Below are 72,089 nucleotides of genomic sequence, written 5' to 3'. Positions count from 1 at the left end.
TTCTTTAGGACATTAGTTTCCTGTTCAGTACTTTCTTCTTTGGAGGAGATAATTGGCGTATTAGCAACTGCCAGGTCTGAAACACCTTCTGACAAGCAGGATTTGTCTGTTTCTGCAGCAGTATTTACATTGATTGTGGTTTGAAGCTTGCAAAGCATAGAGACTTGGGAGGCATGGGTAACTGGTGTTCTCAAAGTAAACATGAAAAAGGCAGAATTATCTTTCGTCTTGGATGACTTTGGAGTATCAAATTCAGGAGCAACAAGAGTTTTCAAGTCTTTAGAAACTGGATTAACATCTGAAAATGTTGGAGTTCCACAAGCTAATTCTTTAGGGTGATCTTCAGACAAGACTGAGATTTCATCATTACAAGTGCTCTGTGGTGTATTCATGGCATCAGAAATGGTTTCTTTGCAAAGTGTTTCTACTACAGGTAGTTGATCTTCAACTCTGTTAATACTGAAAGGTTGTTCTTTGGAAAGAAATGGAACCGGAGTCTCTTCAGAAATCGTCTTTACATTGGTATCTAAATTTTCAGCTCTTGCCTTTGAATTGATGATGGTTTCTTGCAATAAAACACTAAGAACAGTACTTATCATCTGATCTTCGAATACAAGATTCAAATTCAAGTCTTTAGTTTTAGTGGGAAATATTACATCTTTCAGAACTTGAGCTTTGGTTTCAGATGGCTGGTTTTCTGGAGTCTTTAATTTCAGGGACACAGCAGGTGACATTGGTGTGGCTGGTTTTACATCAAGATCAGATACCGGTAGATCAAAGATCTGTTCTTCAGTAACCGCTGAGCTGGAAACGGGGTACACAAAGGCAAGGAACAGTAAGTAAGGATCAGTGGTTGAGGCTGCAACTGTGTCCAGGTCTAGGAGAAGGCTCTCATTTCTTATGACAGGCTGTTTAGTTTGAGATTGCTGACTGTCTTCCGTGTCTGAAATCTCCACGGTATGCTTTGACACAGAAGAGATTTTTAAACTTTCTGAGAAGTCCATTACATTCTTAGTAATTGCGGGTATTTCTTCACGGTCAGAAAAATCCATTAGTTCACTTGAAACAGGAACTGTCTCTTCATTATCTGAAAATTCTATGATATTGTTTGAAAGGTCAGGAGTATCCCCACAATCTGAAAATTCTGGTGTGTGCGCCATTTGAACAGCACTATCTGCAGGTTTGTTCACGGCAAGGCAGGAACCACTGTCATCACTAGATTCAGATTCTTCAACACTGTTGCACAATTTGCCATTAATCTCCAGTAAAGTGATATCTTGGTTTCTTAAGGTGCAGCTTTTGGAGTCTGCATCAGAACTCTCTTCTTCCTTTGGCTTTATTTGTTCTGATAGAGGGGCTGAGACACTTCCTTGTGAAGACTCTGATCCATCCTTTGAATCAAGAGGTGTCAAATCTCTCAGAGATGTCAGAGATTCAGTCAACTGTACAGGAATTTTCACTGGAGAACTACAGGTTGAGAGAGAGTCTGAAGAAGAGGCTGATATATTTATAACTGGAGCTGTCTTTTGACTGTCATTAATAGAAAGGACAAACTGCTCTATAGAAGTCTTTGGAGAGGCACACAAAGTAGCATACTGTTCTTTAAACCAAAGCTGGTGATCATTTTCTTTTTTCAGGTTTTCAAATTGCCTTGCAGTAGTTTCCATCAGCTGCTCTGTTACTTCTTCTACCTTACAGATAAACAGAATGTCAGGTTCTGGCAACAGTGAAATATGCATTGATGAAAAGAGCCCACGTGCACGATTTCTTGTGTATGTTACAACATATTCATCATAGAAGTCCAATATCTGCCTTTTAATCTGCCAAAACTGCTCTTTTAGTGTGTGTATGTCCATATTGTTATCAAACCCACTCAGAATAGAAAAGGGTTTAGCAAAGCTTTTAGGGATTGAGACTGGTGTATTATCATGCAGTTTGGGAAGAGCACAAGCCTTTTGAGTTGAACTAAGGAATCCCAGTCTTTACTGATCCCTTTGATACAGAGTTTATCCTGCTGACTTGAAAGCTCTGAGGGACTGGTAGGTCTTTATAAGAGACAGCACTGCACTTTGAATTCTGAGAAACTGGCCTATATGGGCTGAAGCACTCAACAGAAAACAAGGGAATCCCTAGGGTGGCTTCTTGAACAGTGTCAGGGTTCTTTGTTTTGGCAGAGTCCTGCAGGTGAACTTGGGATGCACTAGCATGAGGCAAGGAATTAACTAGTCTTTCTTGAGAGTAAATGTCTTGTGCAGAAATAGCAAAAGCACTTTCACGGTTAGGAACATTCTCCTTTGTTTGAGGTAATAGAACCTCCAAAAACTCATTATTACTTTGTAATTCTTCTACAGACAGGGATCGGGGGTCATAATCACAGATATTATAATAGTTGAACATTGATGGATCAGCAAGCCAAGCAATGTAGTACTGAATTTGCAATCTTTGATTTTCTTTAACAACTCTATCCTTTAAACTAAGACCTTTTTTCAGAGGTCTTCAGAGAATGTATAGGCCTAGAAAATGGTGTCTTAACATGATAGGAAATCATTTTAGGTCTACGTGTGCCTTTACTGCCAGGGGAGCTTGACATTTTTGGGTTGTGTATTCTGTCACGGTTTCGGGAGGGTCTGATCAAGACTTTGGTTGGGACACCCCTTGAGGTTACCGAATATCCTAAAGAGGTAGTGTACTGGGGCAGAAGAGCAGCTAAAGGCATACACGGAAAGGACAGCTATGAACAGGCACAGGAAAGTAAAAGCAGAGCAACCCTTGTGTGAACAAACAGGAAACAGATTACTAATGGACAAACACGCTAGGGTTGTACACAGAGTAAGGCGCAGAACCTCCCACAGTGACAGGGAATGTCAATGCCTCTGTGCAGTTTGCTCTCACAGATAGTCACCCTGCCAGCCCCATAGAAAGGAGGCAGCAGAAGTGATTCTGTTTCTGGACCCTAGAGCACAGACAAGGAAAGTACTTACATACACAAGACACGCTCTTGTGGGTCCAGCTGGAAACACAGTGGCGATTCCTGAGAAAACAGCAATAGCACACTGTCACTGTTAGGCACGAAAGACAACGTATAACACTGGACAAGGATGTGGGCTGGAATTGCCTCCTGGAAACCAGGAGCCGACCCCAGAACAAAGGACACTTATACACTGGTGAAGACGGATAGAACACTTACCAGACACAAATAACCAAGAAGAAACAGAAACAGAAGGGAACAAACTAAGAGGCAGAAGCAAGAACTAGGAACAGGCTCAGGCTGAAGCAAAGGCAGGACTAGGACTTGAAAACAGGGCGCAAACTTCTGGCTGGGACAAACAGAGACAGGACTGGGAAACTGAGAGCAGGCTCTGGCTGGAACAGGCAAGGACAGGGCTGGAATACAGGGAGTAGGAAAAAGCAGTAAACAGGACTGAGAAACAGAGAGCAGGTTCAGGCTGAAACAAGGCAGGAGCAGGGCAGAGAAACAGGGAGCAGGCTCTGGAAGAAACAAACAGGTACAAGGCTAAGAGATAGGGGGCAGACTCTGGCTGGAACAATCAGGAACAGGGCAGAGAAACAGGATCAAGCTGGAACAAAACTAGAACACCATCCGACAAGGGGTCTGTAACACAAAGGAATCGAACTCCAATGCACGACGGGGATCTTGAGGAAATGGCTGCTTATAAGCAGTTCCAAGCTGGGCTGCACAGGAGAGGTCTCAGGTGTGTGTAGTTTCAGACACTTGCAAGTCCTGGAGGAGAGGATCCAGTGAAAAGGAACAACTGGACTTCTCCCATAGAAAACAATGGGAAACAGAATCCGGGCTTTCCTGACTACCAGGCTGTGCATTATGGGATTTGCAGTCCCAGGAAGCAAATGTAGTGCTACACAAGTGTACCATAGAGAAAAGAGAAACAAACAGGAGTCAGCAAGGGACTCTAGATAAGTGTTTAAGGTGATTCCCAGGCTTCCGACAGTCCCCTTACAGCGCCCCCTAGTAATGGGACGACAGAGTCGTAACATGAACTTGAATGCTGTATCCTATAGGTGGTGTTTATATAAAAATATATGCGGATTCAGGATCACCATTTACAAAAATAAACAAAAAGGTGTGGAGGAACAAATTTGTAGAGAAAATCGGCACACTTCTTTTGCCACCTGATATAAATTCTGAAAGTTTTACTCATGAAAGGATTTACATATTAGGGCTCAGATGGCTGATGTTTTCTTTCAAAGGCAGACATGCAAGGAGGAAAATATATGTGGGTAAGAGAAGACCATCTGTTCTTGTACGGCAAGATCAAAGTAACCTCCATATTGTTTTGGATCCAAACAGTGTGGAGAAAGTCTTGGTGGTTGATGACAGAAGCTCTGTGGGGATTGAGATGGCAAAAACATTTCCAAAAGTCTTTGATAAGCAATTAGGATTGCTGGGAGGATTTGAACACAATATAGTACTCAAGAGCGATGCCACTCCTAAGGTTCACAAATTAAGAATGGCACCTATGATGGTACGGAAGAAGTAGTGGAAGAATTGGAAAAATTGAGGGAAATGGATATTATTGAACCACTGGAGTTTTCAGACTGGTTCTCTCCGGTAGTAGTAGCTCAGCTCAGCAATGGAAAAATCCATCTCTGTGTGGACCTACGACATCAGAATAATAACATTCTCATTTCCCCTTCCTAATATCACAGAGATGGTATCAAATTTTGAGGGGACCACGTAATTTTCAATTATTGACCTTTCTAGTGCATATCTTCAGGTTCCCCTTAACTTGAGCTTCTGGAAATGTACTGCTTCCATCACCTTGTTTGGGTGCTTTCAATTTAAACGCATGCCAGAGAGTGTTGAGCATACTGGAGAGCAAAGGTTTGAATGTGGAATTAAGTAAATGCAATTTTGCAGAGAAAGGTGTGACCTACTTAGGACATGTGATCAGAGAAGGGGGTAGTTAAACCTAAACCCTTTGATAAATGTCATAACAGGTGCCCGAGCTCCTACTAATAGAGATGAAGTAAGGTCATTCTTAGGGATGGCTGAGTATTGTGCTAAGTGTACAGGGAGTGCAGAATTATTAGACAAGTTGTATTTTTGAGGATTAATTTTATTATTGAACAACAACCATGTTCTCTATGAACCCAAAAAACTCATTAATATCAAAGCTGAATATTTTTGGAAGTAGTTTCTAGTTTGTTTTTAGTTTTAGCTATGTTAGGGGGATATCTGTGTGTGCAGGTGACTATTGCTGTGCATAATTATTAGGCAACTTAACAACAAAAAATATATACCCATTTCAATTATTTATTATTACCAGTGAAACCAATATAACATCTCAACATTCACAAATATACATTTCTGACATTCAAACACAAAACAAAAACAAATCAGTGACCAATATAGCCACCTTTCTTTGCAAGGACACTCAAAAGCCTGCCATCCATGGATTCTGTCAGTGTTTTGATCTGTTCACCATCAACATTGCGTGCAGCAGCAACCACAGCCTCCCAGACACTGTTCAGAGAGGTGTACTGATTTCCCTCCTTGTAAATCTCACATTTGATGATGGACCACAGGTTCTCAATGGGGTTCAGATCAGGTGAACAACGAGGCCATGTCATTAGATTTCCTTCTTTTATACCCTTTCTTGCCAGCCACGCTGTGGAGTACTTGGACGCGTGTGATGGAGCATTGTCCTGCATGAAAATCATGTTTTTCTTGAAGGATGCAGACTTCTTCCTGTACCACTGCTTGAAGAAGGTGTCTTCCAGGAACTGGCAGTAGGACTGGGAGTTGAGCTTGACTCCATCCTCAACCCGAAAAGGCCCCACAAGCTCATCTTTGATGATACCAGCCCAAACCAGTACTCCACCTCCACCTTGCTGGCGTCTGAGTCGGACTGGAGCTCTCTGCCCTTTACCAATCCAGCCACGGGCCCATCCATCTGGCCCATCAAGACTCACTCTCATTTCATCAGTCCATAAAACCTTAGAAAAATCAGTCTTGAGATATTTCTTGGCCCAGTCTTGACGTTTCAGCTTGTGTGTCTTGTTCAGTGGTGGTCGTCTTTCAGCCTTTCTTACCTTGGCCATGTCTCTGAGTATTGCACACCTTGTGCTTTTGGGCACTCCAGTGATGTTGCAGCTCTGAAATATGGCCAAACTGGTGGCAAGTGGCATCGTGGCAGCTGCACGCTTGACTTTTCTCAGTTCATGGGCAGTTATTTTGCGCCTTGGTTTTTCCACACGCTTCTTGCAACCCTGTTGAATATTTTGAATGAAACGCTTGATTGTTCGATGATCACGCTTCAGAAGCTTTGCAATTTTAAGAGTGCTGCATCCCTCTGCAAGATATCTCACTATTTTTGACTTTTCTGAGCCTGTCAAGTCCTTCTTTTGACCCATTTTGCCAAAGGAAAGGAAGTTGCCTAATAATTATGCACACCTGATATAGGGTGTTGATGTCATTAGACCACACCCCTTCTCATTACAGAGATGCACATCACCTAATATGCTTAATTGGTAGTAGGCTTTCGAGCCTATACAGCTTGGAGTAAGACAACATGCATAAAGAGGATGATGTGGTCAAAATACTAATTTGCCTAATAATTCTGCACTCCCTGTATTCCCAATTTTGCTAAAAAGGTATTCAACATTAGGCAATTGCTTAAGAAGCACACAAAGTTTACGTGGGATCTCCTCTGCAAAGAGGAATTTTGCTATATTAAGAGTTATCTAAAAAAAGGTTCCTACTTTGAGTAGTTTTAATTCTAGTTTGGAATGTTTCATGATGCCACTAATAAAGGTATAGGAGCTGTACTTAAGCAAAGGAATGCACTGGGCCAAGAACGTATCATTTTATTTGCATCAAGATCTTTGTCTCCAGCAGAAGAGAGATACCCCACAATAAAAAAAGAAGCACTAGCGTGTGTGTTTATGCTTTTATATGAGGTTGACCGATTGTCATTTGGTGTGATCACAAACCCTTAATTAAGTTGCTTACTACAGAGGGAAGTGTTACAGCATCAACTAGAATTGCAATGCTATCAATGCATATGAAGGATTATATATAAATCATTATATACGTTCCAGGGAAGGACAACGTGGTAGCAGTTTGTTTGTCAAGAATGCAATATCCATTGGAAGCGTGTACGGATTAACCTTGGGATGATTTTAAAATTGTGTTGGTTGATGATTCAGGGTCACCTGCTGTCAAAAAGGCGATTTGGGAAGAAACCCAGAAAGAAGATAGATATTTGTAAAGGATCCTAAAGTACATGTCTGAAGGTTGGCCTAAAAAAACATCCTTACATGATGGGTGTAAACCTTTTTGGGAGATCAGGTCAGAATTGTCTGTGAACAGAGATATCGCTTTCAGAGGGTGCAAAATTATTCCTCCTTGTGGATTGAAAGACACCATTGTGGATCTTTGTCAAGAGGGCCATTTTGGTATAGTAAGAACCAAAGCTGTGGTAAAAGACGTCTTGGTGGCCTGGAGTTGTCAAAACAGAGGAAAAATTAATCAAGAAATGTGGTATATATTCTGCATCTGATAAAATGTTTAGTACTTTGAGACCGCCAATGAGTGAAGGTTTGATTTCCAAACAACCTTGCGAAGGTGTTGCAGTGGATCTGCTGGGACCAATCGATGAGGCACAGGAGTATGAACTTGTACCGACAGATCTTTTCACCAAATGGCCTGTTGTAGATATAGTGGAAAGAGCAGATACCGCCACTATATTAGAATGTTTGTACAAGACATTTTGGTGAGAAGGCATTCCAGCTTTACTTCTAAGTGATAATGGAGTGCAATTTATGTCCAATGCGGCAAAAACATATTTTGGAATGGTAGGTGTGAGGCATAAAACCACTGCTCTTTATAATCCCAGTGCAATGGCACAGTGGAAAGGTTCAACCGCGTTATCAAGGGAGTTATTCAGAGTGCTGTTACTGAAGGAGGTGATTGGAGGATGGCTGTAAAAAAAGAAAAGAGGTGTGGGCTTACAGGATAACTAAGAATAATTAAACCTGTAAATTCCCATTTGTGATAATGAGAGGGAGAACTCCCAGATGTTATGTGAAAGCACGGTTGAGCAATGGTCTCCACAGGCAGTAAAAGAAAAGTTGGATGAAACTCATGATAAATGTAGAAATAAAATCTATGATACATGCCATAAAGTTAAACCAGTCCACATTAAGGTGGGAGATTTGGATACAAATCAACAAACCGAGCAAGGTATTTAAAGGTAAGAGTCAATTTTTCAACCTGAAAAAGCTGTAGAGATCCTTAGAAATGCTGTGAAATTGGAAAGTGGAAAAGTATGGAATTTGAAGTGTGTGGCTTTATGTTCTAATATTATACAAATTAGTCTAAAGAAGGTAGGGTGAAAATTAAAATGGAACCTCTATGGTCTGAAGATGTAGTTAAATTGGCAGTTGACTAATTAACAATACATCATGGTAATGGGGGTGGGGGGGGAGGGAACCTGAGTTGTGGATGAAGAATGTACCACCAATACGAAGGAAGATTTTGGAAAAGATATACAGGATAAATGTCTGGATGGTGAGAAAAGAAAAACAGAATTACCTAAATGGTTAAAAGATTTTGTTATGGGATGAACTTGGCTTTATATTTTTTTTTGTGTGTTTAGATGTCTCAACTTTCTTCCTATTATAAGGGAGGGTGTGGTGTTGCCATTTCCATATTTGATATGTTGTTGAGTTACTGAAAAACAATTTTGTAAATTCTTATTCTCTCCTCTTACCTTTTTATTGTTAAGGGAACGTGTTATGATTCGTATCTAGGTAATGATGTTTCTAGTTAGGAACGTTAGGCATTAGAGATGCTGGATTGTACTGGAAACGTTCTAATCATTGCAGTTGGAGGAGTGTAACCAACTGGGCCTGTTTCCTGTATGATGGAGTTTGAAATAAAGAAATGTTCCTCTAATCAGGATATACTTGTGGTCATTACCGAGGAACCATCACAACATCTATGGAGCCTATTACTATCAGATAGCTACAGATCCAAAACAAAAAAGAAGGATTGCTCTTGAAAATACAATCAGGCTGAAACAGTGAAATGACCACGACACTCATTTAAAGGGGTAGAAGGCCGCTTTAATAGAACAGGTCTGGCAAAATTACAACCTTGGCATAAAAGCCTCACAAAACTACCCAAACCTCACTAATACAAATTCATCACCTAACCCCTCCCCCTCCCTCTAAACTGACCCCACCGCACTACCCCTTGTCCCATCCCCACCTTGACCCGACCAACCCATGAACCCATCCGTCCTGCAGTCACCTTCTCCAGTTACCCTTGTCTGTGAAAACTCCCTGCCCTCTCATCTTTTCTGATCTACCCCTTCCCCCCGGAAAGGCCTCAGTGAACAGTAAACCCACCCTACCCATACCCCCCATAATTCAAAATGCCCATTACATCGTAGGCAACACAAACAAAACAGACAAAAATTAGACCTGCCCTGTTAAAACTTGAAACAGCTAACCACTGACCCAGGGAAAAAGAACCAGGAAGAACTGGGAATAACCAACAACCCCCCCCCCCCCCAAGGAAACACCAGAAAAGAAGGAAAAAGTCTCACGGGAGGGCACGAAGACAAAACGCCCACTGGGTGTGACAACGGCCAAAGAGGCCGCCCACACCCAGCCCCTACCTTTTATCCCCCTGCCCAAAGCACTGCCCTATCCGGATCCCTGACCAATCCCATTTCGGGCTCATGGATCATTCCACAACAGCCCAATAAGCCCGGGGGAGACAGGGCTAGCCCTTTGCTCCCCACAAGCCCCCATCGGGCTGAAACAGTGAAATGACCATGACACTCATTTAAAAGGGTAAAAGGCCACTTTAATAGAACAGGTCTGGCAAAATTACAACCTTGGCATAGAAGCCTCACAAAACTACCCAAACCTCCCTAATACAAATTCATCACCTAACCCCTCCCCCTCCCTCTAAACTGACCCCACGCACTACCCCTTGTCCCATCCCCACCTTGACCCGACCAACCCATTAACCCATCTGTCCTGCAGTCACCTTCTCCAGTTACCCTTGTCTGTGAAAACTCCCTGCCCTCTCATCTTTTCTGATCTACCCCTTTCCCCCCGAAAGGCCACACAGGAAAACCCGAGCAGGCGTTTTCCTGCCCCACCCAAACCTATCTACCTGTCCCATAAACGTTCCCCCATTAATTCAGCAATCAACAGCCGAAGCTCTAACAAATAGTGTTCATTACCCAAAAACGATAAGTGCACACCATCTTGCCAAAATAACTTCACATCAGAAACCACAATATTCTCATGTGTAAGAACCGAAAAACCCTGAGACGTACAAAAACTCCTCATTTCCCTATTAATTTATCTACGCTCCTTCTCTATCCCTTTAAATGAATTGGCACCCCTCCACACCCTTCTCGGCACCAAACTCGTCCAAACAATATGCGTACCTGACCAACGTTCTTTAATCCTGCATAAATCTAACTTCATGACCTTCAACAAACCAATGTCTCACAATGCGACCAAGTCATTCTCCCCCAAGTGTAATACCAATAAATCTGGACAACCCCCCTGTTCCATCCTTTTAGCCAACACATAAAGTAACTCACCCCATCTCATACCACTCTTTCCTACCCAACTAATTTTTATCCTTTTTAAGCTTGCTTCTCCGCCCAGCGAACAAAGGAGTGTCCTACAATCCACACGGCGCACATCTTGTCAGGACCCCCAACGCAACCTACAAGAAAAAATATGTTAAGTAACATACCTTGCATTCATGTATACCAAGACCCCTTAGAAAGAAAACTGAATAGTACATAGCAGAGGGTTAAAGGTATAGTAAAGACAGATAAGAGCATGAACAAAAGAGATACAACAAGCTGAAATCCCCATAAAAGAAATCCTACTGCTTAAGAGAGCACACGTACCTCTGAAAACATCTCGATCTCCACCTGCCCAATTGCTTAAACGACTGATCTGATTTACCTTGTCTTCTCGCTTCAGTAGCAGCCCCAATCCTAAATGAATGTGTACTGTAGCTACTGGGATCCAAGCCCAACCTCCTGACAGACATCCTGAATACAGATAATAACTGTGATGCTGACAAATGCGTCCCATCCTGATGAACAAATACAAACCTTGAAGCGTGTGGCAACAGCGCTGTAAAGGAAAACCAACATCGCACTGGACAGTCAATTGATTGTTTAGATTTTAATATCACCTCCTGACCCCTCCCCACCATATGCAAATACCCTCAGCTCCTACTTGAACATTCTCATGTGTAAGCCTGTCTCTTCCCTTCACACCCAAATGCTCAGAAATACGAAAGGCCCCATGAAAAAGCCAAGACATACAGAGAGAAAACAAACATACTTCCCAATCCAAAAAACAAATGTCGCCCAAACTCCCCAACAAAGCCCTCAAAAGATGAGACGTGATGGGGTGCCTCTGATCACACCTCACACCACCTGACCGAGCCCAACCAGCCAAAATCCTCTTACATAACTCACCCTTCACAGGATCGTAACCCCAAAAATACTTACCATAAAAAGAAACCCCAGATAACTTACCCGATATAGTGACCGCCGCTAAACCAGCCTCAATCTGTTGCATAACGAAACAAACAGCATCATCTTGTCTCCTAGAGATCACATCAAACCCACCTGATCTTCGTACCGTACCTGAGTTCAGAAACTCCAACCACACCTGAAAATAAGTCCTCCTTGTCGACGGAGCTATAGACTGCTGAACTAGTTCCAACATCCTCAGTGTCCTATTTCCCACAATTCCCCAGGTATGACCGTCTTCTGAACGTCTGCTCCCAGCGCTAAACCACAGAATCTCTGCCACTGAAATCGAGATAGGGCATCAGCTATGTCATTATTAATGCCAGCCACATGTCGAGCCTTGAACAAAATATTGAACTTCAAACAATTCAGCAAGAAAATCCTCAACAACTTAAGTACCTTCTCATCCTTTGCCTTCTGGGAATTAACCAGGTGCACCACAGTCTAATTGTCCACATTGAAAACGACATTCCTATTGACCAAAAACCGACCCCAAATTGCCAAAGCAACTACTAAAGGAAAAAATTCCAAAAATGCAATGCTAAAATTAGCTCGCTACCAACTCGCAGGCCAGGCCTCTGCTGCCCAATGACCATCCCAAAACAAGCCAAATCCATGAGCACCAGACGCATCCGAAAATATCTGAATGTGCCAAAACCAATCCTCATCCTCCACCAGCATCGTCACACCATTAAAATCCCTCAAGAACCCAATCCACATCCTTAAATCTTCTTTAACACATGCCCGAAGGTGAATATGGTGATGTGGCAAAAAGGAACCCCGCATCACGAACCCGAGCCTGCGGCAGAACGCCCTGCCAACCCTTACCACCTTACAAGCAAAATTCAGATGCCCAAGCAACCATTGTGCCTGGCGCAACTCCAGCTTGGGTTTCCTCACAGCCTCGTCCAACATAGAAATCAACAGCTGTACTTTATTCCTAGGCAACTTCACTTCCATTCTGTCAGAGTCCAATTCAATACCCCCCAAGAAATTGAGGCATGTGGCAGGCCCTTCAGTCTTGTTTCTTGCCAACGGAACACCAAAAAGAGACATCAAACACTCAAATTCACTCAATGTTCTGCCACAATCCCCCGACTTGGCTCTCCCAACAAAGAAAAAATTGTCTAAATAATGAGTCACTAATCTGTCACCACCCTGAAATGTAAAACATCATTCCAAAAATGAGCTAAACATCTCAAACAAAGAACAGGAAACTGAACACCCCATCGGCAACATCCGATCAACAAATATGGCCTCTTCGAATTGCATTCCCAATAAGGAAAAATCATCCGGGTGGACCAGCAACAGTCTGAAAGCTGACTCAACGTCTGTATTCGCCATTTCTGCACCTTTCCCACACTTCCGTACCAACCCAATAGCTTCATCAACCGATGCATAATGCACCACCGAATCTTCCGCTGCAATGAAATCATTGACTGAGGCACCCGCCGGGCATGACAAGTGATGGATCAACCGAAACTCACCAACCTGTTTTTTTAGGGACAACACCCAAAGGGGAAATAGTCAAATTCGGCAATGGCCACTCTAAAGAAGGCCCCACAATCCTACCCAATTCCAGTTATTTTTTTAACTTAGCCCTCACCACCTCAGGATGTTCCCTTGCCGACTTCAAATTATTAGCCCATCTCCTTAACCTCGGGCCTTGATAACACAACCTAAAACCTTCTGAAAAACCACTAAAAAGAACCTTAGCCTACTCAGAACATGGATAAAACTGCAACCAATAAGCAACCACATCAAATTTAATAGGCGTAGGGCCCTTTTCCTGCATATGTCCTCTACCTCTGTCGCCACCTCTTGACGATGGCCCATGCCAAAACCACTGAAGCTCACCGAAGCATTGGTACGCTGGGTGTCTCCCACCGCAATTGGAGCAATCATGTCTAAATTTACATTGCTGTCTGTTACAAAGACCGCTGTTGAAGGACCAGCACGCCCCATTAGCTTGAAATTGTCCTCTATTCCTGTAACCCACCCCAACTTGGGTGGGACACCCCTGAAAGGGCTTATATTGAACCGGTAATCCACTCGCTGTATGCGTTGTGGGCACATTCCTTGCAGTCCGTAACCACTGCATCCATAATTCGTTATCAATTTCGCCCCACATCTTAGTCGGGTCCATTGCCTTCCTTGCCCTGAATTCTTCATCATACCTAAACCATCCAAAGCCGCCGAAATCCATTTGAGCTCTCCGCACAACGTCCATATACTTTAACAAGGCCACACAAGAATCCTGATGTTTCTCGCAATAAACACTAGCATAGATCAAAAAGGCCGACGTCCAATTCTCTATCGTGGTTGGGACTTTAGGCCTCCTAGCTAATTCCCATTCCTCTTCCTTTGACCCTTCTTTCGCCTGAACCTCCCTATGAAGCAATTTAAAAACATCAATGAACTCCCCTTTCCAAATTTTTTCCTTCAAAATCAGAGTGAGATGCCCCCCAAAGGCATCGACACTCCCATATAAGGCAGCTTCTTGGACTTAACCCCACCCCCCACTTCATCCCCACCCGTATTAACACCTTACCACCCTCATCCGACTCAGTCTTTTTAACTGACACATCACCATTACCTCCACTTACCTCCAACTTACCATCCACCTCTGTGACCGAACTCACCTGAATGGATGCATTCACCTTACCCATCCTTTGCTCCCTTGAACCACCTATAACATTCAAAGCCCTTGTCCGACTCAAACCCCCCAAATTCTCCTGCAACTCATGCACTCTCATAGACCCAACAAACCCATCCTCACCTCTCAGCAAATTGCCAGCCGACACTTCCCGGCGGTGAGCCTTAGCATGGCCGCCCTGGACCACCCCAGGCACATCTCCTGCCATCACAACCCGCTGTCTTGCTATAACAGGTTCTTCCATGTCGTCTTCATAATCAAGTAATTCTTCGTCCATAGAAGCCCAACCAGCACCAGCGCCCTGGCTAGTGGATGGCTGTGCTTCGTCAACTCCAGCTGTCTCCCTCGAAGTCGGGTGAACCGCTCACGGTTCAACCCTCCCTTCAAACCGGTGTTCTGAAGGTGCCCTGACCTTCACCGGCAGGCTCTGATCACCAACCATTCGCCTAGATCGCTGGTGACTCGCCTGCACCCCATGTCCGCTCAAAGCATAGGACGTGTCACACCCAGAGGTTCCCTCACCACTATCAGGCTGCCAAAAATCTAGGCTAATGTACGCCCTACCTATTGCACCAGTACTACTCGCCTCACCACACACAGTACCTTTAAACACAGCCCCACTATTGTCCACTAACTCAATCTGCTCCCCTAACTGATGAACAGCCTGGTTACCTACCTCCCAAGACTGCACCCTGTGCAGCATCGGACTGACCACCCTAGGTATCCACTGCATAAACCTGCCACACCTCTGACCATGAAAACCCACCCTGCCTCCCCACCCTGCCTCTTGAATCTTTAACAAAAACACCTTCTGGGCTCACCTGCAGCTCCTCATCCTCATCAGAAATAACCACAACCTCATTACTCACCTTAGAACCGGGCGCCACCTTCTTAACTGGCGTGCCCGCTTTTCTTTTTCCCAAAGCCGACATCGGCCGAGAAACATTACTGGGCGGCGCCATATTGGAAACGCCTCCTAAGGGTCTTTTCTCTGCATCACTCGATTTAAGCTTGTCGCCTCTTTCTAAAGGCGATCGAGCTTGCGCCCGGTTAACCAAACGTGCATTCGAACCTCGAGCCCAAGCCCCCATGCGGCTGCCTACCGCCACCGCAGGCATGAGGCCAGCTCCTCTCCCGCCCGCTGAAACACGCCGCAATAAGGATGAGCCCTGACGCCGGGGCAAACAAACTCCGCGCCTCCCCCGCACCCCAGCCAGAGACTGCGGAACCACGCTTAAGTCAGCCACAACCTCAACAAATTCAGGTGAGCGCGAAACTTTCCTCCCAGCAGCGCTCTTAGTTTTAAACTTTTTACATGCCTTTAACGGCGAAGAACAAGCCGCTACAGCGGCTGATACACCTTCAGCCGAAAGCCGCTTCGGTCTTCTTAACCCCACCCAAGCCTCTTCCAGCATGCCTTATTTTATTAAATACTCCGTCCTTTCATCTTGAAGGACTTTTAACGCTTTTACCACCCTACTCGGCTCCACAACAAATACTATTATTAAACCAACCTCCAAATTCAAAACTCCACCCAAAAATCTCAAATCTGCCTACTCTTGCCTCTAACACGCCTCACTACAAACCTTGGCACGAAGACAAAACGAACCACTGGGTATGACAAAGGCCAAAGAGGCCACCCAGCCCCTACCTTTTATCCCCCTGCCCAAAGCACCGCCCTATACGGATCCCTGACCAATCCCATTTCGGCTCGTAGATCATTCCACAACAGCCCGATAAGCTCGGGGGGAAACAGGGCTAGCCCTTTGCTCCACCCAAGCCCCCACTTTAAAAGAATGTAGGGATTTGGAATAGAACTAGGAAGGCTACATAAAACGTATGACATTGCACCAAAGAATAGTTTATGTGGAAAGGCAGCAGGAGTCAAAATAGTTACTTACCAATATAGCTCTGATTAGAGAGAACGGGCACCCCAGTACGCTTCAAGCTAATTATAAAGGTGCCCTAATGCATGATTTATATTCCTAGATTTGTACATGCTTTGCTGTTTTTATTACTTACGGTAAATAAACATACTTATTGCTATTGTTTTACCGTGTGCAGAATGGGACTGTATGTATGTCTTAAGCACACAAAGTTTAGTTCTCATGATTTAGGTCAAGCCCTTAATCGGGCTGGCCACGCCTCTTTATCAGAAGGCCGCGCCCATTTACCCCCACCCCCGAGTTTTTTTCATATACTTAAGGCCCTGGGAGAATTAATTGTAGGATTATGAAATACTAATAAAATGCAGAAGGCCAACAGCAATCTTTGAAGCAGCGTGTACTTTCCCGATTATTGTTTTGACAGGTCAATCCCGTAAGGAAGCATTGGGTCTTCTGGGATACTCTTGAAGGTATCTAGATCTGATTACCAAAGGCCATTTCTTCGAGAACAGAAAGTGTTCATCACCAGTTAACATTCTCCCCCTTACTTCTGCGGTGACAGAGCTGCTGTCTGCAGCCTGCCCTGATGAAAACCCCGGGCGCTACAGGATGTGGGCAGCCAGACCCACCCCACTCCGCAGTGCTGCGGACTACGCAACGCTGGAAAAGCCAGAACGGCCAACTACTGTCTGCGGCCGCTCATTACCTCATCTAGGAAGGACCTCTGCACTAGTCTATGCGCCACGCCCAGTCGCAGGCCTCGACTTGCCATGCCCACACATCCTTCTGATTACTGGGCGGGGGCTATGTCACTCCATCCCCATGGCGACAGTGACGTCACCTCGCCCTGGATTTTATTGGCGGAAACCCCGTGTCTTGCGGCCGCGGCCTACCATCCTTGCCTAGCGTTAAGCCCTGCCTTACCACTTTCACCTAATTGGATAGAACTGCGACTGAAAACGCTGCCGATCAGCAACCCCTGTGGCAGCGATTGGTTAAGACGAACGTCAGTCTCTAGTGAAGCTCCACCGCCTCGATCGACTCCTCGGGTAGGTTGAGACAGGGGAGTTTCTTTTTTATCCGCTGTAGCTCAAAGCGGGTCGAGTTGGTGGTGCAGCGCGGAGACTGAAGGTGAGCATCCTTGTTTCTCAAGGACTTTGTTCTTCGGTTCGCGGGAGAAGGGGGACCTACTGTGGTATTAAGATTTGGGAAGTGAGCAGGGTCCTTTCTGGGAGAGGAGGAGTGTTCGGCTGCCGGTTGGCCCTAGTAGGGGCTGGCAGTAACTCCATCTTGTCATTAGTGATAAAGCCATTGCAAAAGGCGAGTGATCTGCTGCAGCCCCAGGTTTTCCCCATCGCATGCATGGGTCCTGTTAGCTGTGGGTTTGCACAATCGCTTTGATCTTCGTGGAATGGTCAGTGAGGCCGATTGCGCCAGCTCGTAGCCATAAGTGAGGGCCGCTAACGCCCCACCTGCTCCTCCGTGTTTCATCCCGGGCACGGGTAGCAAATGCTGCAGGCGACGGAGGTATGTCAGAACCGGCATCCCAGGAGGGATGTTTGAAAGGGTCCGCATTATAGGTATGTTATTTTAAGTACGATGGAAATGGGCATTAAATTGAGGGGGGTCTACCTACTCTGTCAAGTGGGCGAGGCGGTAACGCTTAACGTGCAGACGGCCATCTTAGTACAGGTGGGGCCGCTCCGAGGGCGTGGCCGCGCTGCTGCGGGCGCTGGGCGTGGTGCTGCTCGTGCGCCCTGTGCACCGGAATTCGCGCCCTCACTCTTGTCTTCTCCCTGCAGGTCGCCAACCCCGGTGTGTGAATCGCCCCTCTGCCCGCCATGGACAAGGCCGCGGACACCAAGAAGGCCGACAGCCAAGAGCGCCTCGAGCACATCCAGAAGGCCAAGTTGGCCGAGCAGGCGGAGCGCTACGATGACATGGCTGCCTGCATGAAGACTGTCACCGAGGAGGGCGGCGAGCTCACCAACGAGGAGCGCAATCTGTTGTCCGTGGCCTACAAAAACGTGGTGGGGTCGCGGCGATCCGCATGGCGAGTCATCTCCAGCATCGAACAGAAGACCGAAGGCAACGACAAGAAGTGCGATATGGCGCGGCAGTACCGTGAGAAGGTGGAGCAAGAGCTCAAGGAAATCTGCAAAGATGTGCTGGTAAGTAATGACTAAATTTGCATATTGAGTGGGCCCTTGTTTTTTGACACGTTTATCATGGGTTATTCGCTTAAGTCCGCGTGGACCACCTTCATGGTCAGCACGCACGCCACAAGACTGTTTTTTTCTGTAGTTTTTTTAAAATTCTTGAAACGTTAAATCGGGGTAGCAGCGTTGCGCTGAAGTGTGTAACTCTTCCCTTACTGATTTACGTATATCAGACACCGATGCATGGAGATACGTTTCTAAAAACGACAGTTAAAAGAACTTTGGATCTTGAGCAGTTCGATGGGCGGTAAATCCCGAGTATCTGAAAGCGCCCCGACCCCCCCCCCCCCCATTTGTTAGTTTAAACTAGATATTCTCGGTTCGCAAGACTCCACACGAAGAGCCACCCGAATCTCTAAGCAAGAGTTGCAGTTGACACAAAATTATGCCTACGTTAAAGAAGGCTGTGCGAAGGAAGCCTCGCTTGTGTATACAAGCGGTCTCATTTCCTCAGACCAGCCGCTTTCCTAACCGTGACATTTTGATTGCGCTGTAGTGTCATCTAGCATGTTTAAGTGCTTATCTCTCGTTTAACTTCATACCCAAATGAGTGCATGTTCGTGAAAAGTTGGTAGGTTTGATTTTGGAAGGCAGGCCAGGAACGCTTAACGCGCCTGGGTGCTAATCTCTTCCTGCTCTTAATTGCATTCTACACGTTCCGCTCAAACGAGTAAAATTGTAACTTTATAGCAGTAGATAAAGGTCCGCTTGTTGTCACAGTAGCGTCTCCGCTTTATAAGCAGGTACAAAGGAATACAAAAAGACCTATTGTGGTCACCCTCGGGGAATCTTATCGCCGGACTGGTTTTTAAACTCCGCCCCAGAATGTATTTTCCGGTCTGCTCAGAATGGTTTAATTGCATTCACTCATACAGATTGTCAAGAAAAGGTGCTTTTTTTCTTTGTTTCGTGAAGCTTATTGTGCACCCGCACAGATTTGTTACACGAAGTACTGAATACCCCTCGGAATGGGATGAGAAGTCACCAGCTCATCCTCCTCTGTCCTTCACCTATTAATTCGGCATAGACCATTAACTGGTTCTCTTGGTTGGTGGTCGCTAGCATGGCTGTATCGTGGCTGTTTGTCGCCCACTCTATAGGCATTCCCATATTCTTTGAGTCTTTGGACTATTGCTCACCTCACTCGGCCCCGCAAACCTGTTTTGCTCTTGAGCATTTTTGTGGCGTTGTATGCTGCTGCTTCCATAGCTCGTCCTTGTTTCTGTGAACCACCTGGGTAGTTCACTTGAAAAAAAAAATGCTAGTACGTTGTGCCAAGTAAACTTGATCCTTCATGGCTGGGTTTTTCCTCTAGTCCGTGTTCCTGCCACATTGATTCTAAGAGGGGAGTATTGGCTCTTTTCCATTGTATTACGTGCAGATCACATCATTAGTACCTGTATTGTGTTGGACTTTGTTTTGGGATTTTATTGTGTGGGCGTATTGATAGTGTTTTTTTTTTTTATTATATACTTTTTATATAATAACTTTTATGATTGGTCAGCTCTCAATTTTGGAATGTTTTATTTTTACGATACATTATATGAAAATAATTTATAAAGCGGGTATAATGTATGTTGGTGTAGAGTAGGCAATGGTTTTAAATAACGATGCTAATACATTTGACTGTGGGCTTACAATATATTCAGGATATTACACAGTTGAGTCTTGTAACCCATAGCAATTTGGTGACGTACTCGGATGTGCAGCAAAACCGGGAGTACACAGTTGAAAATGTTTAAAGTTTTTTTGCCTATCAGACATGAGTGGATGTTGTATGAGGTGGACGTTCAATTTTGCGAATATCAGGCCAAACCAGCCATGTTTGTGCATAGTTGGCTAGGCACAGCCACAACACATGCAGGTATTGTACCATATTGAAGGTACATAGTGTCGCAAGTAAAAACAATCTTACAAAGTAGCATCAACTGGAACTAGGGCCAGTTGATAACCCTACAGTAGCGTCAAGACCCCGCTCATTGGAGACATTGTTACTCCAAAAGCAAGTTTTGAGCAGGGGTGGGCGGAATGTTTCACCCCGCATGCGGAATTTGTCATCTCCGTATTACTCAGTTCTGACTTAATTCCACCAGTCGTCGTGTAGCAGCCCCCCACCCCGCTCTCGGTGACACTTTGGCACCATGCGAGCAATCTTGGTCAGGGGGCTGTTTCTCAAGTAGATTTGCTGCCGATAAAGTATATTATCTATTCAAGCTGTAACTTAACTCGAATGGCTGCACGCTCGCTGGATGGCACCCAAAGGGGAAAGTCGTTTTTTCTTGCCACTTTGTAATGCTTCATGCTAACAAGGGATCCAGATATGAGCAGGAAACTGCTAGGCCAGTCTAGTCACCAGATCATATTGATCTAGAATGTTCAGTTCCATGCTGAATCATTTCTGTCACCATGTAATTAGTCCTTAATAGTTGCCGCCTATATATCCAGTCCACATTTGGCAAATGAGTGAATGCAGTGGCCACAAGTCTTACTTTCAGAAACAGTTTTTTTTTTTTTAATGAGATTTATTTTAGTTCCTTGCTTCAGGGGACAATATTCCATATTTATCTTACATCGTCAACGTGAATGATTTTTAATTCGCTGATCCATCACCACCTCTAAACACCATCAATCCCTGCCCCTAAAATCCCTCACCACACAAACTTTGTATATCCATGAAGCCTGAAAGCCCTTTTGCGCCAAAATGCCCCCATCCCTGAAACAGTTACTCACTCTACCCCTTTCTACACCTAAACCTCAGCACACCCACACTCCACCCATCCCTGAACACTTGAAGAAAAAAACCGCCCTTAAACACCAACCATCCATGACCTGGAAAACCTCCTCACCACCCTAAGCTACTCATGCCTAAACCCTTAGGAACCCTCACCACCCATTTCTGAATCCTTAAAACGTCTAATCACCCTAAACTCCACCCCCGTACTTGAACCCTAAAAAACAAAGTCCTAAAACCCCTCAACACCCTTATACTCAACCTAAAAACAACTCGCCTAAACCCCCTCATCTGTGAACCCTAAAAACCCTTTCGGTTCCTAAACCCCAATTATTCCTGTCCCCTAAAAATCCCTCATCACGCTAAGCATTACCCATCGCTGAACCCGAAAACCTCAGAGAAGCCCTAAACTCCACCCAAGTTTAGTGTAGTTTTGGATTGTTACTTAAAATTATCTCCCCCTTTAAAACGTTTCCTTAGAAATTTCTTTTTTTTTTTTTTTTTAATAAATTTTTATTTTCTAATTTTTTTTCCCTTAATCTGTTTTCCATGATTTGGTTTCCTCCAAAGTGGTTTCTCAGTTCTCATTTTCCATTAATTACACACATCCGAGACTCATTTCATGTCACATAAAATTTAAGCGTCAACTGAATAGTCTAGAAGGAGGAGGGTGTTGGTTTACAGGGGTGATTGTGCAGAGCACACAAAAAGCTGTAGAGGAGTCATTTTGAATAATGCACCTCTCTACCTGTCATCAGTAACAGCAGCGGCGCAAATTATTTTTTGTCTGCGTAGAGGGGGACTATAATCAGGTAGTTTATATCAAGTATCTGGAATTATCTGCTTCCTTCAGACCCACATCTACTAGACATATATAGGACAACTCCCCAAAGGATGCACTCAGGGTAAACCGGAAAAAGACCACCTGAGTCCTACTCTGTCCTCCCAATTGGTGGACCAGCAAAATAAATCCTGCATCTCTGCGTTTCCATTCAGCAAGGGGTTCAATCTCCAAGGTGAACAACGAGGGAAGATCTTTCTGGTGCCTCTATCAATCGAATATGAGTCAGACAGCACTCCTACTTGGCCCCCATTCCCAAAGTATTAACAAAATTGCACAACATACTTTTGGTACAGATGAGTTTATCTGTTCATTTCCCAACTTGCCACGCCCACTAAGAAAGATAGCCAGAGATTTTCAAAGGTGGTGAGGGCGTTAGTCTCACCCGGATGTTCTTTGATGCATAACGTCTATTCTAGGAAGGACTATATACTCTGTACACAGGATGCCTCTAGATCGGAATAGTTACTTGAACATTGAGTCACAATCCACTAGTTCTCAAGTTGCAATTGTGTAGGCATCTGGCCCCTGTTCCCACCTAGCATATACCGATACGGAATTTGGAAGATGCAGTTCCCAAAGCCAATCTACAGTAGGCATTGGATGAGTACATGGCCATAAGCACTTGAAACAGCTTCCAGTTGGCTAGCAGATTAAAAAAAAACAAAAACTGTAGGTTGTCGCTAGGCAATATTAGAAGAAAAGTAGCCCTAGAAGATAAACTAAGAATATAGGAACATGAATCTCTTTTTTTACACTATACTTTTACAGACCAAGAAAGAATGAAATGTGCTTTTGGATGGTGTGGGGGAACTTTCCGTCTCTGGAACACTAACCCATGCTGACCAAGCAGAGCGATTACTGGCCAGAATCTTAAGGGGAGGGGCACCCTCCAATCAGTCACAAGGGGTACTCTGGGGCAAACCCAAGAGTTTCAGATATACCATAGTGTTTGACGTACTGCTCAGTCCTATAATTATTTTTTTTTTAAAACATGTGGAACCCGGTTACACAAGGTACGATTACTTTGTTTTAAGACAAGATAACCAACTCTCCGAATATAGCCTTACCCAAGCAGACATGACGGTATGGCATCACATTATTCTCTTTACATACTTTAAAAAACACTTACATTGTGTTGGTCCATAAGGAACAACAGCTTTTATTTCTGGTCGTAACACGACATTAAATATTAGGCGTTTATTTGGTTGTAATAGAAGAACTTCTCAAGCATACCCATATTTGGCCAGATTCAATGGATCTACAGAAGATCTATAGCACTTTAATTTCAAAACGAATGGTTAGTTAGCTCCTTTTGACAAGTTTGAGTATTTTTGGTTTGCCTTTAGTTCGTTTTTAACATAACTTCTCTGGATGCTAAGCTGGCTGCTGTTGAACACATTAAGAACATACACACAATAGGAGACTGGAGACCTCATTACTTGGTTGTACCAGACTCCAGTGGCGTAGTATCACTTTCCAAGTTGGAGATAAAGGGAACAATCATTAGGCAGGAGTGGAATGATGCAGTAGCTTATCCCCCCACTGTGGATCTAGAAGTTAATGTATTCAATATCTACACCCCACCCCAATTAAAGAATAATTTGCTCTTGACATGCTACACAAGGTTTACCATATTAGGACGCCTGAGATGTTCGCTTGGCACGGCTTGCTTCTAACATGTGGGAATGCCCGGTCATAGCTGAATCTTGGACACAAATTACTTTTGGCAGAACAATATATAACGCCTCAAAAGTGCCTAACAAGGATTGTCAAAGTACATCTCTTGTACCCACAGAGTTCATCAGAGGTGGTCAACAACTGCAAAGCCTTTGCCTACTGTGGTTATCTGTGAGATTCCACGGCATAAAATACGTTTCGGTGGACTTTAAAACACTGTAGTAGTAATACGCCCTTGAAGGCACATCCGCTTATTTTGCACCAAATAAGTCGGGCTTAGTGCATTAAGTAGGTATCTGATTTGACATTTATTTAGGAACCGATCAGGTTTATAACTTTAATTATTGGTTTGTCATCACAACTAAACTTACGCCTAGTGTATTTAAAGTTCCCCAAAAAAGCAAAACGAGCAGTCTTGTCAGTGAAACCACCCATCTGCCACTTCAAAAGGTTGTAGAGAGTAAGAGCAGTGTGTAGATGGAGACTCAACTACTGCTTCGTAAAGCTCTTTTCTGTTATACGATCTGGGGGAAGTCTGGGTTCGCAAGCCAGACATAAAAAGAGACAGATAGTGATTTGTTAAATCTATGGTCCTCAGCATACTGTTTGGTGGACATTAAAGGTGAGCTAATTGGTCCCAGCTCAGCATTTACAGTTTTTACGCATGCACTCCATTCCTTGCTCCCAGCTTACACCTACGCTTAACAAACGTCAAGATTGAATTGCTGGCCCGCTCCGCTCCGCTCCACACCCACCCTAGATTTAACACATTCTACAAGCCTGGAGTGCTTGAAATCTGGTGTTGGTGACCTGTCTGACCACTGTCTTAACTTTCAATTTGCTTATCACGAATTGACTAACTGGGTTCCTAGATTAAAATGTGTAATAAAATTGTTATTTATAAGTTGCCGCTGATGTTTATTACCAATTATCCCTGTATTTGTTTGGACGGTACTTACCTAATTCTTTTGATCACTCCTATATTACATGCATAACTGCACCTTTCTAACTTGCCTCTGAAAAATTGGTAAGGTCCGTGTTAAGTAGGGTAATCGTAGCATGTGTTGGTAACTGACAGTACTTGAGATGCGGCCACTACAACTCCCAGAAAGCTCTTTAGGTGGCTGAAAAGCCACAGGAGGCTTAAGGTATTTGTATTGCGTTGCTGGATTTATCAGCATTGCAGTTATATTATTATATATAATAATAATATTGCGCTTGGACTAGAGTAGCAGCATTATTTTTGGCAACATTGGGAGTGGCCGGGGGGGGGGGATAGTAAGTCAAATGTTGAATAGCTTTTTGGCGGCTGGTATCGCAGAGTAAGATTCAGCTACATGACAGATTTACCCGAGTTCAGTTCATTTTGGCAATATGTATAAACTGCGTCATGCCGCTTAATTGATCTTTATTCGTCGGCACGTTTTTTTTTCTCTTTATTTCAGCATTTGTTGGACACTTATTTGATACCGAAGTCTGAAAATTCTGAGAGCAAAGTCTTCTACCTAAAGATGAAGGGAGACTACTACCGGTACCTAGCCGAGGTAGCATCCGATCAAGCCCGAGAAGGTATGTTTTTATTTTGCTGAAATATTCTATGTAAATGCATGCGGGGAAATGAAACTTCTTATGGTAGCAATGAATCCATAGTCTGTAAACCGGGACTAGAAAGATGGACTATGTGTGGTTCCAATGTACTAAGTGTTTTTTTTTTTATTAAATAAATAAGGACTCAAGGTAACAGCTTTTAAATAAAACACAGTATATAAACTCCCGTCTGTCACTCACTTGTACTAAGAGCTCGAGTGCAGTGTACCAACAACCACAAGAGGGACGTGCAGCAGTAGAGGTCCGATCATGGAGAAGGAAATTTGAAGGGGGGGGGGGGGGGGGGTGTTGCAAAGATGGAGTGCCTGTTGAGGTCTTCAACTCATGGTCCACATGACTTTATGTACAAACAAAATAAGGTTCAGATGTAGATCTATATGGGAGTAATGTGATTGAAGCAGTGAATCCCTGAGATCAGGTGTGCTGCTGAATGCAAGGAAGCTTTGAGAGGAGCTAGATGGATTTTGGAAATACCACAGGATGCCATTTCCATAGCTTAATTTGGGCTGTGTGAGGACTTTGTCTACTTTTAAGTTTTGTTAGGGTAAGAAGGGCTTATCTATTTACAAAGGTTAAAAAAAACATTTTCTTTCCCTTAACACTTACAAAACAATGGATTAAAGGGTATTGGGCTAGTATTTCTACAGTTCGTTAGAATGCAAAGTCTGGACGGATAGTTTTGCGGCCTGGATTGAGGGGTGTCACCATCAAAGCCAATAGCTGCCTCAAATGTTTTCGAATACGGAGACACATCCTACCATATATGTTAATAATAAACCCATTGGAGCAATATTGGTAATAAGCCGGGGCAAACGTTGATTGTAAACAATTTTATTAAATACCTTTTTCATTGTTCAATGTATACTATATAAATGAGACATTCAATTTAGGAAAAATATCTAGATGTATTCTGGGTCACAGTCAGCTCTCACAACCAACAATTAAACATAATCGCTCAATCATACCACTTGTATCAAACTATACAATCGTGCACCACACAAGTTAAAGGAATAATGAAAGGTCACTCCTCACACATTTTGTACAAAGTAAATTTATCTTATTAATGTGTTTATATACATTTAAACAAATGCATTAGCCCCTAATGTATTCCAGTAGTATTCAGGCAATCCTCGAAACAAGAAATAAACATTTGTCACCATAATCTAATGACTTTGTTATGTCATGGGCCATAGATTGAAATTCACACTACGTTAATAGTGATCCTTTGAATCCCGTGTACTGTGCCGATGTGCGTTTCGGTGGGGCCGCTCATCGGGAGCCACCTTCAGGGCACAAAATTCCGTAGTAACGAGATTTGAAGAGGCGGTCACCCAGAGTCAGTCTACTCGATAAAAATAACACCATCATACAAAAAACACGCCAGCATGTACAGGTCCTGTACATGCCTCAAAAGACGGCTCCATTGCAAAAAAAAAAATCCAAAAATTAAGTGGCATCCATGTCCAGAAGAATGAGTGTATTAAGTAAGGTAAGAAGGCAGACCGGAACAGTCACCACATGCCTTTACACGCAAGGGTTTTGCAGCGCTTACGTTTGATGGTTGGGTTCCGGTTAGCATGTCAAATTTCGAAGTCTCTTGAAAGGATGTTTTTTTTGTAGGGTGGCCCGAATCCAGGTCTCTAAAAACTCAACCATGGAAGAGGCTTTCTCCTCTGCACCCTTGGGACGCCCAAATATTCTGAAGTTGCCACTCCTACTGCCGTCTTCCATATAAGTAATGTTCTGTTTAGGAACAAAATAACGTGATCAGACCTTTGTAATTGTTTGCCATTGGCGGCAGTATGATCCTCTACGTTGCTTATTCTAGATTCAGCATGGTAAATCCTTCCGGTCTCTCCTGATATGTGCCACTTCCACACAGACGATCGTGCATGTCTTGGTACTCTATGCAATGTGATGCATAGCATTAACTTTTTTTTTTCTCAGGATGGCTTTAATTGTTGTGGAATCCTCCGATTTACCCTTGGAGATTCCAGGAGTGGTGGTTCCTGTTTGGTGCGTTTCATTTTCCAGCTGAATTTGTTTTTAAATCCTTGGAATCTTTGGGTTCAGACATGCTGTATTATTTAAGTGTGCCTTAAAATGCCCAGTGCATGTGGTTCTGAAAGAAGGGCCACAGATGTGAGAATCAAGGCTCAGGCTGCTGCAGAGGGATCAGAAATTGAGGTGCAAACTCAGCCGATAATCCCTTTGGAAACTACAACTACAAGCCCGGTACCTTCTTTGATTCATACCAGCGACTGGCTACCTGTCGAGCACCACCAAGGAATGGTGTTCCTGAGAGACAAACGTCAGATCAAATCTGGTATTGGTAATAGATGTTTTTTAAACCACTATTGCCGCGTTGCATCGCTTCTTGTTTTTGCAAGGTGGGGCACGTCCGTGCAGCAGAGATGGTATTATGCTTCTCGTTGGTGGTGCTTTTCAAGACACTAATCCACTCGTAAACCTCTTGGAATTCCACCCCAGGACTTGTCTCGTGTTCCATTTCTAGATACCAGGTCCCCATCATGTTCACCTTTTCAGCCCCCTATGATTACATAATCTCCCTTTGGCCTATGTGCCATCGATAATACCCCAGTTCTTATATTTTGCTTGTAGCAGCAAAACAAATGAGGGGCATCTCGTCACTGTCTTCTAGGGTAGAAAAATCCTGTTTCTTGCCTCAATCTTCATCTGTCACTTGACATCACCTACAGCATAGGTGTTAACATTTATTAATTGACTGCCTTTTTCTTTGGAGTTTGAGCACAAGTAACTAAAGTAAGTGCTGTTTTTGTGGGCTCTCATTCTAAACATTTTCTCTCAAGGTAATCTACTTTGTTAGCTGGGCATTGACCTTAACATCGACTAAGCTGCATTGACATAAAGCAGATTTGATGCCTGACAAGAGCTGAGTGCTTTACAAACTTGCCGTAATGTTCAAAGTTGAACCCTAAATTACTCCTCCATACCTTTACTAGCACCTTCTACAGTCTCACTGTTCATATCCATAAATGTACCCTTCTTCTTGTACCCAGGATTTCCCGGCCTTTCCCTGCACAAAAGCCCTAATCCACCCCCAGCACTTTCAACAAATCTCAAATTGCCTTACCTTGAAAGACCTTCACAATGAACCCTTACCACCTGGTGCACCACGGTAAAAGCTGGGAAGTTTATTTACATCATTGAGTATATAAGAAAAAGCCCACAACCAGAGTGGACCACCTGTCAGAAGTCGGCTCCAACTCGATCAGTTGAGGCTAACCTCCTGGCAGAACATTCCCAGCTTCTGAACATGGAAGTCTACTTGAACAAGGTGAGTAGTAAAGGTTTTTAAAGTAATCAACATAATAAGCAAGTGAAGATCTACAAACGTTGCAGCAGCTTTCTTTTTCACAGTAATAGTTAATACGTATTAAAATCTCTAAACGTAGTAAGAAACATTGCATGTAGATAATCCTCGTCTCCCAGCCACCAGGGTTTCACAAATAGCTCCAGAAGTACCTGCATGTTAAGCCAGCAAAACGTCCTTGCATGAGACCGATTTGGGCACGAAATAATTTGCCCTACTTTGTAGTACCGGAGTCAAAAGCCACCGTGTCATTGCACTGTGCATCTACATTGGTACGAGCAACATTTATAGGTGAACCATAAAAAAACTGTCCTGATAGGACTTATTTTCAGGTATACTCTCAGTCTTGTTCTTGAATCCTTCATCTCACTTTTGATCCACCAGCCTTTGCCAGTTAACTAAACGTTTCTTTTGAGACCTTCTCTATCCTTAGGGGGCAGTAAATGTGGAAGTGACATTGGATGGAACTGAGTGTTCGATGGCATCTGTCGCTGTAGATACGCATGTTCTGCAATAGCTCGCCATCTGGTGTTGGGCCGGAGTGTTACAAGTTGTTTTTCTTCGAAGAAGTCTTTCGAGTCACGGGACCGAGTGACTCCTCCTTTTGTCTCCATTGCGCATGGGCGTCGACTCCATCTTCGATTGTTTTTTTTCCGCCATCGGGTTCGGACGTGTTCCTGTCGCTCCGAGTTTCGGAACAGAAAAAATAGTTAATTTCGGAAGATTTTCGTCGGTATTGTTGCGTTCGGGATCGGCGTACTTAGATTCAACACCGCATCGAAGATCGAAGAGCTCCGGTGCCCTTCGGGGTAGTTTTTCGATCCTCCGTCGGGGCCTGGTCGGCCCGACCGCGTGCTGAAGAACGCCGATGGAACGGACCCCGTTCCGTTTCTGCCCCAAATGCCACAATAAATACCCCTACACAGACCAACACTTGGTCTGCAACCTGTGCCTGTCACCTGAGCACAGCGAAGACACCTGCGAGGCCTGTCGTGCGTTCCGGTCCCGAAAAACACTCCGAGACCGTCGAGCCAGAAGACTTCAAATGGCGTCCGCACCGACAGCCCGACGGGAGTTCGAGGAACAGGAAGAGGAAGGTACCTTCTCGATCCAAGACTCAGACTCCGAAGGATTCGACGATACACAAACCGTGAGTAAGACGTCGAAAACCACACAAAGAAACATTTACAAGGCCCAGGGGACGCCACTGCCACCAGGCCATGGCTCAACCCATAAAATCGGTGACCGACCGTCGGCACCGAAAAAGGCCCAAACAGTGCCGAGATCGTCCGACTCCGGTCGAGACACCGGCACGCAGCCTTCTCGGGACCGAGAAAGTGCTGGAGACAAGCCTCGACACCGAGATGCCGGTGTGGACACGGCTCGACGCCGAGACAGCGGCACCGAAACAGATCGACGCCGAGAGGTTTCGGCCCCGAAAAGGAAAAAAGTCACCTCGGAGCCGAAAAAACACGCAGACAAAGTTTCGATGCCGAAACAAACTGCAAGCGACCCAGCTTCAGGCTCTTATACAGAAGAGCACTCGCTAACCTCCCAAATGCAGAAGCATAGGTTTGAGGAAGAGCTACAAGCAACTGATGCGGACCATACGCAAAAGCGTATCTTCATTCAGCAGGGGACAGGAAAAATAAGCACCCTTCCCCCCATTAGGAGAAAGAGAAGGTTGGAGTTCCAGACGGAACAAGCACCACAACCAAAAGTGGTGAAAAGAGTTACACCACCACCCTCTCCTCCGCCCGTGATTAACGTTTCACCAGCACAAACGCCATCACACTCCCCAGCTCACACCACCATGAGCCAGGGTGACCAAGACCAGGACGCATGGGACCTATACGACGCCCCAGTGTCAGATAACAGCCCAGAGGCATACCCTACAAAACCATCTCCACCAGAAGACAGCACCGCGTACTCTCAGGTGGTGGCTAGAGCAGCACAATTTCACAACGTAAGCCTCCACTCAGAACAGGTCGAGGATGATTTCTTGTTCAACACACTCTCCTCCACCCACAGCTCCTACCAAAGCCTGCCTATGCTCCCTGGTATGCTCCGGCACGCAAAAGACATATTTAAGGACCCGGTCAAAAGTAGGGCAATCACACCAAGGGTGGAAAAAAAGTATAAGCCGCCTCCTACGGACCCGGCTTTCATCACAACACAGCTGCCACCAGACTCTGTTGTTGTAGGAGCAGCTAGGAAAAGGGCTAACTCTCACACATCTGGAGATGCACCACCCCCAGATAAAGAAAGCCGCAAGTTTGATGCAGCTGGTAAGAGAGTCGCAGCACAAGCTGCAAACCAGTGGCGCATCGCGAACTCCCAGGCACTACTTGCGCGCTATGACAGAGCCCACTGGGACGAGATGCAACATCTCATTGAACATCTGCCCAAAGACTTCCAAAATAGGGCAAAACAAGTGGTTGAGGAGGGACAGGCCATCTCCAACAACCAGATCCGCTCCTCCATGGACGCTGCAGATACAGCTGCACGGACAATTAATACATCTGTAACTATCAGAAGGCATGCATGGCTCCGAACGTCTGGATTTAAACCAGAGATTCAACAAGCAGTTCTCAATATGCCTTTTAATGAAAAAGAACTGTTCGGTCCAGAAGTGGACACAGCGATTGAGAAACTCAAAAAAGATACGGACACTGCCAAAGCCATGGGCGCACTCTACTCCCCGCAGAGCAGAGGGAATTACAGCTCATTCCGTAAAACGCCCTTTCGAGGGGGGTTTCGGGGTCAAAGCACACAAGCCAGCACCTCACAAGCCACACCGTCCAGTTACCAAGGACAGTATAGAGGAGGTTTTCGGGGACAATATAGAGGAGGGCAATTCCCTAGAAATAGAGGAAGATTCCAAAGCCCCAAAACCCCTACTACTAAACAGTGACTCACATGTCACTCACCCCCTCCACACAACACCAGTGGGGGGACGAATAGGTCATTATTACAGAGCATGGGAGAAAATCACTACAGACACTTGGGTTCTAGCAATTATCCAACATGGTTACTGCATAGAATTTCTACAGTTCCCTCCAAACATACCACCAAAAGCACAAAATTTAACAACACACCATTCCAATCTCCTAGAGATAGAAGTGCAGGCACTATTGCAAAAGAATGCAATCGAATTAGTGCCAAACACACAAATAAACACAGGAGTTTACTCACTGTACTTTCTGATACCAAAGAAGGACAAAACACTGAGACCAATCCTAGACCTCAGAGTAGTCAACACTTTCATCAAATCAGACCACTTCCACATGGTCACACTACAAGAAGTATTGCCATTGCTAAAGCTGCACGACTACATGGCAACTTTAGACCTCAAGGATGCTTATTTCCATATACCAATACACCCATCGCACAGGAAATACCTAAGGTTTGTATTCAAAGGAATACATTACCAATTCAAGGTACTGCCTTTCGGATTAACAACCGCACCAAGAGTCTTTACCAAATGTCTAGCGGTAGTCGCTGCACACATCAGAAGACAGCAAATACATGTGTTCCCATATCTAGACGACTGGCTAATCAAGGCCCATTCGTTAATAGAGTGCTCAAATCACACAAATCCTATCATACAAACCCTCTTCAAACTAGGGTTCACCGTCAATTTCACAAAATCCAAAATTCTGCCACGCAAGGTACAACAATACCTGGGAGCCATAATAGACACATCAAAAGGAGTAGCCACTCAAAGTCCACAAAGAATTCAAAATTTCAACACCATCATACAACGCATGTATCCAACACAAAAGATACAAGCAAAGATGGTATTACAACTCCTAGGCATGATGTCATCATGCATAGCCATTGTCCCAAACGCAAGACTGCACATGAGGCCCTTACAACAATGCCTAGCATCACAGTGGTCTCAAGCACAGGGTCACCTTCTAGATCTGGTGTTAATAGACCGCCAAACTTACCTCTCGCTTCTGTGGTGGAACAACATAAATTTAAACAAGGGGCGGCCTTTCCAAGACCCAGTGCCACAATACGTAATAACAACAGATGCTTCCATGACAGGGTGGGGAGCACACCTCGATCAACACAGCATACAAGGACAATGGAACGTACATCAAACAAAACTGCATATCAATCACCTAGAACTTCTTGCAGTTTTTCAAGCACTAAAAGCTTTCCAACCAATAATAGTTCACAAATACATTCTCGTCAAAACAGACAACATGACAACAATGTATTATCTAAACAAGCAGGGAGGGACGCACTCCACGCAGTTAAGCCTGTTAGCACAAAAAATTTGGCATTGGGCAATTCACAACCAAATTCGCCTAATTGCACAGTTTATACCAGGGATACAAAATCAACTCGCAGACAATCTCTCTCGAGATCACCAACAGGTCCACGAATGGGAAATTCACCCCCAAATACTGAACACTTATTTCAAACTCTGGGGAACACCTGAGATAGACTTGTTTGCGACAAGGGAGAACGCAAAATGCCAAAACTTCGCATCCAGATACCCACACAAACAATCCCAAGGCAATGCCCTATGGATGAACTGGTCAGGGATATTTGCTTACGCTTTTCCTCCTCTCCCTCTCCTTCCTTACCTGGTAAACAAACTCAGTCAAAGCAAACTCAAACTCATATTGATAGCACCAACTTGGGCAAGGCAACCCTGGTACACAACGCTGCTAGACCTATCAGTGGTACCCTGCATCAAATTGCCCAACAGGCCAGATCTGTTGACACAGCACAACCAAAAGATCAGACACCCAGATCCAGCATCGCTGAATCTAGCAATCTGGCTCCTGAAATCCTAGAATTCGGGCACTTACAACTTACCCAAGAATGTATGGAAGTCATAAAACAAGCAAGAAGGCCATCCACCAGGCACTGCTATGCAAGTAAATGGAAGAGGTTTGTTTGCTACTGCCATATTAATCAAATACAACCTTTACACACAACTCCAGAACATGTAGTGGGTTACTTGCTTCACTTACAAAAATCTAACCTAGCTTTCTCTTCCATTAAGATTCACCTTGCAGCAATATCTGCATACCTGCAGACTACCTATTCAACTTCCCTATATAAAATACCAGTCATTAAAGCATTCATGGAGGGCCTTAGGAGAATTATACCACCAAGAACACTACCTGTTCCTTCATGGAACCTAAATGTTGTCCTAACTAGACTTATGGGTCCACCTTTTGAACCCATGCACTCCTGCGACATACAGTTCCTAACCTGGAAGGTGGCATTTCTCATCGCCATTACTTCCCTGAGAAGAGTAAGCGAGATTCAGGCGTTTACTATACAGGAACCTTTTATACAACTACACAAAAATAAAGTCGTCCTAAGGACCAATCCTAAATTTTTGCCAAAGGTTATTTCACCGTTCCATCTAAATCAAACAGTGGAACTTCCGGTGTTCTTTCCACAGCCAGATACCGTAGCTGAAAGGGCACTACATACATTAGATGTCAAAAGAGCATTAATGTATTACATTGACAGAACAAAGAACATCAGAAAGACTAAACAACTCTTTATTGCATTTCAAAAACCTCATGCAGGAAACCCAATTTCAAAACAAGGTATAGCCAGATGGATAGTTAAATGCATCCAAATCTGCTACCTTAAAGCTAAACGACAGCTGCCCATTACACCAAGGGCACACTCAACCAGAAAGAAAGGTGCTACCATGGCCTTTCTAGGAAACATCCCAATGCAAGAAATATGTAAGGCAGCCACATGGTCTACGCCTCACACATTCACCAAGCACTACTGTGTAGACGTGTTATCCGCACAACAAGCCACAGTAGGTCAAGCTGTATTAAGGACATTATTTCAGACTACTTCCACTCCTACAGGCTGATCCACCGCTTTTGGGGAAATAACTGCTTACTAGTCTATTGCAGAACATGCGTATCTACAGCGACAGATGCCATCGAACTGAAAATGTCACTTACCCAGTGTACATCTGTTCGTGGCATCAGTCGCAGTAGATTCGCATGTGCCCACCCGCCTCCCCGGGAGCCTGTAGCAGTTTGGAAGTTACCTTCAATTATTTATATATGTATCATCTCAACCTTAAATAAGTGCATACTTAGTCACTCCATTGCATGGGCACTATTACTACAATTCAACTCCTACCTCACCCTCTGCGGGGAAAAACAATCGAAGATGGAGTCGACGCCCATGCGCAATGGAGACAAAAGGAGGAGTCACTCGGTCCCGTGACTCGAAAGACTTCTTCGAAGAAAAACAACTTGTAACACTCCGGCCCAACACCAGATGGCGAGCTATTGCAGAACATGCGAATCTACTGCGACTGATGCCACGAACAGATGTACACTGGGTAAGTGACATTTTCATTATACAGTTTTCCAGTGCTTGTTAGGTGATAAACATACTTCACTCTTTGCATGTTGACCAACATGCAGATCCAGTGAGGGCAGCCAGCAAACTTTTCAATTTTTAAAAGATGCAGACATTTCCAAGATGTCTCATTTGCAATAGATATTCAAACATTGCATAGGGGAGTGGCGTAATAAATCATTACATAAAACCACATAGTTAACTCACTTGCTATTTGAGCAGCAGGTCTCCAACCTGCCTGCAAACCTTTATCTTCAAGTCCGTCCACCTTTTTATATGCCCTCTCGACAGCTTGCAGCTCGAAACTGGCAGAAGAGATGTCTTTATGCTCATTTGATGGCAACACCACACTTAACCACATCGTAAAATTTCTCATCACTTTCGTCATCCAAAGGAATCCCTGAGATTCAATCTGCCCTAAATTGTCCCAGTCTGACCGACCTCACTAAAGCCTTGCCCTATACCATACTATTTAGCATATACAAAGGCATTTGGTCTGTGAAATTATCAAAACAGGAACCCCCCCCCCCCCCCCCAGACGTTATTTTGTTTTCCCCACAGCCTAGCAATTACTAGAATATGTCCACCGCCCACTGTGACAATATTGCTCCTAATCTTCATTGGCTGGCATCCAGTCAAAATGCATATCTTGTAAACTCTATAGAAGGGTTGAGAGCTGTTGATTGTACATTAGGATATTTAGTTTTCATAAATAATTGACTTATTCCAGCCTGAATTTCTCACCTTTTTGTTGAGCAGTTCTCAGAGTATTTGAACTACGAGAGTTTATCAATTCATAAATCTTGCATAATATTCACATAAACCAAGTAGTGACCTTAGGATGTCTTTATCTTAAGGAGATTTAGCATCCTTATTCGCTTGAATGAGAGCAGATTTTGACTTAATGCCGTTAGAGGAAACCATATGGCTTACATACTTAGGGCCATATGTATGAACACATTTTCCCATACTCATAGAATGAGTAAAAAGCTTTTGATGCATCTGGCCCTTAGTTCCTTGTGTTCGACATGATAGCTGCAAATTGGGCTACCCATTGTTCTGGAGATGCCAAATACCTTTTCTAAAATTATATTGTGGCGTCAGCAAAAATAAGGGCTTAGTCCTCAAAGGTTTTACTCCTGGAAATATTATTCAGAATGTCTGAAACATGCTTGCTGTGGATGCTCAACCAAACAGTTAAAAATAAAAAATAAACACACACATTTCTAAGCACCAATGGGTGGTGGAAAATTGTTTAAATCTAGACTACCTTTTACGTATTATAACCACAGGACTGACCCATTCAGAGTTGGTTTATGCATTATTCCATCATCCTGTATTTTGAACACTTATTTTCCCCAAAATCTTTAAGGTACTGGGCTAACGTTATGTACCAGAGGATTAGCATTTTTCTTTAAGTTGATGACTTGTGCCAATCCTTTCTTGTAAATACTGTTTCAATATTTTCTTTCCTGTATCAGCCTTATCAGTTTGAGTGTTTTCCACTCTAAAAAAACCCGAAACATCTGCCATTCTAACTGGATTAACACATCTAAGTAGTATTAGCAAACTTAACTTGACCAAATCTTGCCAACCAACAACATTGGTCACTTTAACAACCTTCACTATTAACTTGCTGCAAGTTAACTTCTGTGTTCTGGAGCCTGCAACGTTCTGCTTGGAGGTTTGCCTCAACTGATGCAGTGATCCGCTGGTTGTGGGCTTCTTATGTTGTACACACTCCTGCAAATACACTTTCCAGCTTTTAACCTGCTTTTATTCATGGAAATATTTGCATCATTTTTACATGTAGTGTGAGCTCTGGAGAATTTGGCTTTCTGGTGTTATGAACACATTGGATTTAATGTGCATGTATCTGGAGGTTGTTTGCCTTTTTGTTCTGCCTCTGCTTTGCCTGCCCATTGCACCGCAATGTCAGCGGATGGGCTGGCAGGCAGTGCGCGAGGCACAGCAGGAGCTGTACCTGTGCGACAAAAGCTTGTTTAGCTGGTTGTGCTCAGGAGGATTCTCCTCAGCATGAGCACTACAGTATCGCTTGAACGTGTCTACACTCACTGAGTATGTTGGCAGCCATCTTAAATGGCTTTCTTTTCAAGGATCAACTTTGAGCTGGGAATCCACTTGGTTACTGTGCATTTGTCATCCAGCAGCACACTTACAACTAATCCTCAAAGCTTTTTTTCTTTTTTAAACATTCTAATAATGCATCAAAGCTTTCACATTAAAAATAACTACAATTATTTTAAGTACTCTTTTTCTACTTTTACCTAATCTTTGAAAATGTATATTGCCTGCAATCAAGCTCATATGAATAGTCATCAAACTATTGTGATTACACCAATTTTACTATTCCCTGGTAAACCATGCATTATCCCTGGTAAACCATGCATTAAATAGAAGCCTTGTTCTTTTGAAAATTTGATTGCAGTCGATGCAGCAAAGTGTGTGCCAAAAAGGAAGCTGGTTCTCTATTATTCAGCCACTAAGTCCATGCTGGCGAACACATTTTTGACAATTTAGCTGAATTGGATTCACCTCAAGCTCGCCTTTACTTGAAGGCGTAGCAAGACTTTACAAAAAAAATAGTCTGAAGAACTGAGTATTATTTGAAAGGTACTGTTTCTGTGATTGAAACAAAGAGGTGTATACACTGCAATATCCCCATTACTAACAAGTGTAAATATTGCATGGCTAAATATACCTCATTGGTAATGTTTGAATCTGTCTCACCGGCCATGGCCTGTATCACTAGTCCAAATTATGAGCTTTTTTGCCACTGTTCCGTGAGGTAAAACACCAGTACTATTAAGTATGTGTTGTGTTGCTATGGGCAGTACTCTTCTAGAAGAGCAACAAATTCAGCATTAAATGAAAATACAGACCTCCGGTAATCCTGTAGTGTTTAGAGAGCAATTTTAGGTTCACTTTAATGTTGCTAGACTAGCTTGGAAGGAAACTAGCCACTAGCTCGCAATTGGTGTATAAAAGGTCTCCAGTCTTCACTTTCAGGTTGGTTGATCTGCCATGGGTGGTGTGTTTGAATGATGGATGCTGCATGTACAAATGTGGAACGTATGCTATATTGTAGTGTTTATTGGTGGTTGTATGTGCAGGTGTTGCCTAATGGTGCCGGTGGCCTCTGTAAGAGGAGCCTTTGCTAGAGGTAGTTCTGAGTTTTCATAATGGTACATTCTGTGATGGTTTATTCATATATTTACAACATGGACTTGACCAAGATCATTTGGCCACAACTACAAATTAAAGGATTTTAACTCATTGAGTCCCTCTCCTGGAAGTGGAATGTGCCGGAGATTGTGAATCAACAGGATCTGCCTATGGGTCCGGTTCATTGACCAACTTCATTATCTTGTCAAAATGCTGTAATGTTGGTCTGAATCCTTGGTTCGCAGCTATGGTTCAGCTTTTGATTACACGTCAGTATACTGAGTTTGTGATGGAAAGCAAAATAATGTACAGGAACTAATTGGCATAACTATGTACCACCTGTAATACTTCAAATCAAGCTGCAAAAGCACTGTTGGTGGCTTTAAAAAAAAAAAAAAAAAAAAAAAGTGTTAACCTACCTTTTAAGGGGAAATGTAATTATGAACAGGCAGAAATCTGAGTTGGCTGGGAATGGTCCAGTATTGATTGTGAAAATGGTTTATTTGCCCTTGCCGAATTGCCTTTCCTATGAGTTAGTAGTATTTACTGCCCCTCTAAGTTCTACACTGCCACCGTTTTATTAGGTGTATACCACTGTTGTAATTGTTGTTAGCCTTCCACTGAGCATTTTAGTACCATGCCCATGTCTATTTCGCCCCTGCCCAGCCTTTCAATGCTTCTGCTTGGGCCCTTAGAGTCTCAATATTGAAAGAGAAATGGTAAATAGAACAAGCATTTGCAATGCAATACGTCTCGCATTCGCTTAAGATAGAACGATTGTAAATTCATAACTGGACTTCTCTTGCCACATAAATTGGTCAACCCTGCCTCATAGTCTCGTCTTTTACTACATATAATTATGGTGGCCCTGCATACAATTAAAGCACTTCATCATCACTTTACTTTATTTCGGTAAAAACATACCATAAGTACAGTACAAGGCAATCCAAAAAATAAAATATAAGAAAAACAGATAAAATTGAAAACAAACTCTAAGGTCAAGAAAATTTAAAAACCGAATAAAACAATAACTAAAATGACTTCCATGAGTATAAAGTTTAAAAAAAAAACATACAACCTCAGCTAGATAATAAGTACATTAAACTAATATCCATGCACTTATGTGTGACCGCTATACACTATAGTGCCTACTTCTAATATCTACTAAGTCTTGTTCTTTTAAAATCCCAAGTCTAAAATGCCAAATAGATTCAAAGAATTTTGCCACAGGGCACACAATTTGTACAGATGAGTCTGACTGGAGTACCATTGGAGCAGGTAAGCAGTTCCTAAAACCCATTTGTTTGCATAGAGGGATGATCCAGAGAGCCCTCGCTTTACGATATGCATGACGTGGAAAAAGAACATGGGAAGCAGTCTCTTCATTCTCACAGCCCATCGGACATGACTTGGACCTATTGATTGAATTGGGCCATTTATAAGTTAAAGAGCGCAGAGGAAGAGACCCTATTCTAAATCTAATGTAGAGGGCACGTGCGAATGGAGAGTGCTGCATCCATGAAGAGCTCAAGCTTGTAATGCCATTTAAATTGGGGAAAACTGTCAGCCATGGAAAAGGGCAAAACTTCGACCAATTGCAGTTTAGACGTTAAACCAAAATGCGTCCTTCAAAATCTGAGCGGCATTTTTAGGGATAGAAGAAGGATCCTTCCAATAGGACCCCAGACCAAGATGAGATAGGGACTGTTCAACATAGCCACACCACTTGATTCTGGTAGTAAAATTAGTGCCCACCAGATTGGTCAACCCACATCTAAATAGAATAAGAGCGTCTAATGACCATAAACGAATCAAGAACAGTGGCCTTAAGGCAGCAATCTGATTAATTGGGTGGAGGTTTAAGTCCATACGGATGGGCAAAGAAGGGGTACTTGAAGGGACTCTTAACAGCATCTTTAAAAATAGGTTTTCCTTACCAAATCCTCCAGATTGCAATGAATAGCCCCATAGCTCAGCACCATACATGATTTTTGGAGATGGGCATGCCAGTTATGTGAATCTTCTAATTTAACACCTAGGTAATCAAAAGTGCCCACTCTTTCCAATTTGGCGCCCTCTAAGCGAACAGGTCTTTTCATCTTATGCTTTTTATCTCCAAACACCTTGTATTTAATTTTTAATGAGTTAATTTCCAGACCATGGTCTTTACAAAACTCCATAAACCTCGCAAGCAAATTTGAGAGGCCCATGGCTGTTCGGGATATTAGCAAAGTATCATCAGCAAATAGAAGACATAGAATCTTCTGCCCTCCCATATTGGAGGCATCGCTAGAGCAATCCAAAAGGTAGGGAATACATGCATTGATAAATAAGAGAAACGAAGTGGGCGCAAGTACACAACCGTGTCTCACACCACGATCTGTGGGGAAACTCTGAAGTCAGTTCACCTGCCAGTCCCCATCGTATTCTGGCACGATTTCATGTGTAAAGATCTCTAATTATGTTAAGCACGGAGCGGGGAACTCCAGCTTTACTAAGAACTTCCCACAGTTTGACGTGGGGCAAGGTCAAAAGCGATTTCAGATCTACAAATGCCACAAAGAGATGGCCTGAATCCACAACTACAGATTTCAACTTTATAGTAGTAAAGCGGAAAACCTGGTCGATAGTGCTGACCTTGTCTCTGAACTCTGCCTGGGGTCGGCTTAGTGTCTGGTTGTTCGCTATCCATTTCTTCAACCTACTTAATAGCTGATAAAATATTTTCTGTAGGTTATCTAGTAGGCAGATAGGTCTATAATTCCCTGGTAGGCCTTTCTCAACTTTCTTATGTATTGGCACAATAATTGCCTACTTCCAAGAATCAGGATAGGACCTATTAGTCAAAACAATATTCTAAATCCTGTTAATATATAGGGTCCAGTTATTCAAATCTAATTTATACATATCTGAGGGGATTCCATCCGGGCCAGGAGCCTACCCTGATTTTTGAGTGATAATTGCCAACTCAGTTTCTTTTAATTTGAAGGGAGGCAAGGGAATCGCTGATTAATGGAATGGCGGCAGAGCACTTCCATTTACCTTCTGCCCCTAGCATCCTAATTTAAATCTGCTGTGCTAATTCCAGTAGAATAGCACTTTCACCACCCCACCATCAGTTGCTCGCTGGTTAATGCACTACAACCCCCCCACCCCCTCCAGAAAGACACCAGGCAGCCACAGAAGAGAAATAAACAAGAAATGTCACCCAACATATCAAGTGTTCCATGGTTTAATAACCATGTTAAGCTGGCCTGAATTATGGTCATAATTGTAATAAAGTGATATTATTAAAAGGTATACAATTATCATATAAACCTTTATCTGGAATACACTTTTGGCATTATTTTAATGCTCAAAACAGCTCCTAGAGGGCACCATAACAAATATAATTTGTGAGAAACGTGGTCATGTAACCATATTGTTAGTCCCTAGAGGGGATCACCCTGTGGGTTTTTTTTCCCCTCCCTTCGGGGGGGGGGGGGGGGGGGGGGGGGGAATAATGCAACTATATACTTAGCCCCTAGAGGGCGTTTTTAGGGCTAGCATGCCTACTGCAATGATATTACAGCCACAGCCTTCAAAACAAAACTTCTTAAAGCTGTAAAACAAAAGTTGTTGTCCTGAGAAAGCTCAACACGCTGAATGGTGAGGGTTTATTTTTTTTGGGTTAGTCACTAACATAGTGTGGGGACCTGGAGATGATGTAGATTACACATTTTTGGAGGCCGTCCCATTGTCTTAGGATCACCACAGGCTGAGCTATGAGCAAAAATGTTTTGTAAAAATAATGCCCTGCAAAGCATTATGGAGTGAGTTTTTGTGCTTTGAATATTATAGTATGTTGACCGCAATGCTCAGATCAGTCCCTAGAGAACACCACATTAAAAATAGCATTTGGAAGAAACATCGTAATGTAACCATATAGTCAGCCCTTAAAGAGAGGAAGTAATGCATTGTAACCATATATTTTGCCCTTAGAGGGCATAGGGTATTACACATATATTCAAGGCTAGCAGGACTATTGCATTGATATTTCAAACAAGGCCTATGAAACCTAACTTCTCCCAGTGGTAAAACAAGTTCCAGCCATGAGAAAGCTTAAAAAGAAAATCAGTGGTGGTGGGGGTCATTATTTGGAGTCCCCACCAACATAGTTTGAGGGCTCAGATAATGTAGTCAGAAAGGCACATTGTGGTCCATGTTTTGAAGGTGGTCCCATTATCCTAGGACCACCACAGGCTGAGTTATGAGCAAAATGTTTTGTAAAAGTAATGATCGCCTACTGTGCCGGGAGAGCTACTTTCACTTTGAGGATTTCTGTCTCATGTAAAGCATTTACCAATTTAAAGTGTTTTAGGTGAGAACCACAAGAATTTACTCTTAGGTAACTGAACAATGTGACCAGTGCTCCAATACCGCCGATCGAGTTCATGCTGTGAGCACCAATGCCACCATGAAGCATGAAGGGGAGCGACAAAAGAAATAGTTTGCTTACGCTGAAGTAGATCTGCAATCGGGCAATAATTCATGTAATGGGCAGTTGCAAGGCAGTAACAAAACCGCCCCCAGGTGGGACAAACGTAAGTCATCTACTAATGACATCACAGGGTTTTTGAAAGGCAAACCCCCACGAATGAGTGAAAGTGATATGCTTTAAATGGGCAGGGTTAAAATCCCACAATACCTACTACATGTCAAAGCGCTCACTTAAAAATAGTGGTCTGGCTGGGCAAGAAAGTTCCTTTGTAGTGTTGTATTGGCCCCACTACAAAAACATTTTTGGGGGATGTATTTAGAATCCATTTGTTTTTATCTAGAAAATAAAATGTTGCAAATGTATGATCACCACATTGAGTAATCGGAGCAACTCTCTTTGGCATGTGTAATGCTTTTAGGTGGCTTCTCTCTTGGTACAAGCATCATATTTTTAATTACAAGTTTTAAAAATAAACTTGTCGACTGCTGAGGCCATCTTCAGGGCTGACTGGTACTCCTCCAGATCTCTGTGCTCAAAGGGCTATGAATTCTAGAGTGAAAGTTTACTGCACTAGGATGCATAGTTTGCTGCAAGTAGACATTGGAAATCGTAGTCTTGTGTTTTTAGCTCAACTACAATGTAAAAAATGTAGTTATTCAAGATCTATTCCATTTTCCCTTTCCCATGGCTAGGTATTACCTACCCTCTGGATTCCAGGACATCCTGTAGAACAGCATCTGGCACCCTTGGATTTCTGAAGGGGAACTGGGGGTTGTTTCTGTACTACAGGCCTAAAGGACCGATCCAGTTTGGGATTTTTGTGAAGCCTTCTCTCACTGGCCTGGGGCCGTCAGTGGCTACTAGGCAATTATCCTATTTGGTTGTCTCTCAATCTACTCGTCACCAGTACTTTGCATTCCAAAGGGTTACCGGTCATAAACCATTGGCTCTTTCGTATATTAACATGCTTCAACTATGTCCAGCTAGGCTGGGAAACCACAATTCTGAATCTTTAAATAGCAGTCCTTACAAAGGCTTGTTTAATATTGCCTTGAGCCATTCACTGAGCTTTATCTCTCGATCGCTTTACGCGGCTCGAACTTGGGTTGATGAGGTTCAGCAAATACTAGTTTTATTTTCTGGCCACCTTGCTCTTCACTCCTAAAAGTGCCGACTTAATTTCATCTCATTAGGGCTAGCCTACCTGACCGCATCAGGTGTCTGGTTGTGAAAGATCTATGGTGATCTTACAGAGGGCTTAAAGCCTTTCCATTGCTCAGCTCTGTTACCCATTTGCTTGCTTGCTTATTCAGTGACTTTAATCTTGTTTACTCCCCTCTTTTGGGGAGTATCCTCTTTACGATCCGTTCTGTTGGCTATTATCCTTCCAGTGCTCACATTTAAGGCACAATTTTCTTGGTTTTTCTTTTATTACTTTTTTCCATTCAGCGCTCCATGAAAGTGCATGTTTGGTAGCGATCTCCCTCTTGTGCTGACTTACTGTTCAAATCCACCCCAACCATCAGGGATACTTTTGGGGTATCGCTGAAAGGAAGACAGTGTGTGTTTTTTTTTTTTTGGTGTGTTTTTTTTTTTTTTCTTTCTTTCTCTCTCAGCACAAGCTTTGCCACACGAAGGCTTTCATTGGGGTCGGGGGGCATTTGCTGACCTCTACTGGTGTCCATAAATCTGCTCTTTGCTAGTGCGCAGGAACAAATGACTGATTCATGTGGGAAGTTGGCTCTTGTGAAGCATTTCTCTTTACTTTTCTGACATTTCCGTACATTTGAGAAACATTGGCAAGGCAAAGCTCGGCTCTCGCATTATGAAGGCAAGACCTAATGTATTTACCATTGCTAGTTTTGTATTGTGCTGAAAGGAGTCTGAGGGTACAAATAGAGTTGAATATGATATAAGAATGCACCTCGATAAAAGTGTCTGCGCATTCCTGTTTGCCGGATTCATCCTGTTAATTGTGTGTGCTGAATGTGCAGTTCTTTGCAGTTTTAATTGGCCTTTTATTCTTACTGTATTTTTCTTTCTAAACACCACTTTTTTTTTTTTTTTTATTTTATTTTCAGATACGATAAAGTCCTCGCAGCAGTCTTATCAGGATGCTTTTGATATCAGCAAGAAGGAGATGCAACCAACACATCCAATTCGTTTGGGACTAGCCCTTAACTTCTCTGTTTTTTACTATGAGATTCTCAATAGCCCTGAAAAGGCGTGTGCGCTGGCTAAAACCGTAAGTGGTTTTTTTTTTTTTTTTTTTTCTTCCCTTCTTCGTTAAGTTCTTAGTATTTAGTGCGTGTGTGTTGGGGGTTATTTACAGAGATATCTAACAATTTAGAATGTTGACTTAAGAAAAACAGTTTTTGCATCTTAAGTGTGTTGCATTTGGGTCGATGCGTTTTTGTCAGTCTGTTGTATGCCTCCGACTGTCACCCATATGTGGCTAGATTTCGGTTACATACCGTTTTTGTTAATTAATAGAGCAAGTTGTTGACACTTGCATTACTAAAATAGTTATGCTACAGTCGCAGCTGGGACAAACATGATAAATATTTTAAGTTTTAAAATTGTACTCATTAAGTCTGTAAAGATAATGTTAGCTGTCTTGTAAAGGATAAGTACTCTGTAGAGGCAGCCACACATACTTTCAACAATGCTGCACTTTGAGACTCCAGATCCTAACTTGATTGAAGGTCTTTAGTCACCAGAGAGGCAAGAGTATGCACATCGAGCAAGCAGGTCACATTTCAGTGCAGGGAACATACTCCTGTTTAGTGCCGTCTTATAACAAGTTATAGCTATTAGCGTTGTAAAGTCCTAACTGGACTTTTCTTGCCACTTGAATTGTAAATAAATGAAAAGTAAAACAGTTGACATAAGCGAGCCGATTCAAAGCGCCATGGCCGCCATGAGAGAAGTAGAAACACAAAATGGAAAAACGTTCGCTCAGTCAAATGTATCTGCAATCGTGCAGTTATTCATGTAACAAGGGCAGCCTGAAGGCGGTAACAAAACTGCCCGAAGGAGGGACCAACTAAAAGCATTTACCAATGATAGTGTTTTTGAAAGGCAAGCCCAGGAAGGAGTGAAAGTGATGGGTGTGGTTAACATCCCACAATGCTGTACAGGTCAAATCGTTAGCGTGCTCAATCTAAAGAAAAATTTCAGCACCAATAAACTCTGTCCGATCAAAGAGTGCTCGGTTTCGCGTAGTTATGACAGCCTTCTTACTTTCTTTTAACAGGATTTGTTTGCACGTTTTTCAAAATTTTGATTTCGGGCATCATAGACCCATACCTGCAAACATATGAGTGCTTGCATTATTAAAAAAATAACGGTCAAGTCTATATCGAGTCAAACAAATCTAACTCCATGAATGGTAATTTGTGTAAAAGATAGGCACACTTACAACTACATCCGAAACTGTTATAGGGAGTGACAGTGGCTTTGCCTTTTTTTTTTCATACTTTTGATTTGACTTCATTTTTTTAATTTTAATAATATACCATGCCAGAGGTAGAACTCATGAACGGATGTTTGTTTGTATTGTAATGTTTGCATGTTGTAAACATTTCTTTTTTGACCTACAGCCAGTTTGGCAAGCGTGTGGGGAGTATTTACTGTAATTAAACACACAATGAAACTGTATCCGGTTCATTCTATTCACCAGTGTAATAGTAAAGAAAATGTGTTACTGTTGTGCATATGTCTAGGACTATGTTTGATATTAAGGCCCGCCCTGCATGCGTGTGCTGCGTCAGACTTTTAGTGAGTGAACATACCTGTTACAAGTTGTAGACACTTTAGAGTTCCGAAGTGCCTTTATTGTTTGAGGTGCTATTTGTAATGTGAGCGACCTTACAGGATTGAGGATTCATTGATATGTTGTGGACTTCATTTTTTTTTTCGTGGCATATGACTTCGCATCAACGTTGTCCATTGTACACTCCTGCACAGTGTAGCTCAATGTTCCTTACCCTTAGTGTTTTGTTTTATTTATTGTTTCTAGGATGTTTCAATGCTTTCTTTGGGATTTTTCTTCATGGGGGTGAGTGGGTGGGTGGGGTGGGGGGCGGCAAGCTATAGAATTGTTCCAGTAGCACTGTGTGGATGGGACCCATGTCCAGGCATATCGGTCCCACCTAGAAAAAGATGATGAAGGATACAGAAAACTGATGGCTGGGATGCGTTAAATAATCTCAGCCACTCTTAACTCGAGACCACATACTGTCCATCTTTATCCTGCTTAGATGTGGGTCCTGTTCACAGTGTGCCTCTGCAACCAGGCTACAGCTGACTAAAGCCCCAACTGGGGCGAAACTAGTCTTTGGTTTAATGTGTTTTGGTTTGGAGAGGACCTGGCTTGACAGTTTGGGTTTGACTGTTCAATAGGAGAAGGGCCGAGACTGATTTGCATATGGTTGAGTCTGATCTGAGTTGGCATGGTGGACAAAAGAAAAATGGGTTGGCATGCTCCTCTGAGCAATTGCCAGTAGTTAAGAATATAATATAGAGAACATTCCTTCCTGTTCGACATTCTTATTATTAAAACCTTCATGGAAGGCCTTATGAGTCATTTCTGCCAGAGGTCCCCTTGCTCCGGTGTGGAATCTCCATAGTCTTTACAAGGTCCCGCACTTGGAGTAATTTCACAGCCAAAAAATGCTCGACCTATGAATGGCCCCACAATATTGCTGCCCACTTAGATTTTTTTTTAAACTTTTCCTGAGAACATGTTTTATCAATTTAATGTTTATTCAAATTGTGCAGTATTGTACTCTAATTTTTATGTATGGCATCCGTCATAGTTGACCTGCATGACGTTTATTTTTTTATTACATGTAGCAGTACAATAAATGCATGTCAGGTTTTGTGAAAGCAAATGTCCATGCTTCACTGAAATTATCTGGAATGTAATTGCCTAAAAACGTATTACAAATATTCTCTTCAAAGCCATCTGTCACCCCCACCGTTCTCCCTCCCGTTGGACGTGTGTGGCGCTTTTGGCCCTGTATTTGTCTGATTTTGTTTGAGTTGTGCATGATGTCACACTACTGAGGTTTGCAGGGCATTGTGGGTAAGACAACTGAGTGGCATCCACGGTTGTCACACCACTCTGGACTCCTGTTTCTTGTTCAGAAATGTCGGGGGTTGTTTGCTTGAGGCTACTCAGTACTCCAGTGGAGACTCGTATCGATTGTTTTTGACACAGGCAGTAGTAATAGGTTCAAAATGGGAATAACGATCAGGGTATTGAACACACATCATACAGGTTGTGTAATGATTCCATGTCAAGGCACCAACCACTTTACTGACCTTTCGAACCTTTTTATGTGCCACGCACATTAACTTTAGCTGTGGGTACAACACTCCTATCAACAAACCTCCACCATTTAAGGGCCCCATAACATTCATATGATCTGGGGGGAAAAAACAATCTCACCACCTCTCTCCTGGTCATCCGCCAACTTGCATGTATACAAACCTCTATAAACATTTTGCCTGCCAGCAGCCACATGTAATCTCGCTAATATGCTGTAAACCAACAGATTCAGTAGCCACTGAACACATCTGCAGCCTATTATAGTGGTTGATGCAGTCCTTTTTCCCGCTTCTATCATGACCGTCTTATTGCAAGCAATCCTTGAGAAAATCTGCCTAAGCTTTAGGAGCATCTTACAAACAGGATCTCGAGGGACTCCTTTGTGTTGACTTTGAATTATCTCGCAAGCCACAGTGCCATCAGTTACAAAAGTTATCCACATAAAGGCTATAACCTTTATGAAGGTGATTGTCCAGGCTTCCATCCAGTCCTCCCAGTAATTCCTAAAGTGGCTGGAGTGTGGCATCCTTCCCTGTATTTATTTTAAGGTTGCACACCTAGCCAGAGAAGCTATTGCTGTACATCTTGATGCAGTAACTTTTTTGCTTGATATGTACTGCCTGAACAGTAACCATCCTCTGCAAAGAAGTTAAGATTGTGAACTGCTTTATTATTCCCAGATTTATAAAACATCTGGAAACTTGCCAGACCAGTGTTAGAGGATTGAACGAATTTGTAAACATCTGTCATGGGCTGGGTGGTCCTGGGGCAACGAGACAGAATTTTCACTGAAATGCGGCATACACTAACATATCAAACATGCCTACTCATAACTGGTGCAAAGACTGTCATCCGAACTGTATTTGTAGACGGTAGAACTGTAATGGTTGGTTAATGCACTATTCCTGTGTTAAGTGTAAGGACCAGAAAAGTGAGAGCTCTCAGATGGGCCCCTTAATGAGGCATCAAAGTGCCTCGACTTCGAATCAAATAATTCGCATACTGAACAGTTTGAGAAATTCCTCAAGAAGCCAACTTATTTAAAAAAAAAAAAAAAAAAATTGGAACTAGTCAATAGGCAAAAAATTGCAGTATTAACTTTTCATCCACCACCGGCCTTGAATGAGTCAATTTGTGGCTGAGCAGTGAGCACTGTTGTCCGTGAAGGAACACCATGACTGCCTTTGTCATATTCCTGACAATAGGGTGGCCCTCTGCATTAGATGATTTAACTGCTAAAGCGTGTGGCAGCGGCCATGGTCGTTTAAAGATCCCAAGGCATGCAAGGCACCTTGGTATTGCATAATGTGCAGTCCGCAACATTTTAGTTAGTTTAGATATTTAATATTGGTACTGAAGTAATTAATTTCTTGTGTACTTAATTCTTAATGTTTTGCATTTCTCCCTTCAAATGTTTTGTTTCCGTAAATTGTATGTTTGTAGGCTGCACTAGATTTACCTTTTATTTGATCTTTTTAGGCTTTTGATGAAGCCATAGCCGAACTTGATACCCTAAATGAAGAGTCCTACAAAGACAGTACCCTTATTATGCAGTTACTTCGGGACAATTTAACAGTAAGTTTCTTTATCTACGGTAATCCATATTGGGTAATAGCTCTTTCTATTGGTCTGACTCGTTCAATAGGAGTGCTGCTCTGTTTTGGGTATCTCCTCACTCCTGGTTTAACGCTGCCATTTTAATTAAATGTTTTGTTGAATGAGTAGCGCTTTTCGCTGTACCTTTTTGGAAACATTTGTTTTTCGATCCAGACTAGGGACCTACCAGCTCATAACTAGATAAACAGGATAGGCGCTTGCTTTAGATATTGGATCAAAGACGTTTAAAGTTCTTGATGCAGTCTTTCTTTTGTGAAACATTTAATGTAATCCTTTTGTTATGATCTTTTATAATTAATTATACTTTATTTTGTGGGGTTAGGGGGTTCTGGTAGATGGTTTCAATTGAATTGCTTAGTAGTTCAATTCTGAAAGCTAAATCATTGTATTATGGTCTACTGCCTACTACATGACGAGCTAGCACCTGAAATCTCCATTATCTCTTTATATATATTTATTTCATGCCATTTCTACAGTGAGCGATCATCGTGGGTTTCTAGGTGCATAAGATGCTGTAAACAGATGGTGCATAAAGGAAAGTTGGCCAAACAGCCAAGGTTTAAAGCCACAAAATCTGAACTTTAGAAGGGGTGGTAAAGGCAACACGTTCATAGTGAGAGTGCATGGTGGGTGAAGCTCCATCCATAAGATCTAACTTTAAGTGTTCTAGGGACTCCCTGCAGACCACAGCATTGCTCCACTAGATGCTTCTTGACGGCATACAGAGCTTCCCTCTATGTTGGTTTAATGGGCAGCCAATGGAGAGTATGCAGCAAAAGTCTGATATGCTCAATCCTACAGCGACCCTCAAGAAAGCAAGCTGACTAATTTTAGGCTTCCTGGAGTTTGATAAAGCTGGTAGCGCATATACACCACATTGATATACTCTAATCATAAAGGTATGATAACCTTCTCAGAATTCTACGTTGGCAGCTACGAGCTGAAACTGTTTATCACTTGGATCACCTATAGTGAGCCACAAATTTATCCTGACACCACCTCAAGACCTTTCTCAGAAGTTTCTTTTCAGGGGACGGTCATTCTCCTACTAATCCTACTTCTGCACATTGCCGGTTTGTGGTAGGTGGTCATTGTCAATTTAAAGTGCTGTCTTTCCGAGTGACCACATCTCTCAGGGTATTTACAAAGTGTCTTGCTGTGGCAGACACTCTCCTCTGAAGGAATGCTGTCCATGTCTTTCCTTATTTGGACAATTGGCTGATCAAGAGTGCAGTGTAATAAGTGCCTAGTGCATACACGTTGCCATACATCTTACACAGCCTAGGATTTACCATCAATACCCTGATCTAATTTGCAGCCTTTTAAGACGCAACCCTTCCTAGGGGCCATATTCCTTTCTGTCACAGGGAAAGCATACGCCCCAGTCCTACAAGGAACAAAACTACTCCTTTTTAATACATATCATCCGGTAACAGTCAATGGTTATGTACCTCCTCAGCATGATTGCCTCTTGCATCACTATAGTCCCATATGCAGTTAACCCGTGTGTCTGCTGCAGGAGTGCTTAGCATGGTGGCCACAAGTGGAGTCATTGGAAGGATATAGTGTTTATCTGGGCCTGTGCTCACCACCCTGCAGTGGTGGAATGACCATTTGTTGCAAGGCTAGCACTCTCTGGGCACAGTGCCACAGATGAGTCACAAAGTACTCCTCCCTCATTGGTACGGGGACGCGCTTACAGAAACTGACCATTCAGAGCATTTGAAGGCCCTGTTGCTGGGGCGTCCACGTCCGTCACCCGGAGTTACTAACCATCCAGCAGCCCTCAAAGCGTTTGTTTCTCCCTCTCATACAACACAAGGCAGTACTATTTTGCACAGACAACGTAACTGTCATGTTTTACCTTACAAAAAAACAGGGCAACACTCTCTACAGTTGTCTATTGGCGGTGGGCTTTTCATTACATACTCTATCTACTGATGGTGCATACGGAGAGTGCAGAACAATTTTGCAGACCACCTCAGCAGGATGCAGCAACAATTGAGTGGGAACTCCACCCCCAAATCTTACTCTTGTACTTCTATCATTAGGGGGTTTCCCCACATGGATCTCTTCTCCACTGCCAAAAACACAACTTCGCCTCCAAGTTCCCTCAATCCATGGGCAATGCAGTATGCATTTACTGGTCAGGCATATTTACCTTTACTTTTTCGCCTCTCCCACTTTGATTCGTAGTTTGGGGGCCTTGCAAAACCCCTCTCAATCTCATTCCAGTAGCACCAATCTAGGCCAGACATCATTGGTTCACCACTTGCGTCACAAGTAGCTCCCCAGCTGTCCGGATTTTCGGTCACAAAATCAGGGCACACTGACATTCCTGCCCCAAACAGTTCAATCGTGCAATTTGGATCCTTAATTTGTATGGTTTGGGAACCTTGGTCTGCTTTGAAAGTAGGATCATCCTTAAAGCGACACACAGGTACGCAACCAAATGCAGCAAAATGGAAAAGGTTTGTGTATTGCTGTCTTCCTAAACATAGTGACCCCCCTCAAGGCAATGGTCTGACATTATCTTAGGGCTCGAAGAATCCTGCAGGTCAACTAACTTAAATATTGTACTCGACGTTTCTACAATCTTGTAGGCCTCAAGTAGACATAACTAAACATTTAAGTAACAATCTGCAGCTGTAGAAAAATTTGCTCATGGTAAAGGCTTGGGTATTTCGCATAATACAGCAGGATATGATGGCTGTATGTTCTTTGTTAGCTAAATAACATGTCTCTAAAATGCTGTGGATTTTTTTCTGTTTTAGTTATGGACATCGGACAGTGCACAAGATGAGGCTGAACCAGAGCAACCGGAAAATAACTGAACTTGTGCATCGGATGTTTCATGATCATTTTTCGGGCCCTCAACTTTAAAAACCTTTTTACATGTCGCCATTCCTTGTTGCTCCACCTGGATTTCTTAAAGCAAAGAAAACCCCATCCGTATGTACGGAAACCAACAGTTTAGTGTATTCACACTGCAGCTTTGGGGATTTCCATGCCTTCATTTTGTGTGTTGTCCTGGCCGTCCTGGTGTGCGGTTACTGCTGTAGAAAAGTATTAATAGATTCACTTCAACTTCCAAACACTTGTGTAGAGGACTAAAGTATCTGGTATTTAAAGGAAGGTGACAATTGGAGCTAGTTTCGGAAAGTGACTGTTTTGTAATTCATTAAGTATATGAACATTTAGTTAATTGCTGCAATTAAACTGGGTGTCTGCACAGCTTTTATTTTCTAATTTTCCTTTTTCTGTAGGGTATTATTCATAATTAATACTTGTGTACCCTCAAACAAGACTCTGAAGTTTTGGCCCAACTGAATTTTTGTATTACTGGTTTAAGAGCATAGTTGCCTCTTAACGATTAAGCAAGAGGCCTCTCTGTATGTCGGGCTGCGATACCGGGGACTTTCTGTCTTTTATTTGCTGCTATGTTGACCACCTCCCTCTCCCAATAAAGTCTCACTTACACTCCTGCCTGTGGTACTGGTATTAACTTTTACTGTGTTTTCTAGGCAGCAGCATGCATCTGTCTACATGAAAGGATTTCTGGCAACACATGAGGGCATGTTTTTGTACTGGAAAACAATTAGATATTCAGCCCTAAAATAACACGTTGTGCACATGCTAAAACGTGCCACGTTTGTCCAGTGACTGATTTGGATGTCGACCACTATTGTGTTTTGCTGACTGTAGTCCCAGAAAGCCGTGTGAAAATGTTTTTTCCCCATGTAACGGCTGACGTAACAAAATAAAACTGCATTTTATAAACAATGCTCTTGTTCTGTTAAAAAAAAAACTTGACGCTCTATTCAATGATGTGGTAGTTTAGATAATTTTGGATTCACTAGTGAATATACACATTTGCCCTCAACTGGTATTTTTCACTGCCATAGGATCATTGTTACTGATACTCCTCCTGCACCAGTAGGATGTTTATTTAACCCTTTCGCTGCCAGGCCTTTTCACCCCTCAGGTGGCAGGCCTTTTTTGGCTATTTGGGGAAGTTAACGCTTAGGCCCTCATAACTTTTTGTCCACATAAGCTACCCATGCCATTTTTGCTTTCCCCCCCCCCCCCATCCTAAGGATTCTAGAGGTACCCAGACTTTGTGCGTTCCCCTGAAGTAGACCAAGAAATTGGCCAAAATACAGTGAAAATTTTGCGTTTTTCAAAAAAAAATGGGGGGGGGGGGGAGGGGGAAGCTGCAGAAGTTATTTTTTTTTCTTTTTTTTTTTTTCTTTCTTTCTTTCCTTGAAAATGGCATCCAAAAAGGGTTTGCAGTGCCTAAATCAGTCTTCCCAGCTTTCAGGAGCAGGCAGACTTGAATCTGAAACCCCCATTTTTCAACACAATTTTGGCACTTTCACTTAGTGACAGAAATGGGTGTAAAACCAATGCTGGATCCCAGAAAGCTAAACATTTCTGAAAAGTAGACTTAATTCTGAATTCAGCAAGGGGTCATTTGTGTAGATGCTGCAAGTGTTTCCTACAGAAAATGTCAGCTGAAATAAAAAAAATATTGAAATTGAAGTGAAAAAAACAGCCATATTTCTCCATGATTTACTGTACATCTGCTGGATTCTACTAGTTGCGGGGATATATAGGGCTTGTAGGTTCCTCCAAAAACCCTAGGTACCCAGAGCCAATAAATGAACTGCACCTTTGCAATAGCTTTTCATTCTATACCGGGCGTACAGCAATTCATTTGCCGAAACACAAAGTGAAAAATGAGTATAGAGAAAACCTTTAGGTGCCCATACTAGCATGTGAATTACAGTGCATTTCTCAAATAGGCATCTTTGTTTACACACTCTTACATTTGGAAAGAAAAAATGTAGAGAAAGACAAGGGGCAATAACACTTGTTTTTCCATTCTGTGTTCCCCCAAGTCTCCCGATATAAATGGTACCTCACTTGCGTGGGTAGGCCTAATGCTAGCGACAGGAAACGCAACATGGACACATCACATTTTACATTGAAAACAGAGCTGTTTTTTGCAAAGTGCCTAGCTGTGGATTTTGGCCTCTAGCTCAGCGGGCACCTAGGGAAACCCAGCAAACCTGTGCATTTTTCAAAACTAGAGACCTAGGGGAATCCAAGATGGGGGTAACTTGTGGGGCTCTCACCATGTTCTGTTACCCGGAATCATTTGGAAACCTCAATTGGGCCCAAAAACAATTTTTCCTCATTTCGGTGACAGAAGGTTCTGGAATCTTGAGAGGAGCCACAAATTTCCTTCGACCCAGCGTTTTCCCCCAAATCTCACGATACAAATGTGGGTAGGCCTAGCGCCTGTGACAGGAAATGCCCCAAAATACTATCTGGACACATCAAAATTATCAAATACAAAACTACCTGTTTTTGCGGGGGGCTATATTTTTGGTACTGGGCTCAGCAGCTATCTAGGGGAACCTACCAAACCCAGACATTTCTGAAAACTAGACACCGGAGGGAGTCCAGGGAGGTGCTACTTGCCTGGATTCCACCCTCCAGTGATTTCTTACCCAGAATCTTCAGCAAACCTCAAATTTAGCTAAAACACCTTTTTCCACATTTCTGTGTGGTATCACCACACCTCGACGTTCCCCTTGTTCTGCCGGTAAAAATGATACCTCACTTGTGTAGGTGGGCCGATTGCCTGTGACAGGGAAGAGCCAAAAATATGTCGCAATTGAGGGGGAAACCAAAGTGGGTCCAAAAGGGCAGTTTGGAAAAACATTTTTAGGCTGAGTGCCGCAGAATTTTTATTGGTATAGATGAGACAATGTTGGGTGGTAAGAATTTTGCGGATTCCTGCACATTCTGGAAGGTTCCATCACAAAAATGTGTTTGGGGGGGGTAAACATTATTTACCCCCCTGGGGAGTGGCTCTTGCCCAACGGGCTGCTCCCCTTATGTCAATTAAAAAAAAAAAAAAAAAAACTGGTGTCTAGTGGGCATTTCTGCTGCCCAATCAAATCGCGATCAGGCAACAGAAATGCTTGCGGAGACATGAAAGGAAAGGGGGGTGGCTGTCAAGGGGTTAATAAGAGCAATTGCTATGGAACATTTCATTTATAGGTCATCAATGTCACAACTGTGCAGTCTGTTGTAGCCACCACTTTAAAACTCACCAGACATTAGGTGCTCCCCAGAGCAACAGGCAGTCTAATGTTCAATGGCATGTATCGCTGCAGATACACATGCTTTGCATATGCAGTCCGATATCTAGTGTTGGGCTTGGAGTGTTACAAGTTGTTTTTCTTCAAAGAAGTCTTTTAGAGTCACCGGATCGAGTGACTCCTCTTTGGTTCCATTGCGCATGGGCATCGACTCCATTGTTTTGTTTTTCTTTCCACCGTCTGGTTCGGACTTGTTTACTCTCGCTCCGAGATTTCGATTCGGAAAACATAAAAAAATAAAATAATATATATATATTTTTCGTCGGTATTGTATTGATCGCGTTAGTCATCTTCCATCGAAACATCGGTACTGGCGGTAAACAACTTTGTTCACCCTTCGGGGTGTGCACCCAAGTCGGGTCTAAGCGGGCCGACCGTGTGGAGAGCCTCATGGATCGGACTCCATTCAGATTCTGCCCTCGGTGCCACGTGAAGTACCCATACACAGACCAACCTCTGCGTTTCTCCAGACCATCAGGAGGAAAACTGTGAGGCCTGCAGATCGTTCCAATCGAAAGACTGAGGGTCTGAAGACCAAGATGGCTGGAAATGGCATAGAAGACTGGAACATTTCAACGTAACAGAAGAACTACTACTTCAGACAACAGTCTCGATCCGAGATGGTCAGAGCAGGAATCTGAGGAAGACTGACCCGGCCAGCATGTGATTACGTATGCCTCTGCAACCCCAGATAAGAAAAAAACAGAAGGCCTTGGGTGCGCCACTGCCAGAAGGCCATGGCTCGGCCCAAAAAAAGACTGACTGAGCTTTGAGTTCGGCACCGAAAAAGGCCAACTCCTCCGAAAACTTCAGAGTTGGCAAAAAGCTCCATTTCAGACTCCAGTAGACAACAATTTTCGGAGTCGAAAATAAATTGTTTTGGGGCAGAGACCTTCCTCCTCATTTTCAATCCCCCCAAAAAAAAATCCAATTTCTGAGCTGAAAAATACAGGCTATACAGAGGAACAAGGGCTTTCCAAAAGTCTGAGAGGAAGCCATAAAACCTCTGAGGAAGAGTCAAGAGATTGAACAATCCTTCAAATTATTGATTTGAGACAGTCCAGGATACACATCCATAAAGAAACTGAATTATCACAGCACCTCCTTTAAAAACAAAAAGAAAACTGGCATTTCAGGAGTAATTGGACTCTGTGCAGCCCCCATCTAAAGTGCTGAAAGAGAAGCCAGCACCTCCTCAAGTCTTCTCCTCCTCATTCTCTACACCTACCTCTCCTCAAATAAGTCTAACACTGATGCATTCTCCAACGCATTCTTTTGACTCAACAAGACACTGTTGATCCATGGAATCTTTATGGCCCTGATCCCATCCCAAGCAACAACCCAGACAGCTACCCCTCTAAACCATCTCCACCTGAAGATACCACAGTATATAATCTGGTGATAGCTAGGGCTGCAGCCTATCGTGGGGTTACAATGCACACAAAACCACTAGAGGAAGATTTTTTTTTTAATTCAATACATTATGCTCAACTCATTCTAGGTACCAATGCTACCAGGCATGGTAAAACATGCAAACCACATTTTTAATGGGCCTGTGAAAGCACGAATTGTAACACCTAGAATAGGGAAAAGTACAAACCCTGATTACATCACCCATTAGGTGCCACCTGATTCAGTAGTGGTTAGTGCTAACAGGAAAAGAGCAAATAGTCAGTCCTCAGGATATGCACCCCTCCTGATAAGGAAAGCAGAACATTTGATGCTGCAAGAAAAAGGGTTGTGTCCGAAGCAGCATACCAATAGAGAATAGCAAATTTCCAGGCACTGCTAGCTCGTTACGATCGAGCCCATTGGGACTGGATGCAGGATATCATACAGCATCTCCCAAAAGAGTACCAAAAAAGGCTCAACAGGTAGTAGAAGAAGGGCAAGCTATTACTAATAACCAAATAAGATCTGGCCTTAATGCTGCTGCAAGGAGTGTAAACACAGCAGTCACTATTCGTAGACATGCATGGCTGAGATCCTCTGGTTTCAAACCAGAAATACAACAGGCTGTGTTTAAACATGCACTTTTGATTTAAAAAAAAATAATATATCTTTTTGGGCCAGAAGTAGACACAGCAATAGAAAAACTACGAAAAGACTCGGACACAGCCAAGGCAATGGGTGCGCTCTATTCTACACCATATAGAGGGTCATTTCATAAAACTCAGAGGCACCAACTCCCCAAACAAAAACAGCTTACCAAACCCACCTGGGCTAGGCAGCGGGTCGCCTGGGGGTCGCTCCTGCACTGGAGTTCGGTTCCTTCAGGTCCCTGGGGCTGCGGGTGCAGTGTAGGTGCCAGGCGTCGGGTCCCTTGTTACAGGGAGTCGCGGTCGGGGGGAGCCTCTGGATTTACTCTGCAGGTGTTGCTGTGGGGGCTCAGGGGGGTCGTCTCTGGTTACTCACGGGCTCTCAGTCGCCGGTGAGTCCTCCCTGAGGTGTTGGTTTTCCGCAGGTCGAGCCAGGGGCATCAGGTGCAGAGTGTAAAGTCTCACGCTTCAGGCGGGAAACGTTAAGTCTTTAAAGTTGCTTCTTTGTTGCAAAGAAGTTGCAGGATTTTGAACAGAGCCGCTGTTCACAGGAGTTTCTTGGTACTTGGGTGCAGGGCAGTCCTCTGAGGCTTCAGAGGTCGATGGTCCCTGTTGGATGCATCGCTGTTGCAGTTTTCTTCGAAGTAGGGAGACAGGCCGGTAGGGCTGGGGCCATAGCAGTTGTTGTCTCCGTCTTCACTGCAGGGCTTCAGGTCAGCAGTCCTTCTTGTTAAGGTTGCAGGAATCTAGTTTCCTAGGTTCTGGGGAGCCCCTTAATACTGAATTTAGGGGTGTTTAGGTCTGGGAGGGCAGTAGCCAATGGCTACTGTCCTTGAAGGTAAGGTGGCTATACCCTCTTTGTCTCCCTGTAGGGAGGGGGCACATCCCTAATCCTATTGGGGGGAATCCTCCAAACTCAAGATAGAGGATTTCTCAAGGCAGGGGTCACCTCAGCTCAGGACACCTTGGGGGTTGTCCCTACTGGTGGGTGGTGACTCCTTGTTTTTTTTCATTATCTCCTCCAGCCTTGCCACCAAAAGTGGGGGCAGTGGCCGGAGGGGCGGGCATCTCCACTAGCTGGGATGCCCTGGGGCGCTGTAACAAAAGGGGTGAGCCTTTGAGGCTCACTGCCAGGTGTTACAGCTCCTGCAGGGGGAGGTGAGAAGCACACCTGCCCAGTACAGGCTTTGTTACTAGCCACAGAGTGACAAAGGCACTCTCCCCATGTGGCCAGCAACATGTCTGGTGTGTGGCAGACTGGCAGAAACTGGTCAGCCTACACTGGAAGTCTGGTATGTTTTCATGGGGCATCTCTAAGATGCCCTCTGGGTGTATTTTACAGTTCGATGGCATGTGTAGCTGCAGATACACATGCTGTGCACATCCCGCCATCTGGTGTTGGGCTCGGAGTGTTACAAGTTGTTTTTCTTCGAAGAAGTCTTTTTGAGTCACGAGATCGAGGGACTCCTCCCATTTCGGCTCCATTGCGCATGGGCGTCAACTCCATCTTAGATTGTTTTTTTTCTGCCATCGGGTTCGGACGTGTTCCTTTTCGCTCTGTATTTCGGGTCGGAAAGTTAGTTAGAATCTCGGAAAAATCGTCTGTATTGTTTGCGTTCGGTATCGGGTTAGTTACAACAGATCGACACCGACTTTTGAAGAGCTCCGGTGGCCCTTTGGGTTTTTTTCGATCCCACCGTCGGGGCCTGGGCGGCCCGGCCACGTGTCTCTTCAAGGCTGATGGGACGGATCCCATTCCGCTTCTGCCGAAAATGTCATAACAAGTATCCATATACAGATCAGCATCTGGTCTAACTTGTGTCTGTCTCCAGAGCACAAGGAGGATACCTGTGAAGCCTGTCGAGCGTTTCGGTCGAGGAAGACATTAAGAGGCCGAATAGTGAGAAGACTGCAGATGGCGTCTGCGTCGACAAGACAAGGGCGTTTCGAGGAGGAAGAAGAAACCTTCCCCTTCCAGGAATCGGACTCAGACGAGCTCGATCCAGAAGAAACGCCGAAAACCGTGAGTAAGACGTCAAAACATAAGACTCACGAGAAAACAACAAAAGCCCAGGGGACGCCACCGCCAACAGGCCATGGCTTAACCTGAAAAATAGGTGACCGATCATCGGCACTGAAAAAGGGCATGCATGTGACTAAGTCATCCGACTCCGGTTGAGATACCGCCACACAACAATCTCTGGCCCAAGACAGCGGCTCCGAGCAGATGCGGCACCGAGACAGTGGCACCGAAATGGTTCAGCACCGAGACACCACGACGCCGAAAATAAAAAAGGTTTCCTCGGAGCCCAAAAAAGGCGACGAAAAGATTTCGATTCCGAAACATCCAGCCTCGGAACCGAAAACAGGTTCCTACACAGAGGAACAGGGATTGTCCTCCCAAATGCAAGGGCATGAGTTCGGAGAGGAACTTGAATCTGTTGAGCCAGACTACACTCAAAGAAGGCTCCACATTCAAAAAGACACAGGGAAGATAAGCACTCTTCCCCCAATTAAAATGAAAAGAAGACTTGCCTTTCAAGAAAAGGACAAGCAGCCACAGGCAAAGGTGGCAAGTCAAACAACTCCACCACCATCAATGCACACATCACCGGTAGCCACTCCACCACTGATGCAATCCCCGACTCATACTGCAATGAGTCAAGATGATCCTGATGCATGGGACCTTTATGATGCTCCTGTATCAGATAACAGCCCAGACTTACCCTGTGAGGCCGTCGCCACCTGAAGACAGTACATCCTACACGCAGGTGGTCTCAAGGGCAGCTGCGTTTCATAACGTCACCTTGCATTCACAACCAGTTGAGGATGACTTTTTGTTTAATACACTCTCCTCCACTCATAGCCAATACCAAAGCTTACCTATGCTTCCGGGAATGATAAAACATTCCAAACAAATATTTCAAGATCCTGTAAAAGGCAGAGCCATAACTCCAAGGGTGGAGAAGAAGTACAAGCCACCACCAACAGACCCTGTATGTATATTACGCAGCAATTAACACCAGATTCTGTGTTTGTTGGGGCAGCTTGCAAGAGAGCAAACTCTCATACCTCGGGAGATGCACCATCTCCAAACAAGGAGAGTCGCAAATTCGATGCTGCGGGTAAAAGAGTTGCAGCACAAGCAGCAAACCAATGGCGTATTGCCAATTCACAAGCACTTTTGGCAAGATACGATAGAGCTCATTGGGACGAAATGCAGCATTTCATAGAACACTTACCCAAAGAGTTCCAGAAAAGGGCACAAGTGGTAGAAGAAGGACAAAGTATCTCCAATAATCAGATACGGTCATCAATGGACGCAGCAGATACGGCTGCAAGGACAGTAAATACTGCAATAACGATAAGGAGACACGCATGGTTGCGTACATCAGGATTCAAGCCGGAAATACAGCAAGCCGTGCTGAATATGCCCTTTAATGAACAGCAGTTGTCTGGGCCGGAAGTCGACACTGCTATTGAAAAACTCAAAAAAGATACTGATACCGCTAAAGCCATGGGCGCACTCTACTCCCCACAAAGCAGAGGCACATTTCGCAAAACACAATTAAGGGGAGGATTTCGAGGTCCACCTACAGAGGCCACAACCTCACAAGCAAGGCCCACTTATCAAAGCCAATATCAGCCGGGAAGTTTTCGGGGGCAATATAGAGGGGGGCAATTCCCAAAAAATAGAGGGAAGTTCAAAACCCCTCAAAACAAGCAGTGACTTCCAAGTCACACATCCACAACACCTGTGGGGGGGGGGAGACTAAGCCAATTCTACAAACATTGGAAGGAAATAACAACAGACGCTTGGGTACTGGCAATTATCCAGCATGGTTATTGCATAGAATTTCTCAAATTCCCTCCAAACGTCCCACCGAAAACACGCAATATGTCAAAACAACATATAGATCTTCTAGGACTGGAAGTTCAGGCATTACTACTAAAAGAAGCAATAGAATTAGTACCAAAACACCAGAAAGGAACAGGAGTTTACTCTCTGTACTTTCTCATACCCAAAAAAGACAAGAGTCTGAGACCTATATTAGATCTCCGAACATTAAATACCTACATCAAATCAGATCAGTTTCACATGGTGACATTACAAGACGTAATCCCACTACTCAAACAACAAGACTACATGACAACACTAGACCTAAAGGATGCATATTTCCATATACCAATACATCCTTCACACAGAAAGTACTTAAGGTTTGTATTCCAAGGGATACATTACCAATTCAAGGTGTTGCCATTTGGAATAACAACTGCGCCAAGAGTTTTTACAAAGTGCCTAGCAGTCGTAGCTGCACATATCAGAAGGCAGCAAATACATGTGTTCCCGTACCTAGACGATTGGTTAATCAAAACCAACACGCTAGAACGGTGTTCACAACACACAAAGTATGCCATAGAAACCCTCCACAAACTAGGTTTCTCAATCAACTACACAAAGTCACACCTTCTGCCTTGTCAAACACAGCAATACTTAGGGGCGACAATCAACACAGCAAAAGGGATTGCCACTCCAAGTCCACAAAGGGTTCAGGCCTTTCACAATGTAATACAGGCCATGTATCCAAATAAAAAAATACAAGTCAAAATGGTGATGAAACTCCTAGGCATGATGTCCTCATGCATAGCCATTGTCCCAAACGCAAGGTTGCACATGCGCCCCTTACAGCAGTGCCTAGCATCACAGTGGTCACAGGCACAAGGTCAAATTCTAGATCTGGTGTTGGTAGACCGCCAAACATACACCTCGCTTCAATGGTGGAACAGTATAAATTTAAACCAAGGGCGGCCTTTCCAAGACCCAGTGCCACAATATGTAATAACGACAGATGCCTCCATGATAGGGTGGGGAGCACACCTCAATCAATACAGCATCCAAGGAGAATGGAACACTCACCAAAAACAGTTTCACATAAATCACTTAGAACTATTGGCAGTATTTCTAGCGCTGAAAGCATTTCAACCCATAATAAGCCACAAACACATTCTTGTCAAAACAGACAACATGACAAACATGTATTACCTAAACAAACCGGGAGGGACACACTCATCACAGTTGTGTCTCCTGGCACAGAAAATATGGCATTGGGCGATTCACAACCACATTCGCCTAATAGCACAATTTATTCCAGGAATTCAGAATCAGTTAGCAGACAATCTCTCTCTGGATCACCAACAGATCCCCGAATGGGAGATTCACCCCCAAATACTGAATACTTACTTCCAGAGTTGGGGAACACCACAAATAGATCTATTTGCAACAAAGGAAAACGCAAAATGCCAAAACTTCGCATCCAGGTACCCACAAGATCAGTCTCCGGGCAATGCGTTATGGATGAGTTGGTCAGGGATATTTGCTTACGCTTTTCCCCCTCTCCCACTCCTTCCATATCTAGTAAACAAGTTGAGTCAAAACAAACTCAAACTCATACTAATAACGCAACATGGGCAAGACAACCTTGGTACACAACACTACTAAACCTCTCAGTAGTGCCACATGTCAAACTACCAAACATACCAGATCTGTTAACGCAACACAAACAACAGACCGGACACCCAAATCCAGCATCGCTGAATCTAGCAATCTGGCTCCTGGAGTTCGGACACTTAGACCTTACACATGAATGTATGGAGGTCATAAAAAAAGCTAGGAAACCTACCACTAGACATTGCTATGCAAATAAGTGGAAAAGATTTGTTTATTACTGCCATAATAATCAAATTCAACCCTTACACGCATCTGCCAAAGACATCGTAGGATACTTACTACATCTGCAAAAGTCAAAGCTAGCTTTTTCTTCCATTAAGATACATCTTACAGCAATTTCAGCTTACCTGCAAATTACGCACTCAACTTCTCTATTTAGGATACCAGTCATAAAAGCATTTATGGAAGGTCTAAAGAGAATTATACCACCAAGAACACCACCAGTTCCTTCATGGAACCTCAACATTGTCTTAACACGACTCATGGGTCCACCTTTTGAGCCCATGCACTCTTGTGAAATGCAATACTTAACATGGAAAGTTGCATTTTTAATTGCCATCACATCTTTAAGAAGAGTAAGTGAGATTCAAGCATTTACCATACTAGAACCATTTATTCAAATACACAAAAATAAAGTAGTTCTACGGACAAATCCTAAATTTTTACCAAAAGTCATCACCGTTCCACTTAAATCAAACAGTAGAATTACCAGTGTTCTTCCCACAGCCAGACTCTGTAGCTGAAAGAGCACTACATACATTAGACATCAAAAGAGCGTTAATGTACTACATTGACAGAACAAAAATAATTCGAAAAACAAAACAATTATTTATTGCTTTCCAAAAACCTCATACAGGAAATCCAATTTCTAAACAAGGCATTGCTAGATGGATAGTTAAGTGCATTCAAACCTGTTATCCTAAAGCAAACAGAGAACTGCCTATTACACCAAATGCACATTCAACTAGAAAGAAAGGTGCTACCATGGCCTTTCTAGGAAATATTCCAATGACCGAAATATGTAAGGCAGCTACATGGTCTACGCCTCCTACATTTACCAAACACTACTGTGTAGATGTGCTAACGGCACAACAAGCCACAGTAGGCCAAGCAGTACTACGAACATTGTTTCAAACAACTTCAACTCCTACAGGCTGAACCACTGCTTTTGGGGAGATAACTGCTTACTAGTCTATGCACAGCATGTGTATCTGCAGCTGCACATGCCATCGAACGGAAAATGTCACTTACCCAGTGTACATCTGTTTGTGGCATTAGTTGCTGCAGATTCACATGTGCCCACCCGCCTCCCCGGGAGCCTGTAGTCGTTTAGAAGTTGATCTTGAACATCTCTATATTTGTAAATATATTACTTTAAATTACATTATGTACACGTATTCACTCCATTGCATGGGCACTATTACTAGCATATACAACTCCTACCTCACCCTCTGCGGGGAAAACAATCTAAGATGGAGTCGACGCCGATGCGCAATGGAGCCGAAATGGGAGGAGTCCCTCGATCTCGTGACTCGAAAAGACTTCTTCGAAGAAAAACAACTTGTAACACTCCGAGCCCAACACCAGATGGCGGGATGTGCACAGCATGTGAATCTGCAGCAACTAATGCCACGAACAGATGTACACTGGGTAAGTGACATTTTCCATATATTGGCAGTGGCATCAGTGTGCATTTATTGTGCTGAGAAGTTTGATACCAAACTTCCCAGTTTTCAGTGTAGTCATTATTGTACTGTGGAGTTCGTGTTTGACAAACTCCCAGACCATATACTCTTATGGCTACCCTGCACTTACAATGTCTAAGGTTTTGCTTAGACACTGTAGGGGCATAGTGCTCATGCACCTATGCCCTCACCTGTGGTATAGTGCACCCTGCCTTAGGGCTGTAAGGCCTGCTAGAGGGGTGACTTACCTATGCCACAGGCAGTGTAAGGTTGGCATGGCACTCTGAGGGGAGTGCCATGTCGACTTAGTCATTTTCTCCCCACCAGCACACACAAGCTGAGAGGCAGTGGCCTTCCGTGGCATCAGGGCCCTTGGTACCAGGGGTACTAGTTACAAGGGACTTACCTGAGTGCCAGGGTTGTGCCAATTGTGGAAGCCAAAGTACAGTTTAGGGAAAGAACACTGGTGCTGGGGCCTGGTTAACAGGGTCCCAGCACACTTTCAAATCATAACTTAGCATCAGCGAAGGCAAAAAGTCAGGGGGTAACCATGCCAAGGAGGCATTTCCTTACAGTATCCAATTACACAAAGGATACAAGCTTTCAAAAATCTAATTCCAAAAATACAACCAAATCAACAATACACTGTAAGATTTGTCATGAAAACCCTAGGAATGATGGCATCTTGCATTGCAATTGTTCCACACGCAAGATTAAACATGCAGCCCTTACAACAGTGCCTTGCACAAAAATGTTCACAGGCACCCGGTCAACTCCAAGATCTAGTGTTGATAGACCGCCAAACCTATGTCCCTTCAGTGGTGGAATTGTGCCAATTTAAACAAAAGGCGGTTATTTCAAGACCCTGTGCCTCAGACCATAATTACAGAAGATGCATCAATGATTGGTTGGGGAGCCCACCTAAACAATCACAACTTTCAAGGACAATGGGATATCAACCAGAAACAGCTACACATAAACCACTTTGAGTTATTAGCTGTGTTTCTGGCCCTCAAAGCCTTTCAACCTCTTCTCACACAGAAGAATGTTCTTATCAAAACAGACAACATGACAACCATGTATTATCTCAACAAACAGTGAGGGACACATTGATCCTAACTGTCCCTTCTAGCCCAAAAAATGTGGAAATGAGCAATCCACAACCAAATTAATCTATTAGCATAGTACATCCCCGGGATCGACAATCAGTTGGCAGATATCCCCTGCAGAAATCACCAACAAACTCCCGAATGGAGATTCATCCTCAAGTGCTTCAAAAATACTTTCAAAAGTGGGGAACACCAAACCTACACCTATTTGCAACAAGCGAAAACACAAAATGCCAAAACTTCGCACCCAGCCACCCACATCCCCTATCCAAGGGCAATGCTCTATGGATCAATTGGTCAGGGATATTTACTTATGCTCCCCCCCCCCCCCCCCCCCTTCCATTTCTAATCAACAAGTTCTGTCAAACTTGACAACCTGATAATTATAGCACCAACATGGGCAGGTCAGCCATGGTACACAACCTTACTAGATCTATCTGTAGTACCACACTCCCATGCAGACTGGATCTATTAACACAAAACAGAGGTCAAATCAGACGTCCACACCCCAATGCTCTCAATCTAGCAATTTGGCTCCTGAAGTCATAGAAGTTGGATATTTACAACTCTCATCCTAATGAATGGAAGTTATTAAACAAGCAAGAAAACCCACTACTTGAAAGTGCTATGCAAACAAATGGAAAAGATTTGTCTATTACAGTCCATCTAAAAAATATATAGCCTCTTACAGCATCAATACAATATATTGTATGTTATTTACTTAATTTACAAAAATCAAATTTAGCATTGTCTTCAATAAAAATACACCTTACTGCAATTTCTGCATATTTACAAAATATTCAACATAACTCTTTATTTAGAGTTCCTGTCATTAAAGCTTTCATGGAAGGCTTAAAACGAATCATTCCACCAAGAACACCACTAGTTCCATCTTGGAATCTAAATATAGTGCTTACAAGATTTATGGGTCCTCCCTTTGAACCCATGCACTAGTGCCAAATTCAATCTCTAACATGCAAAGTTGCCTTCCTAGTGGCAATTACTTCTTTAAGAAGAGTGAGTGAAATCCAAGCTTTTACTCTTGAACCTTTCTTCCGAGCGCACAAACATAAAGTTGTACTAAGAACAAATCCAAAATTTCTACCAAAAGTAGTCTCACCATTTCGTATTAATCAACCAGTGGAACTGCCAGTGTTCCCACAGCCAGACTCTGTGGCAGAAAGAGCTCTACATTCATTAGACCTCAAAAGAGATCTAATGTACTATATAGACAGAACTAAACATTTTAGAAAGACTAAACAACTTTTTGTGGCTTTCCAACAACCGCATTCAGGCAATCCTATAATCAAAACAAGGTTTAGCAGGATGGATTGTAAGGTGCATACAATCATGCTATATCAAAGCAAAAAGACAACTTTTAATCATTCCCAAGGCTCTTTCTACACAAAAGAAAGGTGCACCAATGGCTTTTTTTTTTTTTTAGGAAATATACCAATGGCTGAAATATGTAAAGCAGCTACATGGTCAACACCTCATGCATTTACTAAACATTACTGTGTGGGCGTATTATCACAACAAGCCACAGTAGGACACCCATTCCAAGAACATTATTTCAAGCAACTTCAGCTCCTACAGGCTAGCCACTGCTATTTTTTGGGAGGACGAACTGCTTTGTAGTCTATGGATAGCATGTGTATCTACAGCTACACATGCTATTGAATGGAAAATGTTACTTACCCAGTGTACATCTGTTCGTGGCATGTTGTGCTGCAGATTCACATGCACCCTCCGCCTCCCCGGTAGTTGTTTAAGTTAACATATTTGTACATATGTCTATACATTTACATTTGCATGGGCATCTCTTTTTTCACGTATATACTCTATCACTCCTTCCTTTACCCTCTGCAGGTAACATAATCATGGAGTCGATGCCCATGTGCAGTGGAACTGAAGAGGAGGAGTCACTTGATCCCGTGACTCTAAAAGACTTCTTTGAAGAAAAACATGTAACACTCCGAGCCCAACACTAGATGTCGGAATCCTTATGCATAGCATGTGAATCTGCAGCACAACATGCCACGAACCGATGTACACTGGGTAAGTGACATTTTCCATATATATATATATATATATATATATGTTCAATGGCATGTGTAGCTGCAGATACACATGCTGTGCACAGTCTGCCATCTGGTGTTGGGCTCGGAGTGTTACAAGTTGTTTTTCTTCGAAGAAGTCTTTTCGAGTCACGAGACCGAGGGACTCCTCCCATTTCGACTCCATTGCGCATGGGCGTCGACTCCATCTTAGATTGTTTTTTTTCCGCCATCGGGTTCTGACGTGTTCCTTTTCGCTCCGTGTTTCGGGTCGGAAAGTTAGTTAGAATCTCGGAAAAAAATTGTCGGTATTGTTTGCGTTCGGTATCGGGTTAGTTAGAACAAATCGACACCGAATTTTGAAGAGCTCTGGTGGCCCTTCGGGGTTTTTTCGATCCCCCGTCGGGGCCTGCTCGGCCCGGCCACGTGCGACTTCAAGGCTGATGGAACGGACCCCATTCCGCTTCTGCCCAAAATGCCATAACAAGTATCCGTATACGGATCAGCATCTGGTCTGTAACTTGTGCTTGTCCCCCGAGCACAAGGAGGATACTTGTGAAGCCTGTCGAGCGTTTCCGTCGAGGAAGACGCTGAGAGACCGAAGAGCCAGGAGACTACAAATGGCGTCCACGCCGACAGGTCAAGAACGTTTCGAGGAGGAAGAAGAAGCTTTCTCCATCCGCGAGTCGGATTCTGAAGAACTCGACGCCGAAGAAACACCCCAAACCGTGAGTAAGACGTCGAAAATCAAGACTCACGAGAAGTCCACAAAAGCCCAGGGGACGCCACCGCCAACAGGCCATGGCTTAACCCGAAAAATAGGTGACCGATCCAAGGCACCGAAAAAGGGCATGCTGGTGTCGAAGTCATCCGACTCCGGTCGAGATACCGCCATACAGCAACCTCGGAGCCGAGACAGCGGCTCCAAGAAACTTCGGCACAGAGACAGCGGCACCGAAGAATTTCGGCACCGAGACACCACGCCGAAAAGAAAGAAGGTTTCTTCGGAGCCTAAAAAGACTTCAGAAAAGGTTTCGGTTCCGAAACATCCAGCCTCGGAGCCGAAAACTAGTTCCTATACAGAGGAACAAGGATTAACCTCCCAATTACATAGATTTGGAGAGGAGCTTCAAGCTGGAGAGCCTGACTACACGCAAAGAAGGCTTCATATTCAGGAGGACACAGGGAAGATAACCACTCTTCCCCCAATCAAAATAAAAAGGAAACTTGCCTTTCAACAAAAGGACAAGCAACCACAGGCAAAAGTGGCAAGGAAAACAACCCCACCACCATCTCCACCACCATCAATACATGCATCACCAGCAACAACTCCACCACTGATGCACTCACCAGCTCATACTACAATGAGTCAGGATGATCCCGATGCATGGGACCTTTACGATGCTCCAGTGTCTGACAACAGCCCAGACTCCTATCCCACAAAACCGTCACCACCTGAGGACAGTACATCCTACACACAGGTGCTCGCAAGGGCAGCGGAATTTCACAACGTCACCTTACATTCTGAACCAATTGAGGATGACTTTCTGTTTAACACCCTATCCTCCACCCATAGCCAGTACCAAAGCCTTCCCATGCTCCCAGGAATGCTAAAACATTCAAAACAAATATTTCAGGATCCAGTTAAAGGCAGAGCCATAACTCCAAGAGTGGAGAAAAAGTACAAGCCCCCGCCAACAGATCCAATCTATATTACAACACAACTAACACCAGACTCAGTAGTTGTCGGGCCAGCTCGTAAGAGAGCCAACTCTCATACCTCAGGAGACGCACCACCTCCAGACAAAGAGAGCCGCAAATTTGATGCTGCGGGAAAAAAGGTTGCAGCACAAGCAGCAAATCAATGGCGTGTTGCCAATTCCCAAGCACTTTTGGCAAGATACGACAGAGCTCATTGGGATGAAATGCAACATTTCATCGAACACTTACCCAAGGAGTTCCAAAAAAGAGCGCAACAGGTGGTAGAAGAGGGACAAAGCATCTCAAATAATCAGATACGGTCTTCCATGGATGCAGCAGATACAGCTGCAAGGACAATAAACACTGCAATCACAATACGAAGGCACGCATGGCTGCGCACTTCAGGGTTCAAGCCGGAAATCCAACAAGCTGTGCTCAATATGCCATTTAATGAACAGCAATTGTTTGGGCCGGAGGTAGACACTGCCATTGAGAAACTCAAAAAAGACACCGATACAGCCAAAGCCATGGGCGCACTCTACTCCCCGCAGAGCAGAGGCACATTTCGGAAAACACCTTTTAGGGGAGGGTTTCGAGGTCAACCCTCAGAAACCACAACCTCACAAACAAGACCTACTTACCAGGGTCAATATCAGAGGGGAGGTTTTCGGGGGCAATATAGAGGGGGCCAATTCCCAAGAAATCGAGGAAAATTCCAAGGCCCCAAAACTCCTCAAAATAAACAGTGACTCACAAGTCACACAACCCCATCACATAACACCTGTGGGGGGAAGACTAAGCCAATTTTACAAACTTTGGGAGGAAATAACAACAGACACTTGGGTCTTAGCAATTATCCAGCATGGTTATTGCATAGAATTTCTTCAATTCCCTCCAAACATCCCACCGAAAACACACAATATGTCAAAACAACATATAGATCTTCTAGGACTAGAAGTTCAAGCATTGCTACAAAAGGGCGCAATAGAATTAGTACCAAATCTACAACAAAACACAGGAGTTTACTCACTGTACTTTCTAATACCCAAAAAGGACAAAACTCTGAGACCAATACTAGATCTCAGAACACTAAATACCTACATCAAATCAGACCACTTTCACATGGTCACGTTACAAGACGTAATCCCACTGCTCGAACAGCAAGATTACATGACAACATTAGACCTAAAAGATGCGTATTTCCATATACCAATACATCCTTCACACAGGAAATACCTAAGGTTCGTATTCCAAGGAATACATTACCAATTCAAAGTGTTGCCATTCGGAATAACAACTGCGCCAAGAGTTCTTACAAAATGCCTGGCAGTAGTAGCTGCACATATCAGAAGGCAGCAAATACATGTGTTCCCGTACTTAGACGACTGGTTAATCAAAACCAACACGCTAAGACAGTGTTCACAGCACACAAAATATGTCATACAGACCCTTCACAGGCTAGGTTTCTCCATCAACTACGCGAAGTCACACCTTTTGCCGTGTCAAACACAGCAATACTTAGGAGCGACAATCAACACAGCAAAAGGGATTGCCACTCCAAGTCCACAAAGGGTTCAAACATTTCACAAGGTAATACAGGCCATGTATCCAACACAAAAGATACAAGTCAAAATAGTAATGAAACTCCTAGGCATGATGTCTTCATGCATAGCCATTGTCCCAAACGCAAGATTGCACATGCGGCCCTTACAGCAGTGCCTAGCATCACAATGGTCACAAGCACAGGGTCAACTTCTAGATCTGGTGTTGATAGACTGCCAAACATACATCTCGCTTCTATGGTGGAACAGTACAAATTTAAACCGAGGGCGGCCTTTCCAAGACCCAGTGCCACAATACGTCATAACGACGGATGCTTCCATGACAGGGTGGGGAGCATACCTCAATCAACACAGCATCCAAGGACAATGGGACATACATCAGAGGCAGTTTCACATAAATCACTTGGAACTGTTAGCAGTATTTCTAGCGCTGAAAGCATTTCAACCCATAATAACCCAAAAATACATTCTTCTCAAAACAGACAACATGACAACAATGTATTATCTAAACAAACAAGGAGGGACACACTCAACACAGTTGTGCCTCCTAACACAAAAAATATGGCATTGGGCGATTCACAACCACATTCGCCTAATAGCACAATTTATTCCAGGGATTCAGAACCAGTTGGCAGACAATCTCTCTCGAGATCACCAACAAACCCACGAATGGGAAATTCACCCCCAAATACTAAACAATTACTTTCAAATTTGGGGAACACCT

General features: G+C 43.6%; 1 protein-coding gene across 2 annotated transcripts; it reads left to right on the top strand.

Moving 5' to 3' along the window:
* The first annotated feature begins 16,968 nt into the window (after nt 1-16,968).
* Nucleotides 16,969-53,015, top strand: YWHAQ (tyrosine 3-monooxygenase/tryptophan 5-monooxygenase activation protein theta). 2 transcript variants are annotated; one of them, XM_069235907.1, is made up of 6 exons: nt 16,969-17,158; nt 17,912-18,280; nt 25,026-25,149; nt 44,660-44,823; nt 49,393-49,488; nt 52,305-53,015. In XM_069235907.1, exons 2-6 carry the CDS (start codon nt 17,951-17,953, stop codon nt 52,362-52,364), a joined length of 774 nt encoding a protein of 257 aa, XP_069092008.1. In that variant the 5' UTR covers nt 16,969-17,158; nt 17,912-17,950; the 3' UTR covers nt 52,365-53,015. The 2 variants fall into 2 exon arrangements, with proteins under 2 accessions (XP_069092008.1, XP_069092007.1); XM_069235906.1 differs by having other exon boundaries at nt 17,111-17,240.
* Nucleotides 53,016-72,089: the final 19,074 nt, after the last annotated feature.

This window comes from Pleurodeles waltl, chromosome 5, assembly GCF_031143425.1.
Source record: "Pleurodeles waltl isolate 20211129_DDA chromosome 5, aPleWal1.hap1.20221129, whole genome shotgun sequence".
Lineage (NCBI taxonomy): Eukaryota > Metazoa > Chordata > Amphibia > Caudata > Salamandridae > Pleurodeles > Pleurodeles waltl.
This window is presented reverse-complemented; position numbering and strand designations above follow the sequence as displayed.

What these genes read in the sequence shown, in the direction of transcription:
- YWHAQ (XM_069235907.1), top strand. Translation starts at nt 17,951, where the DNA reads ATGGACAAGGCCGCGGACACCAAGAAGGCCGACAGCCAAGAGCGCCTC. An exon ending in AAATCTGCAAAGATGTGCTG is followed by an intron (nt 18,281 to 25,025) that starts GTAAGTAATGAC and finishes TCTTTATTTCAG; the next exon opens with CATTTGTTGGACACTTATTT. An exon ending in TACTTCGGGACAATTTAACA is followed by an intron (nt 49,489 to 52,304) that starts GTAAGTTTCTTT and finishes TTTCTGTTTTAG; the next exon opens with TTATGGACATCGGACAGTGC.